The sequence below is a fragment of the Manihot esculenta genome, chromosome 10, assembly GCF_001659605.2.
Source record: "Manihot esculenta cultivar AM560-2 chromosome 10, M.esculenta_v8, whole genome shotgun sequence".
Classification (NCBI taxonomy): Eukaryota; Viridiplantae; Streptophyta; class Magnoliopsida; order Malpighiales; family Euphorbiaceae; genus Manihot; species Manihot esculenta.
The window spans coordinates 11,986,103-12,058,191 of record NC_035170.2 but is presented as its reverse complement, the minus strand read 5'-3'; the positions used below and the strand labels follow the sequence as shown (position 1 = coordinate 12,058,191).

Sequence of the window (72,089 nt, the reverse complement as noted above, 5' to 3'; positions counted from 1 at the left end):
ACCCATACAAACTTCATAAAACCTTTCAAAATCATCAAAGAAGCTCAGGATCTTCACTTACCTCTTAAAGAACTTGAGGATGAAGGATCCTAACGTGGAGATATGAAGAAAAACTCTTCCAAAGCTCCAAGCTTCAAAACTTGGTTCTTTTGCTCAAAACCTTCAAAAGTCACCAAAACTCTTAAAACTCTTGAAAGATTTGATGAAAATCATGGAAAACATGAAAGTCAACGTAGGAGAGGCTGAAACTCACCTCTGGCTGCAAGTGGAGGAGAAATAACCTCCTTCCACCGACCCTTGGCCCTTTTATAGGTGGCTGGCCAGACCACCTTCGGCAGCCGAACGTGAAGCCGCAACCATGCAATGTTCGGCGGCCTAAAGTGCCCTTCGGCGGCCGAACCTTTGCATTTCTCCCTTGTTGCTTTTCTTTCAAAACTCAAGTCTTTTAACCCTTCAAAACATGAAAACCAGTGAAAATACCTTAAAAAACATATGTATTACCCTTCTCGAGGGTTCCGACACCCGAGATTCCACCGGACTATAGGAATTCCAATGCCGGACTCGAGCCGGGTATTACACTAACTCTGTGCCAGGCCGTAGCATGGGGTCCTGGTCTTCCTGTCATAACATACATTACTTACCATTTCCCCAGGGCCTCCTCTGGGCTCCTGGTCTTCGAGTCCCATAACCGTGCCAGGCCGTAGAATGGGGTCCTGGTCTTTCCTTACTCTGTGCCAGGCCGTAGAATGGGGTCCTGGTCTTCCTGTCATGGACTAATTGGGTCATCCAACATTCACCCACATCAACAACAATCGATGCAATGCGGCATATTCGTGAGCACTAATGCAATCATCCTATTGCATAATCATGATGCATGAAACATGATAAAACATTTAATTTAAAAGATTGAGTTTAGTTCCACTCACCTCTGGGTGACTCTGACAACACCGAAGCAGCTGAACTCACTGCTGGGGTCCTCGGTTCCTCGGGTCCGAACCTACACAGGTGGACTCAAATGAGGGACCAAACATGCCTGAACATATCTCTAAACTACTCCCCAAAAACCCCCTAAAACATCATGAAACAACCATAGAAAAGTATGCAAAGAAGGCCTGGACAGGGCACTTTCGGCGGCAGGTTCGGCGGCTGAAAGTCCCTCCAGAGCCGAAAGTCAGGCAGGTTTGGCGGCACCTTCGGCGGCCGAAACTCCCAAACAGAGACGAAACTCATGCATGTTCGGTGGCACTTTCGGCGGCCAAAACTGCCAGACAGAGACGAAAGTCTCCTTTCGGGGGCAAGCTTCGGCAGCCGAAAGGCTGCCTCTCCAGCCACGTTCGGCGGCCGAAAATCCTTCGGCTGCCGAACCTGGTTTCTGCCAAAGGGCAGAAACTTGGCTCCCTTTGCACATTTCGCCTCCAAACTTATCAAACATGCATCAAACCTATTCTACAACACACAAACACAAGCATACATGTTCCTAGGGGCCTCAAACCAACATAAACCCCATCTACAACACATCAAGAAACTCACGTTGTTCATGAACATACATTTATACCCATAAACTCCAAAAACATAACCATAAACTAAACATGCATTCTATCCCATAGATCTACTTAAAACTTACTTAAAACATGCAATGAGCTTAAGATCGGCTCTTACCTCTTGAAGATAGAGAGAGAGACGACCTAAACTCGAAGTTGGGAGAGATTGGGTTCTTGAACCTCCAAGCTCCAAAACTTTGCTCAAAAGCTCAAATCTTCAAAACAAGGTTAAAACAAATGAAAATCTTGAAAGATTTAGAGGAAGAACATCAAAGATTGGTGAGGGACGGCGGAGAGCTCACCTTGGCCGAAAATGGGGAAAAAAGCTCGCCCGTTTTCGGCTAAGGGACCCTTTTATAGTGGCTGGCCAGGCCACGTTCGGGGGCCGAATGTGCCTCCGCATGCATGCCATGTTCGGCGGCCGAACTTGGGGTTCGGCGGCCGAACCTGGACTCCCCTCACTTATGCTTTCGGGGGCCTAAAGCACACCCGCAATGCATGCATGTTCGGCGGCCGAACTTGGGGTTAGGCGGCCAAACCTGAGTTTTCCTCTAAAGAAATTTTCATGCAAAAACTCATTTTCTTTCATGCTTAAAACATAAAACACATTAAAACATTTTATAAAAACATGGTTCTACCCTTCTAGAGGTCTCCGACACTCGAAATTCCACCGGACGGTAGGAATTTCGATACCGGAGTCTAGCCGGGTATTACACTTGACTTAGTAGTTTGTGTTGTAAATCTATTGTTATGTACATGATCTGTATATGTATATGTTTTACTGAGTATGTGAAAAACCAGGCTTAACAGGTATGAGTTAACCCATCTAGAGCAAGCTCTAGTCAGGGGGACAGAGTACAGAGTACAAAGATAGTGCATGCACAGGTTAAGCCTTGGTTCAGAAAAGAGTTTTTATTTTTCACAGAAAATGTATGATCATGTATGAGATTTACAGGTACACAGAGAGTATAGCAGGCTTGCTACGGGTTTTGGCGGCCTTAAGCTGACATGAATCCTAGCGCCGGTGACGGTCCATTTTGGGGTCGTTACAGATTGGTATCAGAGCCCTAGGTTCACATGATCGGACCTATAGAGAGAGTGTCGGGCTCATAGAGGTTAGAAGTGGTCAAGCACAATAGGAAATCATGTCCCCTAGGATAGGGTATTGAGTCCTATCTGTTTCATGCCATGAGTTATGCATGTGCTTTATTGATATGTGATGTTTATGTGTTAAAGTGCTATCTTCTATGTTGTTTTCCAGAGAGTAAAGATGCGAGGAACTCGTCGATCAGCTCGATTAACTAGAGTCCCACCAGATAGTGAGAGACCAGCTGCTCGTCCTCCTGCATTGCCAAGGGCAAGGTCTCAGAGATCTAGCAGGGAAGGTACGTCAATAGACCCTAGAAGGTCTATAGACGAGAGCAGAAGAGGTACAGCTAGGGGAGAAAGATCAAAGGAAAGGAGGAAAGCTATGGAGATTGATCAGTCTCGAGATGACAGCATGGATATAGGTAGATTTGAGGAAGGTATGGGAGAGTCGCAGGGAGGCGCTCAGACCTCAGGTTTTGGCTATCCAGAGTATCCGATGGGAGGTATGTCGGAGTACTCTAGTTTTGTCCCATATCCTCCTTACATTCCATATATGCCTTATCCTCCTTATTATCCACCATATCCTATGTATCCACCCTCCCCTACCCATCTAAGTGCAGCACACCCAGAGCCAAATGAACCAGTACCACCACCAGAACCAGTAGCCCCTGTTGTTGACAGACATCAACCTAGCTCATCTGGAGGTAAAGTACAAATGACAGAATACTTGAAATTGGATGCTCCTAAATATAACACGGGAGATGATCCATTTGAATACCTCAGATCAGTTAGGATGATAACCAGTGAATTGGGAGCGGATGATAGTCGGGCCATTGAGATGGCAGGTTTCACATTCAAATGCAAGAAGGCCAGAGAATGGTTCAAGAATTATGTGGAACCTAGGATGACCAGTATGTCATGGGGAGAGTTCGCCAATGAATTTGCAGGGTGGGCTTTTCCGGACAGTTCTAGGGAGATGAAAGTAATAGAGTTTGAACAGTTGCGACAGACAGATGAAATGAGTGTTGATGAATTCACAGATAAGTTCCTGGATTTGCTTCAGTACGTGGGTCAAGCCTATGATACTGACCAGAAGAAGGCAAGGAGATATACTATGAGACTGCATCCCAGGTATTCTTCCTTGATTCTTCCAGCAGAAAAGGAGAGTTTCCACACTATAGTAGATGCAGCCAGAAAAATGGAAGCTAGTGCCAATATTCAGAAATAGTCAAAGGCACAGGCTTCGGGTTCTAAAGCCCCCAGTGCAGGCACTTCAGGCAACAAGAGATGGGATAGAGCAAAAGGAACAAAGAGTAAGTTCTGGAGTAAAGTGAAGTCAGGTCTGGGAATAGGTAGTGGCTCAAGCTCTGGCACAGCTCCAGTCTGCAGAAGATGCGGAAAACCACATGGAGGAGTTTGTCGGTTGGGATCTACAGCTTGTTTTAGATGTGGACAGGAAGGGCATATTGCTCGGGATTGTCCTCAGGTGACTTTTGCACCATCCCAGCAGATGAGTTCAGGCAGTGTGGTACAGCCAGTTGTACAGCCAGCAGCTCCAGTCATGCCTCAGAGTAGTGGCAGAGGTAGAGGGAGAGGGGCAGCCTCTACTTCAGCAGTAGGTTCCCGAGGTGGAAATCTGGTAGCCCCAGCACGGATTTTCACTGTGACACAGGAGGAGGCTAACACGTCGAACACAGTGGTGTCAGGTAATCTCATCATTGGGTGTTCAGATGTGTATGCTTTGATGGACCCCGGTGCTTCTCATTCCTTTATTGCTTCGAGAGCCATAGAGAGATTGGGTTTGATCAGTTCTGAGTTAGAGTATCCTCTCTGGGTCAGTGGACCTAAATGTGACCCATCAGTGGCAGTGTCAGTCTGTCGTTTCAATCCAGTGTTTATTGAGGGTAGATACCTTCCAACTGACCTTGTGGTTCTAGATTTGACGAATTTTGATGTCATTCTAGGGATGGATTGGTTATCTACATATAGTGCTACTTTGGACTATAGAGAGAAGATAGTGAGTCTCAGAGACCAGGATGGGTCAGAGTGTGTCTTTAGAGGAGACAGGAGAGGTACACCCAGAGGTATGATTTCAGCCCTTCAGGCTCGTCGTTTGCTGAGGAGGGGTTGTTAGGGGTTTCTAGCTCATGTGAGAGAGCTAGACAGTCAAGTTAGGGAACCAGCCACTGTACCAGTAGTCCGAGAGTTTCTCGATGTGTTCCCAGACGATTTGCCAGGACTACCACCTGATAGGGAGATAGGGTTTGAAATTGAATTGCTACCAGGTACCAGACCTATCTCTATTCCTCCCTACAGGATGGCGCCAGCAGAGTTAAAAGAGTTGAAAGAACAGTTGCAGGACTTGGTAGATAAGGGTTTCATCCGCCCTAGTACCTCATCTTGGGGTGCGCCAGTGCTCTTTGTCAGAAAGAAGGATGGCTCCCTCAGACTTTGTATTGACTACAGACAGTTGAACAAGGTCACTACCAAGAATAGGTATCCTCTACCTAGGATTGATGATCTATTTGACCAGCTAGCTGGAGCAGGTTATTTCTCGAAAATAGATCTGAGATCCGGGTATCATCAGTTGAGAGTCAGAGAGGCAGATGTGCCTAAGACAGCTTTCAGGACCAGATATGGGCATTATGAGTTCTTAGTGATGCCGTTCGGGTTGACTAACGCCCTGCAGCATTCATGGATCTCATGAACAGAGTTTTCCGTGAATTTCTGGATCACTTTATCATTGTTTTCATCGATGATATTTTAGTGTATTCCAGAGATGCAGAGGAGCATGCCCAGCATCTGAGGATAGTTCTGCAGACACTGAGAGAACATGGATTGTATGCCAAGTTCTCAAAGTGTGAGTTTTGGTTGAGGAGCATTTCCTTCTTGGGACATGTGGTATCAGCAGAGGGTATTGAGGTAGACCCCAAGAAGATAGAGGCTGTAGCTAACTGGCCCAGACCCACTACAGTAACTGAGATTAAAAGCTTTCTGCGACTGGCAGGTTACTACAGGAGGTTCATTCAGGACTTCTCCAAAATAGCAGCTCCTATGACCAAACTGACTCAGAAGAACCAGAAGTTTATCTGGTCAGACCAGTGTGAAGAGAGCTTTACGGAGCTCAAGAGGAGATTGACCACAGCTGTAATACCCGGCTAGAATCCGGCACCGGAATTCCTGTTGTCTGGTGGAATCCGGGGTGTTGGGATTCTATATAAGGGTAGGAGTTATGTTTTCTAAGTGTTATGAGGTGTTTTATGGTTTTACAGTTCTATAGTTTTGAGTTTTGAAGAGAAAATGGTTCATGGAGACTGTAGCCAAGTTCGGCCGCCGAAGGTAAGTTCGGCCGCCGAAAGTGCTCAATGTTCGGCTTCCGAAGATTAAGTTCGGCCCCCGAATGTTGCATGGTCTTGCATGCGATTCGGCAGCCGAAGCTGAGTTGGCCAGCCAGTTTTTGGGCATCCTTAGTCAGCATTTTGGACAGGTGTTATGTCCAACTTGTTGCCAGAAGCTTGGCCACGTCTCCCCTGGTTTATTTGCTGAGTTTGAGCAGCTCATGCAGAGTGTTTTGATAGTTCACAAGGTTTTGAATGTTTTGAAGCAAAAAGCTAAGTTTGTGAGAGTTTGAGAGTTTGAGGAGAGTTGGTCCGTTGTCCTTAGTTCAGCGTGTTCATCTTCTTGTTACAGGAGGTAAGTAATGCTCTTGAACCTGTTTATGTGTTTTCTGAAGGTTTTATGGAAGTTAAGGGAGCGAGATGCATGTTTAAGTGAGAAGTAGTGGTTTTGATGATTTATGCATGTATACATGTTTCTGTGTTATGTTTGATTTGTTGTTTGGGGTTATTAGATAGTTTTGGACCCCTGTGATCATATACTTGAGTATATGTGTGTTGAGGAGTTGGAGTATATATGTTTTGAGTGGTTGAAGGGAAGGAGAAGATGGTTTGCCATTGAAGCTGAGTTCTGGATGAACTCAGGTTCGGCAGCCGAAGGTTCATTCGGCCACCGAACCTCCTGCATGGTGGCTTGTCTGCCACAGCTTGCCCCTGAGTGTTTTTGTATGTTCGGCTCTGTTTGGGGGATTCGGCCGCCGAAGGTGCCGCCGAAGGTGCTTGAGTTTCGTCTCTGGAGAGGACATTCGGCCGCCGAATCTGCCGCCGAAAGTGTTCTGTCCAGCTTTTCTTTTGCATGCTTTGCATGAGTTTAAGAGAGTTAGTCATAAGCTTGTTTGGTCCCTCATTTGAGTCCATCTGTATAGGTACAGACCAGAGGAACCAGAGAGAGCAGCAGTGAGTTCTGCTCCAGAGTTTCTGAGCCTGCAGAGTCAGTCAGTCCAGAGAGCCAGAGGTGAGTGGAACTAAACTGAATTCTTTTCCTTGCACAATGGAATGTTTTAACATATCTCATGCATCATGATTATGCCATAGGTTGAGTGCATTAGTAACCACGAATATGTTGCATTGCATAGTTCTTTGTTGATGTGGGTAAATGCTGAATGATCCCATAGTCACAGACAGGAAGTCCAGGAGCCTTTGACTACGCCCTGGCAGGTATAGCAAAGTCCAGGAGCCTTTGACTACGCCCTGGCAATGGTAAGTATAGAGGTGTTATATACACATATATATATATGACAGGAAGACCAGGTGCTCGATTCTACGCCCTGGCACAAAGCTACTGGGACTATGTGGTGACAGGTTTACTCTTGATGTGGCTTGTTTGTGTTATGACGCATTCCATGAGATCATGTTTTCCTGAGATGTTTTACTGTTCTACTCACTGGGCTATAGAGCTCATCCCACTCCCTTAACCCCAGTTTTGCAGGTTCAGTGTACAGTGTACAGGGACAGTTCAGCAGAGTACAGGAAGAGTAAAGAGATTTGTAATAGCTTAGAGTGGACATGTAATATTAACATAGTTGTGTATACAGTTAGAAATGTGCTTGACCTAGTGATGTATATTTTGTACATGATCTGTATATGTATATATGTTTTCCTGTATGTGAAAACCAGGCTTAACAGGTATGAGTTAACCCATCTAGAGCAAGCTCTAGTCAGGGATACAGAGTACAGAGTACATGAGTACAGAGTACAGAGCTAGTGCATGCACAGGTTAAGCCTTGGGTCAGAAAAGAGTTGTCATTTTCACAGAAAATGTATGATCATGTATGAGGATTACAGGTACACAGAGAGTAGAGCAGGCTTGCTACGGGTTCTGGCGGCCTTAAGCCGACCTGAATCCTAGCGCCGGTGACGGTCCAATTTGGGGTCGTTACAGATTGGTATCAGAGCCCTAGGTTCATATGATCGGACCTATAAAGAGATTGTTGGGCTCATAGAGACTAGAGTTGGTCAAGCACAATAGGAAATCATGTCCACTAGGATAGGATATGGAGTCCTGTCTCTTTGATGCTATGTAATGATATGCATATGTGTTATCTTTGAGATATATGTTTATGTGCTGATATGCTATAGTGTGTGTTGTTTTCCAGAGTTAAGATGCGAGGAACTTGTCGATCAGCTCGATTGACTGGAGTCCCATCAGATAGTGAGGGAGTCGCTGCTCGTCCTCCTGCATTGCCCAGGGCAAGGTCTCAAAGATCTAGCAGGGAAGGCATGTCAATAGACCCTAGAAGGTCTGTAGACGAGAGCAGAAGAGGGATAGTGAGAGGAGGTGGCTTAGAAGAAGAGAGGGAGGCCATGGAGACTGATCCGTCTATGGATGAAGGTATGGGCGAATCCGAGGGAGGCGTTCAGGCCTCAGGTTTTGGCTATCCATCCTTGTTTCAGGAGCCAGAGTATCCGATGGAGGGTATGTCGGAGTACTCTCGATTTGACCCATATCCTACATACATGCCATATATGCCATATCCTCACTATTACCCATCATATCCACCATATCCTATGTATCCACCCTCCCCTATTCATCCAAGTGCAGCACACCCAGAAATAACTGAACCAGCACCTCCACCACCACAAACAGAACCAGTAGCCCCTGTTGCCCAAACTTTTCCGTCTAGTTCATCTGGAAGTAAGGTAAAGATGACTGAGTACCTTAAATTGGATGCTCCTAAGTTTAATACAGGAGATGATCCATTTGAGTACTTGAGATTTGTGAAGATGATCACTGATGAGTTGGGTGCAGATGATAGTAGAGCCATAGAGATGGCGGGATTTACACTGAAATGTAAGAAGGCTCGGGAATGGTTCAAGAATTATATAGAGCCCAGAATGAACAGTATGTCGTGGGGAGAGTTCGCCAATGAGTTTGCAGGGTGGGCTTTTCCTGATAGCTCCAGGGAGATGAAGATAATAGAATTTGAATAGTTGAGACAAACAGATGAGATGAGTGTTGATGAGTTCACGGATAAGTTTCTGGATCTGCTTCAGTACGTGGGTCAGGCCTATGATACTGATCAGAAGAAGGCAAGGAGATATACCATGAGACTTCATCCCAGGTATTCTTCTTTGATCCTACCAGCAGAAAAGGAGAGTTTTCACTCTATTATAGATGCAGCCAGAAAGATGGAAGCTAGTGCCAATATTCAGAAACAATCAAGGGCACAGGCTTCGGGTTCTAAGGCCCCTAGTTCAGGTTCTACAGGCAGTAAGAGATGGGATAGAGCGAAAGGAACAAGGAAAGGGTTCTGGAGTAAAGTTAAGTCTGGTCTGGGAATGGGTAGTGGCTCAAGCTCTGGCACAGCTATTCCAGCATGTAGGAGATGTGGGAGACCACACAGAGGAACTTGTCAGTTGGGATCTACAGCTTGTTTTAGATGCGGACAGGAAGGGCATATTGCTCGAGAGTGTCCTCAGGTGACTTTTGTGGCACCTTCCCAGCAGATGAGTTCAGGCAGTGTAGCACAGCCAGTAGGGCAGCCAGTGGCTCCAGCCATGCCTCAGAGTAGTGGCAGAGGTAGAGGGAGAGGGGCAGCCTCTACTTCAGCAGCAGGTTCCCGAGGTGGAAATCTTGTAGCCCCAGCACGGATTTTCACTATGACTCAGGAGGAGGCAAATACATCGAACACAGTGGTGTCAGGTAATCTCATCATTGGGTGTTCAGATGTGTATGCTTTGATGGACCCCGGTGCTTCTCATTCCTTTATTGCTTCGAGAGCCATAGAGAGATTGGGTTTGATCAGTTCTGAGTTAGAGTATCCTCTCTGGGTCAGTGGACCCAAATGCGACCCATCAGTGGCAGTGTCAGTCTGTCGTTTCAGTCCAGTGTTCATAAAGGGTAGATACCTTCCAGCTGACCTTGTGGTTCTAGAGTTGACGGATTTTGATGTCATTCTAGGGATGGATTGGTTATCTACATATAGTGCTACGTTGGACTGTAGAGAGAAGATAGTGAGTTTCAGAGACCAGGATGGGTCAGAGTGTGTCTTCAGAGGAGATAGGAGGGGTACACCCAGAGGTCTGATCTCAGCCCTTCAGGCTCGTCGTTTGCTTAGGAGGGGTTGTCAGGGGTTTCTAGCTCATGTGAGAGAGCGAGACAGTCAGGTTAGGGAACCAGCTTCGATGCCAGTAGTGTGTGAGTTTCCAGATGTGTTCCCAGATGACTTATCAGGACTACCACCTGATAGGGACATAGAGTTTGAAATTGAATTGTTGCCTGATACCAGACCCATCTCTATTCCTCCCTACAGGATGGCACCAGCAGAGTTAAAAGAGTTGAAAGAACAGTTGCAGGACTTGGTAGATAAGGGTTTCATCCGCCCTAGTACCTCACCTTGGGGTGCTCCAGTACTTTTTGTTAAAAAGAAGGATGGATCCCTTAGACTTTGCATTGACTACAGACAGTTAAACAAAGTTACTACCAAGAATAGATACCCTCTGCCTAGGATTGATGATCTTTTCGACCAGCTAGCTGGAGCAGGTTGTTTCTCGAAAATAGATCTGAGATCCGGGTATCATCAGTTGAAAGTCAGAGAGGCAGATGTACCTAAGACAGCTTTCAGGACCAGATATGGGCACTATGAGTTCTTAGTAATGCCGTTCGGGTTGACTAATGCTCCTGCAGCATTTATGGATCTCATGAATAGAGTTTTCAGCGAGTTTCTGGATCACTTTGTGATTGTTTTTATTGATGACATCTTAGTGTATTCCAGAAATGCAGAGGAGCATGCCCATCATCTGCGGACAGTTTTGCAGACATTGAGAGAGCATGGTTTGTATGCCAAGTTCTCTAAGTGTGAGTTTTGGTTAAGGAGCATTTTCTTCTTGGGACACGTGGTGTCAGCGGATGGGATTGAGGTAGACCCCAAGAAGATAGAGGCGGTAGCTAACTGGCCCAGACCCACTACAGTGACTGAGATTAAAAGCTTTCTGGGACTGGCAGGGTACTACAGGAGGTTCGTTCAGGACTTCTCGAAGATAGCTGCTCCTATGACCAAACTGACTCAGAAGAACCAGAAGTTTGTCTGGTCAGATCAGTGTGAAGAGAGCTTTGAAGAGCTCAAGAGGAGATTGACGACAGCACCAGTGTTAGCTCTGCCTGTTAGTGATGAGGATTTCACAGTATTCTGTGATGCATCTCGAGTGGGCTTGGGTTGTGTTTTAATGCAGAATAATAGGGTGATTGCTTATGCTTCTAGACAATTGAAGAAGCACGAGTTGAATTATCCTACCCATGACCTAGAGATGGCAGCAGTTATCTTTGCACTTAAGATGTGGCGGCATTACCTCTACGGGGTTAAATGCGAGATCTTCACCGATCACAAGAGTTTACAGTACATCTTAAGTCAGAGAGAGCTGAATTTGCGACAGAGAAGGTGGGTCGAATTGCTCAGTGATTATGATTGTAAAATCCAGTATCATCCGGGTAAGGCGAATGTTGTCGCAGACGCCCTAAGCCGGAAGTCACTAGGCAGTTTATCCCATATAGCAGCAGAGCGGAGACCAGTTGTGATGGAGCTTTATAAGCTCTTAGATGAGGGATTACAGCTAGAGTTGTCCGGTACTGTAACAGCCCGGCCCTTTTCCACCGGCACTGTTACCACTCACAGCCCGTTACACCTCCTGGGGGCGGCCACTGTGAGCAGCTCTTAACATCCTCTCACCCTCACGGGTTCTTGAGGCAGCGATTTGTCTCTCGGGGGAGCCACTACGGCCCACCCTGGCCCGAGAGTTTTGGCTTATGGCACTTTTCCACCATAAGTCGCCTCCCCCACTACTCGAACCCTTGACCTCCCACTTTAAGGGAATAGTCTGGTGAGAGTGAGTACCATTTGTTCCAGTGGAACAAATGGTACTCACTCTCACCAGACTATTCCCTTAAAGTGGGAGGTCAAGGGTTCGAGTAGTGGGGGAGGCGACTTATGGTGGAAAAGTGCCATAAGCCAAAACTCTCGGGCCAGGGTGGGCCGTAGTGGCTCCCCCGAGAGACAAATCGCTGCCTCAAGAACCCGTGAGGGTGAGAGGATGTTAAGAGCTGCTCACAGTGGCCGCCCCCAGGAGGTGTAACGGGCTGTGAGTGGTAACAGTGCCGGTGGAAAAGGGCCGGGCTGTTACATAAAAAGGCGCCTTTTTTATGTAACAGCCCGGCCCTTTTCCACCGGCGCTGTTACCACTCACAGCCCGGACTGGCTCCAGCGCTGTGAGCAGCTCTTAACATCCTCTCACCCTCACGGGCTCTTGAGGCAGGATTTGTCCCTCGGGGGAGCCACTACGGCCCACCCTGGCCCAAGGGTTTTGGCTTATGGCACTTTTCCACCATAAGTCGCCTCCCCCACTACTCGAACCCTTGACCTCCCACTTTAAGGGAATAGTCTGGTGAGAGTGAGTACCATTTGTTCCAGTGGAACAAATGGTACTCACTCTCACCAGACTATTCCCTTAAAGTGGGAGGTCAAGGGTTCGAGTAGTGGGGGAGGCGACTTATGGTGGAAAAGTGCCATAAGCCAAAACCCTTGGGCCAGGGTGGGCCGTAGTGGCTCCCCCGAGGGACAAATCCTGCCTCAAGAGCCCGTGAGGGTGAGAGGATGTTAAGAGCTGCTCACAGCGCTGGAGCCAGTCCGGGCTGTGAGTGGTAACAGCGCCGGTGGAAAAGGGCCGGGCTGTTACAGGTACAGGTGCGTTGATAGCACAGATGAGAGTGACACCTGTGTTTCTGGAGCAGATAGCGCAAAGACAGCATGAGGACCCTGAGTTGATGAAAATTGCCAGGACTGTTCAGTCAGGCAGCAGTGTAGAGTTCAGATTTGACAGTAAAGGGATCCTTCGCTATGGGAGTCGACTTTGTGTACCAGATAGGGGCAGTGTGAAGGAAGACATTATGAGGGAAGCTCATAATGCGAGGTATAGTGTTCACCCAGGAGCCACCAAGATGTACCAGGATCTGAAAAGGGTCTATTGGTGGCCAGCCATGAAGAAAGAAGTGGCGCAGTTCGTGACAGCCTGTGAGGTTTGCCAGAGGGTGAAACTAGAGCATCAGAAACCAGCCGGAATGCTTAACCCACTGCCGATTCCAGAATGGAAATGGGAAAACATAGCCATGGATTTTGTAGTGGGTTTACCAATAGCGTCCAACAGGATAGACTCTATATGGGTGATTGTGGACAGACTCACGAAATCTGCTCATTTTCTTCCAGTACGGAGTAACTATTCTGTGGATAAGTTGGCACAGGTCTATCTGGATGAGATAGTGAGATTGCATGGAGTCCCAGTGTCTATAGTTTCAGACAGAGGACCTCAGTTCACCTCTAGATTTTGGCGAAGTCTGCAGAGTGCTATGGGCACGAGATTAGAGTTCAGTACTGCTTTCCACCCACAGACTGATGGACAGTCAGAGAGGACCATCTAGACCATAGAGGATATGCTCAGAATGTGTGTGTTAGACTTTGGCGGTTCTTGGAGGCAGCATCTACCTTTGGTGGAGTTTGCCTACAATAACAGTGATCATGCTAGCATTGGGATGGCTCCTTATGAGGCATTATATGGGAGGAAGTGCAGATCACCTGTTTGCTGGGAAGAGGTAGGAGAGAAAGCTCTTGCAGGGCCAGAGTTAGTAGAGATTACCAGTAGAACAGTGCCAGTAATCAGGGAAAGAATCAGAACAGCTCAGAGTAGACAGAAAAGTTATGCAGATGTTCGCAGGAAACTGTTAGAGTTTCAGGAGGGGGATTGGGTATTGCTGAAAGTATCTCCGATGAAAGGAGTGGTTCGTTTTGGAAGGAAGGGTAAGTTAGCTCCACGATACATTGGACCCTTTGAGGTTTTGCAGAGGATCGGAAATGTATCATATAAGCTAGATTTACCAACTTCTATGGAGAGGATTCACCCGGTATTTCATGTTTCTATGCTACGGAAATTTGTGTCAGATCCGGGTCAGGTTGTTAGTGAACCTGATGTAGAGATTCTAGAGGATCTCACTTATACAGAGCAGCCAGTACGGATTCTGGACACACAGATCAGACAGCTAAGGAACAAGGAGATTCCGATGGTGAAAGTTTTGTGGAAACATCATAATTTGGAAGAGTGTACGTGGGAGACGCGGGAGTCTATGCTCCAGCAGTATCCACATCTGTTTTGAGGTTAGTTTCCTCCTTGTGTTTTGTTTTTGTTGTTTTAGGAACATCCGAGGATGAATGTTCTTAAGGAGGGGAGAATGTAATACCCGGCTAGAATCCGGCACCGGAATTCCTGTTGTCTGGTGGAATCCGGGGTGTTGGGATTCTATATAAGGGTAGGAGTTATGTTTTCTAAGTGTTATGAGGTGTTTTATGGTTTTACAGTTCTATAGTTTTGAGTTTTGAAGAGAAAATGGTTCATGGAGACTGTAGCCAAGTTCGGCCGCCGAAGGTAAGTTCGGCCGCCGAAAGTGCTCAATGTTCGGCTTCCGAAGATTAAGTTCGGCCCCCGAATGTTGCATGGTCTTGCATGCGATTCGGCAGCCGAAGCTGAGTTGGCCAGCCAGTTTTTGGGCATCCTTAGTCAGCATTTTGGACAGGTGTTATGTCCAACTTGTTGCCAGAAGCTTGGCCACGTCTCCCCTGGTTTATTTGCTGAGTTTGAGCAGCTCATGCAGAGTGTTTTGATAGTTCACAAGGTTTTGAATGTTTTGAAGCAAAAAGCTAAGTTTGTGAGAGTTTGAGAGTTTGAGGAGAGTTGGTCCATTGTCCTTAGTTCAGCGTGTTCATCTTCTTGTTACAGGAGGTAAGTAATGCTCTTGAACCTGTTTATGTGTTTTCTGAAGGTTTTATGGAAGTTAAGGGAGCGAGATGCATGTTTAAGTGAGAAGTAGTGGTTTTGATGATTTATGCATGTATACATGTTTCTGTGTTATGTTTGATTTGTTGTTTGGGGTTATTAGATAGTTTTGGACCCCTGTGATCATATACTTGAGTATATGTGTGTTGAGGAGTTGGAGTATATATGTTTTGAGTGGTTGAAGGGAAGGAGAAGATGGTTTGCCGTTGAAGCTGAGTTCTGGATGAACTCAGGTTCGGCAGCCGAAGGTTCATTCGGCCGCCGAACCTCCTGCATGGTGGCTTGGCTGCCACAGCTTGCCCCTGAGTGTTTTTGTATGTTCGGCTCTGTTTGGGGGATTCGGCCGCCGAAGGTGCCGCCGAAGGTGCTTGAGTTTCGTCTCTGGAGAGGACATTCGGCCGCCGAATCTGCCGCCGAAAGTGTTCTGTCCAGCTTTTCTTTTGCATGCTTTGCATGAGTTTAAGAGAGTTAGTCATAAGCTTGTTTGGTCCCTCATTTGAGTCCATCTGTATAGGTACAGACCAGAGGAACCAGAGAGAGCAGCAGTGAGTTCTGCTCTAGAGTTTCCGAGCCTGCAGAGTCAGTCAGTCCAGAGAGCCAGAGGTGAGTGGAACTAAACTGAATTCTTTTCCTTGCACAATGGAATGTTTTAACATATCTCATGCATCATGATTATGCCATAGGTTGAGTGCATTAGTAACCACGAATATGTTGCATTGCATAGTTCTTTGTTGATGTGGGTAAATGCTGAATGATCCCATAGTCACAGACAGGAAGTCCAGGAGCCTTTGACTACGCCCTGGCAGGTATAGCAAAGTCCAGGAGCCTTTGACTACGCCCTGGCAATGGTAAGTATAGAGGTGTTATATACACATATATATATATGACAGGAAGACCAGGTGCTCGATTCTACGCCCTGGCACAAAGCTACTGGGACTATGTGGTGACAGGTTTACTCTTGATGTGGCTTGTTTGTGTTATGACGCATTCCATGAGATCATGTTTTCCTGAGATGTTTTACTGTTCTACTCACTGGGCTATAAAGCTCATCCCACTCCCTTAACCCCAGTTTTGCAGGTTCAGTGTACAGTGTACAGGGACAGTTCAGCAGAGTACAGGAAGAGTAAAGAGATTTGTAATAGCTTAGAGTGGACATGTAATATTAACATAGTTGTGTATACAGTTAGAAATGTGCTTGACCTAGTGATGTATATTTTGTACATGATCTGTATATGTATATATGTTTTCCTGTATGTGAAAACCAGGCTTAACAGGTATGAGTTAACCCATCTAGAGCAAGCTCTAGTCAGGGATACAGAGTACAGAGTACATGAGTACAGAGTACAGAGCTAGTGCATGCACAGGTTAAGCCTTGGGTCAGAAAAGAGTTGTCATTTTCACAGAAAATGTATGATCATGTATGAGGATTACAGGTACACAGAGAGTAGAGCAGGCTTGCTACGGGTTCTGGCGGCCTTAAGCCGACCTGAATCCTAGCGCCGGTGACGGTCCAATTTGGGGTCATTACAACAGCACCAGTGTTAGCTCTGCCTGTCAGTAATGAGGATTTCACAGTGTTCTGTGATGCATCTCGAGTGGGATTGGGCTGTGTATTGATGCAGAGTGATAGGGTGAGAGCTTATGCTTCTAGACAGTTGAAGAAGCACGAGTTGAATTACCCTACCCATGACCTAGAGATGGCAGCAGTTATCTTTGTACTTAAGATGTGGCGGCATTACCTCTACGGGGTTAAATGCGAGATCTTCACCGATCACAAGAGTTTACAGTACATCTTGAGTCAGAGAGAGCTGAATTTGAGGCAGAGACGATGGGTAGAATTGCTCAGTGATTATGATTGTAAGATCCAGTATCATCCGGGTAAGGCGAATGTTGTGGCAGACGCCCTAAGCCGGAAGTCACTAGGCAGTTTATCCCATATAGCAGCAGAACAGAGACCAGTCGTGATGGAGCTTTACAAGCTCTTAGAAGAGGGATTACAGCTAGAGTTGTCTGGTACAGGTGCATTGATCGCACAGATGAGAGTGACACCTGTGTTTCTGGAGCAGATAGCTCAGAGACAGCATGAGGACCCTGAGTTGATGAAAATTGCCAGGACTGTTCAGTCAGGCAACAATGCAGAGTTCAGATTTGACAGCAAAGGGATCCTTCGTTACGGGAGTCGCCTTTGTGTACCAGATAGGAGCAGTGTGAAGGAAGACATTATGAGGGAAGCTCATAATGCGAGATATAGTGTTCACCCAGGAGCCACCAAGATGTATCAAGATCTGAAAAGAGTTTATTGGTGGCCAGCCATGAAGAAAGAAGTGGCGCAATTTGTGACAGCCTGTGAGGTTTGCCAAAGGGTGAAACTAGAGCATCAGAAACCAGCCGGAATGCTTAACCCATTACCGATTCCAGAGTGAAAATGGGAGAACATAGCTATGGATTTTGTAGTGGGTTTACCAGCAACGTCCAACAGGATAGACTCTATATGGGTGATTGTGGACAGACTCACGAAATCTGCTCATTTTCTTCCAGTTCGGAGTAACTATTCTGTGGATAAGTTGGCACAGGTCTATCTGGATGAGATAGTGCGCTTACATGGAGTTCCAGTGTCTATAGTTTCAGACAGAGGACCTCAGTTTACCTCCCTATTTTGGCGAAGTCTGCAGAGTGCGATGGGCACGAGATTAGAGTTTAGCACTGCTTTCCACCCACAGACTGATGGACAGTCAGAGAGGACCATCCAGACCATAGAAGATATGCTTCGACTGTGTGTGTTAGACTTTGGCGGTTCTTGGAGGCAGCATCTACCTTTGGTGGAGTTTGCCTACAATAACAGCCATCATGCTAGCATAGGGATGGCTCCTTATGAAGCTTTGTATGGAAGGAAGTGCAGATTCCCTGTTTGCTGGGAAGAGATAGGAGAGAAGGCTCTTGCAGGGCCAGAGTTAGTAGAGATTACTAGTCGAGTGGTGCCCGTGATCAGAGATAGAATCAGGACAGCTCAGAGTAGACAGAAAAGTTATGCAGACGTTCGCAGAAAACAGTTAGAATTCCAGGAGGGTAGTATGGTATTGCTGAAAGTGTCTCCAATGAAGGGAGTGGTTCGTTTTGGGAAGAAGGGTAAGTTAGTGCCACGATACATTGGACCCTTTGAGATTTTGCAGAGGATCGGAAATGTGTCGTATAAGCTGGATTTACCTGCTTCTATGGAGAGAATTCACCCGGTATTTCATGTTTCTATGCTACGGCAGTTTGTGTCAGATCCGAATCAGGTTTTGAGTGAGCCTGAGGTCGAGATTCTTACGGATCTCACCTATATAGAGCAGCCAGTGCGGATTCTGGACACGCAGATCAGACAGCTAAGGAACAAGGAGATTCCGATGGTGAAAGTTTTGTGGAACCACCATAATCTAGAAGAGTGTACTTGGGAGACGCGGGAGTCGATGCTCCAGCAGTATCCATATTTGTTTTAAGGTTAGTTTCCTCCTTTTTATGTGTTACTTGTTTGTTTTAGGAACATTCGAGGACGAATGTTCTTAAGGGGGGGGAGAATGTAATACCCGGCTAGAGTCCGGCATCGGAATTCTACTTTTCGGTGGAGTCCGGGATGTCGGAAGTCTCTAGAAGGGTTAGATTTATGTTTTTCTATAATGTTTTGCTATGTTTATCAAGTTTTATGCATAAGGAAATGAGTTTTTGAGTAAAATGAACAAAGGCAGAAAAGCCAGGTTCGGCCGCCGAAGTTGAGGTTCGGCTGCCGAACATGCATGGCTTTCGGTTTCACGTGTGGCCACCGAAGGTGGTCTGGCCAGCCACCTATAAATGGCCCTTAGTCGGTTGAAGCGGTAAGAACACCGTTCCTTTTGTCTTCTGAGGTGAAACTCTGTCCCTTGTGAGTATTTCTTCCTGTTTTCATTAACTCATGCAAAGATTTGATTAGTTTTTATGGATTTTGAAGGTTTTAAGCTAAACACTCAAAGTTTTGAAGTTTGGAGAGTTTGAAGGCAAGTTGCTCCAAAACTCCACGGTAGGGTCGTTCATCTTCTTGATTTCAAAAGGTAAGTGAAGATCCTGAGCTTGTTTTTATGTTTTCTGAAGGTTTTATGGGGTTTATGGAGAGAGTTGCATGACTAGGGTTATTTGTGAGATTTGGAGGTTTTTGTGCATAAAGCTTGTTTCTGTGTTGTTTGTGTTGTGTATTTGGGGTTTTTAGGTAGTTTTTGACCCCTTTGAGCATATACATGAGTGTATGCAAGTGGAGGAAGTGTGGTGTGCAGTTGGAGAGGAGTTTGGTGCATTTAGCGAGAGGCAGGGCAAGTTTCTGCCCTGCTGATGAACTCAGGTTCGGCCGCCGAAGGTACATTCGGCCGCCGAACCCCTGAAGAGGTGTGAGGAGGTGGCTTCGGCTGCCCAAGCTTGCCCTCGAGCTTTTGGACTTTCGGCTCTGGAGGAAAGTTTGGCCGCCGAAGGTGCTGCCGAAGGTTAGAGACTTTCGTCTCTGGAGTGCCTTTTGGCCCCCGAAACTTGCCCCCGAAAGGGTTCGGCAGCCGAAAGTAGAAGTTCGGCCGCCGAAGGTGGAAGTTCGGCCGCCGAAGGTGCTTGAGTTTCGTCTCTGGAGAGGACTTTCGGCCGCCGAACCTGCCGCCGAAAGTGTCCTGTCCAGCTTTCCTTTGCATGCTTTGCATGGATGTTAGAGTGAGTTTAAGGGGATTCTTGGGGGAGTTTAATAGAGTTGGTCATAAGTTAGTTTGGTCCCTCATTTGAGTTTATCTGTACCTATACAGACCAGAGGAACCAGAGAGAGCAGCAGTGAGTTCTGCTCCAGAGTTTACAGAGCCTGCAGAGTCAGTCAGTCCAGATAGCCAGAGGTGAGTGGAACTAAACTTAACTCTTTTAATTGCACAATGGAATGTTTTAGCATATCTCATGCATCATAATTATACATTAGGTTGATTGCATTACTATCCACGAATATGTTGCATTGCATAGTTATTGTTGATGTGGGTGAATGCTGAATGATCCAATAGTCTCAGACAGGAAGTCCAGGAGCCTTTGACTACGCCCTGGCAGGTATAGTAAAGACCAGGAGCCTTTGACTACACCCTGGCAGGTATAGTAAAGACCAGGAGCCTTTGACTACACCCTGGCAATGGTAAGTACAGAGGTGTTATATACACATATACATATATGACAGGAAGACCAGGTGCTCGATTCTACGCCCTGGCACAGAGTTACTGGGACTATGTGGTGACAGGTTTACTCTTGATGTGGATTGTCTATGATATGGTGCATTCCATGAGATCATATTTTACTGAGATGTTTTACTGTTCTACTCACTGGGCTATAGAGCTCATCCCACTCCCTTAACCCCAGTTTTGCAGGTTCAATGTACAGTGTACAGGGAAGGTTCAGCATAGTGCAGAAAAAGAAAAGAGAATTGTAATAGTGTAAAGTGGACATGTAATAGTAAAGAGATGTACTAGTTGTGTTTTCCGTTACAGATATGCTTGACTTAGTAGTTTGTGTTGTAAATCTATTGTTATGTACATGATCTGTATATGTATATGTTTTACTGAGTATGTGAAAAACCAGGCTTAACAGGTATGAGTTAACCCATCTAGAGCAAGCTCTAGTCAGGGGGACAGAGTACAGAGTACAAAGATAGTGCATGCACAGGTTAAGCCTTGGTTCAGAAAAGAGTTTTTATTTTTCACAGAAAATGTATAATCATGTATGAGATTTACAGGTACACAGAGAGTATAGCAGGCTTGCTACGGGTTCTGGCGGCCTTAAGCCGACCTGAATCCTAGCGCCGGTGACGGTCCATTTTGGGGTCGTTACATTTACGATTTAAAGCAAATAAATTATAAAGTTTTTAGCATGTTCATGCATCATGAATGCCATGTGATGAATTAGATTGTTTGCATTAGAATTCACGAATATGTTGCATTGCATTTATGATGTTGATGTGGATTGGTTATTGGATGATCCTTTAGTCCTCATATGGTATGATGATGTTACGGCATGATATGGTATGGAAGTCCAGGTTGTACCCATTCTACGTCCCTGGCACTATGTAAGAAAAAGTCCAGGTTGTACCCATTCTACGTCCCTGGCACATTGGAATGTTATGATATGTTATGATAAGAGAAAGACTGGTTGTACCCATTCTACGTCCCGGCACTTTGGAATGTAGAGGACTAGTAGTGACAATACCATCCGAGATGTGATTTGTTGTGATGTGTTGCATTACATGATGGCATGAGATTTTAAATGTTGTTTTCTATTATTCTGCTCACTGGGCTCTAGTAGCTCACCCCTTTTTCCCTAATCCCCCAGGATTGCAGATACGGGCTAGACAGAGAAGTCAAGAAGAGTAAAGTCATGTGTTTGTAATAGATAGAAAGTGGACATGATAAATTGTAGAATGATGTAACGTAAAAGTGCAGTATAGATATGTAAAGTATTGATGTTTAAGGATGTTAGAAGTGTGCTTGACCATAGTATATTGTAATCCCTTTTTGTTACATGATCTTAATGTTTATTGATGTTTATGTTTAACCAACTCAACACATGTTATGCCATCCATTGGGGGCATTGATGAGATCCCACAGAGGGGTCAAGTTTATGATTATGACCATGTTCAGTGCATGCACAGGTTGAGTTGGTGTATAAGAGAATGTATGAAAGAAAAGTTTTAATTTTTTTATGTATATTGTTGATCATGTATGGGATTAAACAGGTTTACAGGTTACATGTCAGGCTTGCTACGGGTCCCGGCGGCCTTAAGCCGATCTGGATCCTAGCGCCGGTAGCGGTCCGATTTTCGGGTCGTTACATATACAAATAATAAACATAGATTTAAATAACATAGCGAATTATGTAAAGTTTTTAATTAAACCTGGGCTCAAATGCTGGTACCATTTCTAAGCCAAACATGTGGTTATCGACGGAAACACTCGACACAACACGAAATCATTAACATCCTAAAGCTGCATGCTTGTCCTAAAGATCGTCAAGTGACTTTTAGAATCTGTTGTTTCATTGTATTTATCCAAACTTGAACGTTTGAACTTGGCAGAAAATATCTCTGCCAAGATCTCCTCTGACAGGGGCGATGCATTGTCCAACCCCTAATCCTCCTCCTACTCTTTCTGGTACCTTTGCATGGCCCGTATCAGTTTTTAGTCAACATTCTTTGGAATCTCGTCCGATGACTCCTCTTCCTCCAACTTGACCTTCTTCTTGGACTGTGTTTAGATTGTCTCTATTCGAGTTCTTGGAGTGTCGATGAAAGCTTTTTTCCATATCTTGGGAGCCATGAAAGAGGCTTCCTCTCGAGTTTTATACTACTCGAGAGTGGCCTGTAACCTTTTTATGTACTGAAATAAATGCTCATTATTTAAATTGCTTAAATCAGCTTCATTAGTTATTGATGGGGTGTTTTGTCCACTACCAAGAGTGGAGGAAATGATTATGCCCTTGTTGGTAGCAACCTTAGTAGCAACTCGTGAATTATCAATCATTTTAAAGAATAGAAAAGCGAAAAGATTGCTTTTTAAGAGAAAATAGAAGATCAGTTTCTAATCTAATTGAACAGAGATAATCCAATGGAGTTCCTGGCAACAGAACCAAATGATATGGCTGAAAAGAGGCTGTGCTGCAATTGTTAATCTGCAAGAAAAAGAAAAAGAAAATGAGGTGATGGGTGCATATGGCAGCCACTCCGATACTCAAGTCAGTAAGCTGAAAAAAGGTGATTGTAATAAGATGTTTTGAACTCAAAAATAGTTAGGTAAGAAAAGCATACCTTGATTTTTGTGTTCATCAAATTTTATATTATGAGTTGGTTATCATATCTCCTAGAAATCCGACTAGCGCTAGTTAGTGGATATGAGACTCTGCGATTATATATGTAATGAGATCTATTGGATTGCATTCTCTAATAGTAACTTTCCATGAAATCTCGCTCTATAATTGAGAGGAAGAATCTTGATGAAGAGCTGAGACCTATGGTGTTTGGATCTTCTTTTCTACCAATGGAACCGAGTATTATCTGATCAGACTCTTGTCACGTAACCCTGTTTTCGAGTGCCAGTTCATTGTTTACTTTAGACGATTGTTGTGCTATATCAAATATTATATTATGTTTGCTAGCTTGCTTTCAATGGTTAAATGTATAAAATCTCATACAGTAACCTCAGGTTCATTTCTGCACTCCTTTCATCCCTTACCAAAGCAGTATTATATTATGTTTTATATATTTTATAATTATATAATTAGGATCAAAGAAACAACAATTAACTAAATATTTAATTATAAAACTAATGTATAATTTAGTCATGTAACTAAGGATTATAAGTTATTTAATATATTTATGACTAAAACTATATAAAAAGCAAAATAAAGTGAAATCATAATAATTCAACACAAATTAATTATATTATTTATGATTTATTAAAAAAAATTAAAAGGTAATACTAATCACGCTTTAAATTTTACTTTTTATACTTTAAAACTTTTATAAATTGTCAAAAGTGGATATATTAATTTTATCATTTATAAAAATTTAAAGTGTAATCAATAAAATTTAGAGTATAATAAGGAAAATTATTTACCACTTTTAAAAAAAATAATGATATGCGTAATTTATATTTAATTATTATAATTTTTATAAATTTAAATATTTAAAATGTTAAAATTTTAATTTAAATGTTGAACGATTTAATATTAAATATTAGAGTAGTAAATATGTATTTAATCAAATTATATATATATATATCACACAATATGTACATTTAGGAAATTAGAATGCTCACTACCGCATCTACCATTAATAGGAGTAAAGTACATATTTAATAAGTTTAAATTTGATATAATTATATTAAATTAATTATAATTAAATTAAAATTAAATTTAATAAAAATATAATTTTACTTTTATTAAATTTAAACTCATTAAATTTTTATTTAATTAATGATATAACACAATAATTGCTCAAATTAAATTATGTGCTGACACTTAAATATACGGTCATATGATAAAATTCTGATAAAGTGATACTTGGTTCATTAAAAAATAAAAAGAACTCAAACACTTTAAATATCACTTTTCGTTAAAACTCGTCATCTCAACTATAGAGCGAGACTTTATAAAAAATTATCCTTAACGGATATTACATTTTTCATCACGAGATCCCTATCAATTAACTTGTACTAATTGGATTGATGATAATTAATTTCATCTTCTTATAGTATAAAAAACAACGATTAACGATCGGGAATACTAAAATATGCATTCTTACTTAATTTGTATTGAATTCTAAATAAATTCTTATATTTACCATTTTTTTCATATTACTGATTTGAGTATCGGAATGATTGCCAGGAACACCAAACACTTTACGTTTTCTTTCTTGTCAAGTAATCAATCGCGGCATAATTTTATTTTAGTAATATTAATTAGATTAATAAAAAAATAATTTTTTAAAAAACAATTAAATATAAAAATATATTAAAAATAAACTCACATTTTAACCAATTTCTATATTAAAAATACCTTTAAATTCATCACTAAATATATATAATTTATTGAAAATGGTTAAGATCTCATAACTTAACATGTACTCGGCAAAAGTCTCCATCCAAACATTATTAGAAAAGGACAAATATACGTGAAGTCACAGGTTTATGTTTTGGAGTCACGGGCGTATCAGTCTCACAACTCACGTGCCTAACCGCTCACCTAACCCATCCTTTCTTCAAAAAATAACCTTCCAAAAACTAAAGCTCATTCTGTTTTACGAAAACATTTTTCAGTGAAATTTTTTTTATAGAATTTTTTAAAAAATGTTTAATAGTAATAAAAATCTTGATCTTTGCAATTTTTTTCTTCATAAAGTATAATTCATTTTATAAAAAATGATTTAAATAAATTTTTATAAAATTGTATATGATTTAATTTTAAAAAAATAAAAAGTTTTAATAATTAAAATTTTTATTTTAAATAAAAAATATTAGAAAAAAAAATTAATTGAATTGAAAAATTTTTATTTGAAAACTTCAAAGCCAATCAATTAAATTCAATTTGAACGAGTTATCAAAGAATTACAATATGGTCCTTGCAATTTTATTTCATTAATAAAAAAATCCTTAAAAAAATTATTTATCATTATTAAACCCAATAATGTCCTCTTTTATCAATTATATATTTTTTCTTTTAACAATTAAAGAATTGTGAAAATTAATTTTTAAATTAAATTTAGATTTTTTATTAATAAATACTAAAATAAAAAAAAAAAGTATTTTTTTTTAAAAAATAGCATGATTTTTAATATTATTGAGTATTAAAAAAATAATTCATCAAAAGTTTAATTAAATATTTCTTCTCCGTTCTCGATGGTATTTAAAATCATGTAAAAAATTCAAGAGTTTAAAGAAATTTTATACATTATTAAAATTAATGTAAAAATATTATTTCATTATTCTAATGTGTATTAATAATGAATATGTTAAAATTAATTTAAGTTTAATTTTCACAATTTTTTAATTTAGAAGGAGAATAATTGATAAAAGAGAATATTATAACATTAAGTACACATGTAAAATAAAACTATTTATTTCCAGACTCTTATCAACCAAAGAAAACTTCAAAAAATCATACTAATGTTGACCATATTGTAAATATTAATGTATTTTTTGCAAATATTTAAATTTTTTTAAGTTAAATAAGCCTATAAATTAAGATTATTTATATATTAAATTATTAAGGGGCGATTTTCTAGTTGCAGTACAAATTAACCACAAACACCAACAAAGTTCTTATTTGGTGTTTAGGCTAGGATTGAACCTGGCGTTTAGATGCCTTCACCGCTGTGGCACACCTAGGATTAGAGTCCATCCGTTCAGTTTAAAATCAATCCAAACTGAATAAATTAAAAATTAAAATTTAATATTTATAAAAATCAAATCAAACTAATTTTAATTAAAAATTAAATCAAATCAATTTGATTCAGTTTAATTTAATTCAGTTTGATCGATTTAAATTTTTAATAAATTTTTTATTTTTTTATTTTTTTATTTTATTTTTAATATTTTAAAATTTAATTAAAATATTTTAACCTTAATATCATTTAAATATCATTTAACTTATATCACGATTCAATTTAATTTTTTTAACTTTTTTATTAAAATCGAACCAAACTGAAATAATCAAAACTTTTAAAATTAAAAATTAAACCGAACCAAATCGAACTAAATAAAAAATTAAATTAAAATTTTAAATTAATTCAATTCAATCGATTTTTTCAAAAATCGAATACTGCTCGCCGTGGACTGCACAAGTCCTAATATTTTTCCTAGGACTGGAAATATTGGCATGTTTTGTATGCAAATGCCATTGCCTTCAAAATGAAAAACAAATCTATCAATGCTAAAATAAATAGACCGAATCTATCAGTGAAAAAAGAAACAGCCTGAAATTGGAATAACCTACAAATTTACAATACACATTTTTTGTGGAAATAAAAAAAAAAAATACAAACAAACAAAAACCCATAATCTTCAATCCTCAAGCACGTATCTGTTTCTTCTTGCACCGAAAGCTAGTCTCTGAAAAGCAAGTAAAAACAAGAAAAAGAAAAGTGAGAATCAAGTGAAACTCCAAATAAGCAGAAGGTTGTGATCATAGAAATTCGACGTTATGTTAATATATATATATATATATTAAAAAAATCTCAAAACACAGAAATAATCAGTTTTCCACTGAACTGAGAATATTTGTGAGTAGGCTTTTATGCCGGTAAGAAATCGAATATATGTAGGCTTCATTGATCCATTGGCAGGGATAGATCTTATATTTGGAACGAGGTATTCTGCAACCTGTTACAAGAACAAGAAAAAAGAATGAAAAGAACTTGAAACAGTGTTCATCATAGAAAATGGATGTGGCATGTGAAAGTAAACACAGGCTTAATGCATAATTTTCTCTCTCACCACAAAAATTCATTTACTCGCTCAACTTTATCTTCACTATATTTACTCCTTCAATTTGCATCTTATGGACAACTTATCCTTGGGACTTTGAAGTAAGTAAATAATCTCCTCAACTTTTAATTATGGAATAACTCAATACTTGCGATGTTGGGGCATGCAAATATCACGTCCACAGGTAAACTAATCATTGGAATCAGCTATTCATAATTTAAATTGAAGGGATAAACAGGATGAAACTAATGGTTGGCAGTAAATGGCTTTTAGTGAAAAGATGAAGAGATAAATTATGCATTTGGCCTAAACACAATTATATATAACAGTCCAACAAATTGCTGTTCTCTCCCTCTCTCCTGCCACACCAAGCTCCAACCCCATTACCTCATGGGAAAAAAGGCACACGCCACCTTTCTACATAACTAGTTGGATAAAGTTTAATCATGTTATTATATTTATATAATCATGATAATGGGTTGCATGGCTTCTGTTTAACATGCAACAGATCAAACATTTGATTCAAACAGGATTCAGGATGATAAACAAAAATCTTACCACTTCTGCTGGTTCTGCCAAAACATTAATGAAAAACTTGGCCTGCAACAAGCAAAACTTTTAATTTTCAAATCAGAAATTTATGGTGCAGAGTTTCAGCAGATAATGTTTTATTTCACCTGCTTTGTAGTAGCTCCTGACATAAGAAGATCAGTTGTGACCATTCCAGGCTGCAGATCAAGTGAAGAACAGTAATTTGTAATATAGCCTTAAAATCCCCAAACCAGCAAGATCTTCTTCTGAAATTTGTTCTACTGTATGTTCCCTAAAAGTTATAATTAAGGATATCCTCTGTCCTTTGCAACTTAAGAAGCCAAATACTGGATCCCAACTAGACTCATTTGTGGAATGTGAGCAGCAACCAATCTATAACATTTGAGCTCATAAATTTGTGAGAAGGATGATATGCAAGTTTAAAATTATCCCATCGAACATTTAGATGATTTACTTTTAAAGGCGTACCAGAGCATGCAAAACAAATAACTGATTCAATATTATTCGTTAAACAGACAAAAACAAGAAAAACTGAATATTACAGTTTAATTACAGACAACTGAAAATAAAAGACAATCAGATGGCCAGGTTTTTCATATAAGTTGAATGGTCTTGGATGTTATTAACCTATTTAGATGATAAGTTAGTTGCTTGTGCTGTAAACAGTACATGACCATGGAGCTATCTACCATGACAATGTTGATGTCACAGCAGAGGTTAGGGGGAAATGGATTTTTCAAAGATAAGCATCCTTTGACAGAAAAGATGTTTGAGATAACTGAATCCAACATATAAACCAAAATAAAAATAATTGCTTAAACAAAGCAAGCATACCGACAAATTATGCACCACCACATTCTGAACATCCTGCATCTGCAACTCAGCCTGTGAAAGGATAAAAAGGGAGAAACCAGTATTCTCAGTAACTGTTAATGATACCTCCTTTTGCCAATATATTTATCGGTTGCCAAATATCTATCTACATAGAACTACCACAAACGGATAAGTACTAAAAACTTTCGAGTGAACAATTAACAAGTCCATCCACATAAGTAGATGTGGACATACAGGATTAACTTGCACCAGAAAGATGCATATAAGATATATGTTATGCACATACATGTAGCATATTTCTGTTTCTACAGCATATTTTCTTATTAATCATACGAAAGCTTCTGTCCTTGATAGGGACATTTCCTATACTGTTTTGCTCCTAATGACCTAATGGATAAAAACAGAATAAAGCTAGATGTAAGTATAACTTTCCTACCATGCAAAACAAATTAATCATGTACCTGTAATGATTTTGTTAAATGCACCACACTGCGCTTGGTTGCCCCATATGCAGCAAATCTGCGGGAAAAGAAAATGGAAATGAATTAATTTCCCCATATGCAGCGAGTCTGTGAGGAAAAAAAAAAAGAAAATTAATTAATTAATTAAGGCCAAATGCTCAATTGAGCCCTCTTATTACTTTAACTCAAATATCAATTCCCACTGCTTCATTTTTCACCAATCAAGCCCTCATTTGATTCAAAATAAGATAAGTCCACCCTTTCTTGAGTCATGTTATATAGAACATCATTACATTGGCATTACAATATGGAGGGTACAAGCAGACAACCAGATCACAAGAGTACAGGATTGTCATTCAAAACAGTACAAGCAAAATAGTTTAAAAAAAACACAAATCAAAACAATCTTCACCAAAGCAAACCATGAGAAAGAAGAGAAAAAAAAAAAAAAGCCTATATTGGATAATCCTGTTTTGAATAAGGTAATTTAGAACAGTAGTGAGGAGGCTCTGTCTGCATCTTTCAACTGTAGTTAAAACTATTAGCAGAACTTGTTTTGTCTAAAAGATAACACATTCTCCCTCTCTCTCTCTCTCTACAATATGTAGAGAGAGAAACAAAGCAACACCAAAGAGAAAATGAACAAAACAAATAAAGATCAAGGATTGGAGCATTTGAGAAATTCATTGTTCAGGTTTTCTTAAAGGTAAAACTAAAAAGCTTGAGAAAGTTAGTATTTTAAATAACACAAAAATAAAATATAGAGGAGTATATGAAACCTCAATGACATTTGTAACAATCTAACCTGCATTTCTCTCAAATTTTGGGTAGAAGGCGGGGCGGGCAGGGGGGGGTGGGGAGTGATGGTGGTTTTGAAGTCCTCCGAGCAACTTCAGCATAATTTTGTGTTAGGGAAATCTTTTCCTTTCTTGGGAAAAAGTTGTAAAGGTTTCCTTGTTTGTGAGCGTATACGGAATGTCAATTCTGTCCTTGTTAAAAGGTTAAATAAAGGCAATTTTGCAATGAACTTAATAATGCATTGACGAATCCCAATTTCAAGTAGAACTGTAGAAGTAAGGGATGGATTGGCAAAAATTGAGGATGCTGATATTTGGGTTAAATTTGGAGGGCTTAATTGAGAATTTTGTCATTAGTTAAATAATGGTCAATAGACAATATTACCAAGTATATTTCATATTGACAACTAAGGAAATAATAATGAATTGATTGTTGGAATTTCTGATGGGCCCAGTCCAAATTAGAGAGTGGAGAGAGCTTTGGGTCCCAAAATGGGGCTTAATTGGGCCTTTTTTTTCTTTCTTTTTTATGATGTGGGATTTACTCCCCCTTGCTTCCCCTTTTTTTCCCCAACAATCCCCCCCCACCTCAAGTTCACCTGGTTTGGCCCAATTATGACTTGCTTCCCCTTTTTTTTCCCCAACACTTCCCCTGAAGTCCAATTGGTTTGGCCTAGTTGTAACTTGACTTCACCCAACTGTGACTTGCCTTCATTTGCTCATCTGAGCGCGTGTTCTTTTTTTTTTTTTTTTTGAGTATCAGAGATCTCAGGTCTCTCTCATTTTACCTGCGCTTGTACTCTTCTTAAACTTCAAAAGCTCACAGGGCTTTTAGTATTTCAATCGGGTCTTCCTCAATCAGGCTCCATTCTTGGGCTTCAAGTTTTGGGCCTCAGCCTTCCTCATTGAGCCTTCCATCTGTTTGGGCTTAAAATCTTGGGCTGCAGATCTTAAATATTCTTAGTGGGTCTGACCCGTAAGTGTTAGTCCAACACGCAAGAAAATTTCTTGGATCTTGGATCTTCGTGGGCTGTGACACCATTGGGCTCTGATACCATGTTGGAATTTTTTATAGACCCGGTCCAAGTCTGAGAATGGAGAGAGCGCTCGGCTCACAGGGCTTTTAGTATTTCAATCGGGTCTTCCTCAATCAGGCTCCATTCTTGGGCTTCAGGTTTTGGGCCTCAGCCTTCCTCATTGAGCCTTCCATCTTTTTGGGCTTAAAATCTTGGGCTGCAGATCTTGAATATTCTTAGTGGGTCTGACCCGTAAGTGTTAGTCCAACACGCAAGAAAATTTCTTGGATCAAGGATCTTCGTGGGCTGTGACACCATTGGGCTCTGATACCATGTTGGAATTTTTTATAGACCCGGTCCAAGTCTGAGAATGGAGAGAGCGCTCGGCTCCAAAATGGGGCTTAATTGGGTTTGTTGTAGTGGCCTTCTCCAAAATGCCCTTTAGTAGTCATTTTTTAATGACACCACCTAACTTATAAATCCTCCGTTTTTCTTTCTCTTTTACGATGTGGGATTTGCTCCCACTTCTCTTTTTATTTTCTCCAACATTGACAAATTCCCAATTTCAAGTAAAAGTAAGGGATTGATTGGCTAAAATTAGGGGTGTTGACATTTGGGTTAAATTTGGAGGGCTGAATTGAGAATTTTGCTATTGGTTAAATAATGGTAAATAGACAATATTACCAAGTATGTTGCATATTGACAACTAAGGAAATTATTCACAACTCGATAATATGAAAGACAATAGGCAATAGAGTATCAACCAAAAAGACAATTTCATTGCCATAATTAAGATTTTCAATTTGTTCATCCATCATAATTAGAGGCATTATTAGGGACAAAATTATCAATTCTTGATTCAATACATTATCACTGTAGTGTCCAAGTGAATGTTACTTTCTCTTGAACCATAATAATATTAAAATCATAGAATTATTATTTCTCTTGAAATCTCTTTAATATTTTTTTCACCTTTTTTTAGAGGGGCTCTAAAGGCATTATATGATATAGGGGTTTAAAGAATTTTAGACAGAATTTTTTATTATATTCCAATTGAATTGATCTTTACAAGGTTTGAGTATTTATACACAAAGAATCAACCTAAATTAGAAATATTTATAATAAGTATAAAATCTCTATAATCAAGCCCTGTAATCAAGCCAAATTAGAATTCCAAAGATCTCAATCATCCTAATTAGGAACCTTCTATGTTAGTCAACACTCCCCTCAAGTTGGTGCATAGATATCGCACATGCCCAACTTACAAACCGAAGTGTGATAGTTCTTATTGCCGAACCCTTTAGTAAACACATTAGCTAGCTATTCATCGGAAGTCACATGATCTAATCTCAAGACACTATTTATTAACTTCTCTTCAATGAAATGTCAATCAATCAATATGTGCTTCTTCGGTCATGTTGAATTGGATTGTGAGTTTGTCCCTTTCTAACAGTGTCAATTCCTCTAACAAGCTTTGCAACCATATGAGTTTACAAACATCTTGTGTCATCGCTCTATATTCCACCTCAGCACTTGATCGAGCAACACCACTTTGCTTTTTGCTTCTCCAAATGATAAGATTTCCTCTCACAAATGTGCAGTAATCACTAGTCGACCTCCTATCATCAAAGGATCCAGCCCAATCTGCATCTATGGATGCGTGTATATAACAATGATTATGTTCAGAGAATAGGAGACATTTTCAGCTTGCATGTGAGACTCTCGAAGATCATGTATAAACTGACTGACTAAGCATAAACTGACTGACTAAGCTGATTGCATATGGTATGTATAGTCGAATATGCGAAAGATACATCAGTCTGCCTACCAACCTGATATCTGCCAATATCTACTGATTCACCAATCCCTGCTTGTAGCTTGTGATTGCTTTCAATGGGAGTTTCTGCTAATTTGCAGCCTAACATACCAGTTTCTTTCAAAATATTTAGAACGTATTTTATCTGAGAAATAAAGATTCTCTTTTTTGATTTGGCAACCTTGATTCCTTGGAAATATTAATATTTTCCTAGATCTTTAATTTTGAACCCCTGAAACAAAGGCTTTTTCAGCCGAGTCATCTCTTTAGTGCCATCCCCTTTTCATTACTATGCCATTAACATAGACTATGAGAAGAGTAATTTTACCCTTGTGATGTCTGATAAATAGGGCACGGTCAGCATTGCTCTGTCGATAGTCAAAGGTAATCATAGCTCCGCTGAACTAATCAAACCAAACTCTGGGTGACAGCTTCAACCCATACAAAGCCTTTTTTAGCTGCATACCTTGTGTTTTTTTATCAGCAAATCCATGAGGGATTTCCATATACACTTTCTTCTATAAATCTCAGTGGAGGAATGCATTTTTCATATCAAATTGCTGTAGGTCCCAATCAAGATTGGCAATGCAAAATAGCAATACTCTGATTGAGTTTATTTTGACAATAAAGGCAAATGTCTCCTGGTAATTCACTCCATAGATTTGAGTGTATCCCTTGACAACTAGTCTGGCCTTAAATCTTTCAATTGATCCATTTGCTTTGTATTTTATAGTGAACACCCATTTGCAGCCAACTGGTTTTGTTTCAGGTGGAAGAGCATCAACTCCAATGTCTCATTTTTAGCCAAGACTTTCATTTCTTCAATCATTGCTCCCTTTCAATTAGAATCTTTGAGAACTTATTTTCAATCCTGTGGGATAGATAGAGAGAAAATAGACAAGGCAGAGGCTCTATAGGATGGAGACAAAAAATCACAAGAGAGAAAGTTAGAAATAGAGTGCTTTGTGCAAGATCTAACGCCTTTTCTTTGAGCAATTGGTTTATTTAGATCATCAATAAACTCAAGGTTTAGGATGACTCACCAAATGGAGAAGAGGAAGATTCATGACACTGAGTAGATTGCACACATTTTTGCTTCTGTTTTGTCTCTTCTTGAGTATCTCCTTAAATCTGATTTATCCAAACCCTCGATTATCTTTTCCTGATTACCAATAGTCCCCCCTATATAGTAGTCTTATCAAGAGTAAAACGCTCTAGAGTTATAGGACTAGGAATCATCTCTTCTCTCATTATCCTCTCCCCTGAAGAGGTGACGGGGTAGTACTGAAGTAAGATTGAGTCTCTAAATATAACATCCATACTAACAAAATATTTTTTAGATGGAGGGTGATAACACTTATAACCCTTCTGTGTGGGAGAATACCCAACAAATACACATTTAAGAGCCCTTGGATCGAGCTTTACACCTGTCCTATTATGAATAAAACACATGCATCCAAATACCTTTGATGAAACAGTATACGCATTTTTCCCTTGTAGCATCTTTAAAGGACTTTTAAAGGTAAGAGTTTTGAGAGGCATTCAATTAATGAAATAAGTTGTGGCTAAGACTGCATCTCTCTAATTGATTTTTGAAAGATTCATAGTAAAAATGAGAAATCTGGCTACTTCCAATAGGTGTCTATTTTCCTTTCAACAACACCATTTTGGGCACTAGTGTAAGAATAACTAGTTTGATGTAATATCCCATTAGACTCTAGATAAGCAGAAAAACGATTAGTTCTCAAAACTTTTATCTTAGCATCAAATTGAGTACAAACTATCTTGTGAAAAGATTGAAATCAAGAAAACACAGTACTCTTTGCCTTTATCAAATAAACCCAAGTCATGCGAGTGCAACAATCAATAAAAGTAACAAACCAACGATTACCAGATAATGAAACTATTTGAATAGGTCCCCAAAAATCAGAATGGATGATCTCAAAAGGGATTGTACTCCTATTGTTACTTGAGGGATAAGATTTTCTTGTATGCTTAACATACTCACAAGCATCACAAACAATCACATTGAGCCTTGAAAAAAAAATCAAGATAAAGTTTTTCTAAAACAAAGAAGGATGAGTGTCCTAACTGTTGATGCCACTGTATGATTTCCTGGTTGACATCCTGATTTCTTCCAAAAAGAGTTCGAGGTGAATTCAAACTCATATTCCCTTCTGTTAAATTTGGGCCAGGCCTAACTCACCCCAAAAGCTAGCTCAAGGGGGAGGAGTGCCTATGGCCCATATAAGGGGCACATTACCCCTTTTCACAACCGATGTGGGATTCAACACACCCCCTCACGCCCAGATTTTTTAACTGGTGCGTGGCACATTTATGGGGCACCCAACATCGGATGGGGAGGCTCTGATACCATGTTAAATTTGGGCCAGGCCTAACTCACCCCAAAAGCTAGCTCTTGGGGGAGGAGTGCCTATGGTCCATATAAAGGGCACATTACCCCTTTCCACAACCGATGTGGGATTCAACACCTTCCAACATATATAAGCTATCATGCAGTCTACCATTACCAATCCTCTTTCCAGTTTAAAGGTCATGAACAACATAATGGCCAGGAAAAAAAATTCAATTTTACAGTTAAGTGCTTTGGTGAGAGTACTAACAGATAAAAGATTAATAGGAAAATAAGAAACATGAAAAATAAAGGATAACTTGATATTTGAAGTATAAACAATAAAACCGGTGCCAGAGATAGGAGTGGAGGAACCATCTGCTATTCTGACAGTATCCTTTCGTAGACATGGGAGATAATTAAAGAGTATTTTCTATATAGAGGGTGATAACGCTTGTAACCCTTCTGTGCGGGAGAGTATCCAACAAACACACATTTAAGAGCCCTTAGATCGAGCTTTCCACTTGTCCTAGTATGAACAAAACATGTGTACCCAAACACCTTTGGTGGAACAGTCTAAGCATTTTTTCCTTGTAGCATTTTTAAAGGACTTTTAAAGGTAAGAGCTTTGAGAGACATTCGATTAATGAGATAAGTTGCGGCTAAGACTGCATCTCCCCAATAAGTTTTTGGAAGATTCATAGTGAAAAGGAGAGATCTAGCTTCCAATAAGTGCCTATTTTTCCTTTCAGCAACACCATTTTAGACACTAGTATAAGGACAACTAGTTTGATATAGTATCCCATTAGACTCCAAATAAGCAGAAAAACGACTATCCCTTTACTCTGTGCCATTATCAGTTCTCAAAACTTTTATCTTAGCATCAAATTGAGTATAAATCATCTTGTGAAAAGATTGAAAGTAAGGAAACACATCACTCTTTGCCTTTATCAAATAAACCCAAGTCATGACTTCTACTTGTTACACACCTTGATCCACTACAGTCCAAATAGCATTTCCTGCTTTGATTTGAGTAGAAAATGGAGTTCCTCTTCTTATGCTCCTATTGACTTTTAAGCTTCTATTTTACTTGTCTCAAAAAGCCTAAATATAAATAAACTAATTATATTTTAAAATTAAATTTTAGTTTTATCAATTAAGTTAGACTTCAAAGGAGGTACCCGCCTCTTATCCACTATTACAGTGGTTTTTTTTACTATTATGGTTAGAATTATGCAAACGAAAGGGCTACACTCAATTGTAGCTTGTAACATACTATGCATCTTTGGCCTCCCAAACGACGACGATAATAATAACAACAAAAATAGTTTTAATTCTTTAATATATTTTATGAATTCTTTTCATTTATTATCGTCAATGTTAAGTTCAATACAGGACCATTTATTATTGTCCAAACATGAGGAACTGTTTTTTCCTTTTTTTTTTTATTTTGAGGGAGATAAAAAGCTCAAATACTCAAAAGCTAAAACCTCAAAAATTGGTCAAATTGAATTATAAAATTTGGTCTAGTTAATTTGATATTTACTATAATTTGATTCAATTTAGCTACTAAAACTAGTAACTTTATATATCAATATAGCATTAACCAAAAGCAGAACCTTATTTTTTTTTTTTAAATTCTTGGCATTTTGTAGTGGCTTTGGCCTTTGCAACTAGCAATATATATCAATATAGTATTAACCAAAAGCAGAGCTTTACTTCTTATTATGCTTAGCATTTTGTAGTTGCTCTGGCCTTTGCAACTTTGCATGATACTTTAGTATAGAAGAATGGTTTAAGTTTTTCTTTCTCGAATTTTTTTCTCTCCCCTTTCTTCCCTTCCCCCATTCTTCTTTTATTTCTTATCTATCAGCTTATTCTAATTCACTTCTCTTCAAATTTGTTTCTTCATTTCTATCTTCAATTTTTAGTCTATAATGTAAGGCGCATTAACTCATCATAGAAGAGGAATATCTAACGTATATGGAATCCTATAAGAATAACCAAAATCAAAGACAATATTCTAAATCCTACAGGATGTAATTTTGCTAAGCTCCTCATTTGTGGTATTCAGTCAGAGTACTGCAGAGCTATGACTAAGCTAGAGAACCAAGCAGCAGTCAAAGGCTTGTAGCATTAGCAGACTGGTGTAATAATAGCCTGTTGAGTGCAAGGCAGCAGACGTTTTGGCACACAGAGGAAGAGGAACATAAAAACACCAGGACCTTCCCAATCCAGATTCCAGTTTCAACATCAAAAAACTCAATCCTGAATCCATCAGCGGGACTGGGGTCCTAGACAATCAAACCACCTTCTTAAGGCCATGCTTTCTCTAGGGCTGCTAGAATGATGTTTGATTGGTTCAAAAGTATTAATATAAGAAGCTTCACATATTCATCTTGGAAAGAACATTCAATAATGGAGAGTGAGAGAGAGACAAAGAATACAACATCAGCAACACATTGGTTTAGGTAAAAAGGTAAAGCTCTTAGGGGTGTTTGACTTCAGAACTACAAGGTAGAAAGAAGGTATCAAGAGAGAAAGTAGAAATAAATCATAGTCAAGCACTCCAGTAAGCTTGACCACCCTACCTTTTCCTAATCCTTTCTGCTTAATATTTGGACAACTCAATTGACCAAGTTATTGCCACCTGTGACAATAATAGCAGTGACCAAACAAAGATGAACAAAACGGACAAATAACTGAAGGTGTCCCACTACTAGGGGCTGCTAAGAGGGGTGGAAATGGTTATGTCAACTGTTAAGAGAAAGGAAACACCAAACAACATATGGTGCAACTCACAAAATGACCATCCATGACATTCTAAAACATGATGACAAAGCATTACCATAGCTTCCATGGATTTCATCATACTCGTCTCAACGTTGCCTATAGTATTATCAGTGGAGAAATAATTGCTAGATTATGAGAAATTTCTAAGTGATATAGTAAGTCAACTACGTAACAATCATTAGCATAATTATAGGGATACTTTCCTAAGTTAGAATACATGATTATAGGATCTTGTATATAAATATTGTATCATTTTCAAAGGAAAATAGACAGAAAATTCAGAGTTTACATGGTATCAGAGCCTAGGGCTCATTTACCTTCTATTGCTAGAGTGAATGAATGAGCATCATCTCCTTTTGAGTTAGTACATTTTGATATTTAGGATCCGTGTCCTATTGTTTCTAAATCTAGATTTAAGTATTTTGTCACTTTTGTTGATGATTACTCTCGTGTTACCTAGTTGTATTTAATGAAGAACCGTTCAGAATTTTTTTATTTTTTTGTGCCTTTTGTTCTGAAATTAAAACTCAATTCAATATTCTTATGCAGGCATTACGAAGTGACAATGCCAAAGAATACTTTTAAGAAATCTTTCAGACCTTCATGACCCAAAATGGAATGCTTCATCAGTCTTTTTGCATGGATAAACCATCTCAAAATGGTATTGCCAAAAGGAAAAACCAGCATCTTCTTGAGGTAGCTAGAACTCTTATGTTTCAAATGAAAGTTTCTAAAAGAATTTTGGATAAATGCAGTTTCTACAACTTGTTTCTTAATTAATCGAATGTCTTCTTCTATACTTTATAGTGATATTCCTTATTTTGTTTTACTTTCATCCAAGTCATTATTTCCTGTCGAACCTTGTATATTTGGTTGTACTTTATTTATGCGAGATATTCGTCCACAGATCACTAAGTTGGATCCCAAATCCCTCAAACGTATCTTCTTAGGTTATTCCAAAGGGGTGTTGATGTTTCTCCCCTATTCTTAATAGTTAGCTTGTGTTTGTTGATGTTACATTCTTTGAATCTACTCCCTTTTTCTCCCAGTCTCCTATTTATAAAAGTCAAGGGGAGGAAGATGATTTATTAGTATATTTTGTTAACCAAGTGTCTGTGCCTCACCATCCTACAGGTTTGTCTACTCCGATGACTATTCATCCTTCTATTGTTCATGTTTATTCTTGACTCAAGCCATGCACCAGCAACTTCTTCATTGGAAGATCTGGCCACCATTCGCACCATTCGCGCTCCTGCTTCTGATTTAGACCTACACATTGTTTTTTGCAAAGGTAAATGCATGTGCACTTATCCCATCTTATCTTTTGTTTCTTATAATCATTTGTCTTCCTCATCTTGTTTTTTATTCACTACTTTGGAACTTGTTACTATTCATAAAACTGTTAAGAAAGCTTTATTCCATCCTGGTTGACGTGCTGCAATGCAAAAAGAAATGGTGGAATTAGATGATAATGGTACTTGGGGACTGATACCTCTACCTTTTGGTAAAAATGCAATTGGTTGCAAATAGATTTTTATAGTAAAAGGTGAATTCTAATGGTTTTGTGGCTAGATTAAAAGCACACCTCTAGTTTACTTCCCAAGTTGACAAGACTCACGTTCTAAAGAAGGTAAGGAAGAGAGAGTAGGAACCAGTTTTTGTAACTTGTTCAGACTTGGGTGTCCCCAACGACTATGAACGAGTTCAGTGGAGGTGATAGACACAAAAGCACTTAGAGGATTAGACGTGGAAAAATAGTATAATCCATGTAACTCATATCCTGCTCTGATCATCTTCCCAGTACTTTGGTCCTACACAACCACTTATTCAGCAGTAAAGAGGACTGAACAATGAATATCTTTAGTCAATTTGCTAACAAGAGATTACGAGATTAGGTTGTATGGACATTCAGGGGTGAATAAAACATTAGTCAAGGGGATAGAAGGAAGGAGATATAAGTTACCTATCCCTTTAACTTGAGTTCGTGAACCATTAGCTAATGTGATTTTAGATGGTGTAGAAAGTGAAACAAGAGTAGAGAAAAGATTGGAATTATTAGAGATATGATCAGAAGCACCAGAGTCGAGGATCCATGAACCAATGAGTAAAGTCTCGGTTAGATAAGCAAAAGAGTTACCAGAAAGAGCAATGTTTGGAGAAGAATGTTGCCGAGTAACTCGGAACTGTAGATATTCTCTGTACTCTGCTTCATTTAGAGTGATTGAATTTGGTTTGGAATGTGAGTCAACTCTATTTGATTGGACCATGTGAACTGTATTTAGAGTTATCTGCTTCTGAGACATGTTGAGAGAGAGAGTTTAACGAGGAAAGGAACCTGCTTCAGAACGTGACCAACATCTCGAAGGTACTGTACACAAAGGATGGGTGAAGAAGAGCTGGACAGGTGACCGGATCTAGTGGCTTGGAGTCGCCGGCGTCGGGCGAGTCTAGGGGAAGGGTCGCCAGCGTAAAAAGGTCATCGGAATAAGGGTCACGCACTGGCGCGTTATGGGATGCAGAAATAGAGTGGCGGCGCGTGGCGGCGTCTTTGGTGATGGCGCTTCAGGGAGGTGCCGATCGAAGACCGGCGAGGCTGGTGGCCTGGGTGGTGAGATTAACTGACTTCCAAAAAACCTCTAAATGAAGGTGGCAGATCTGCCATTCATAGATAGGCCAAGATACTTGGCTTTGATACCACGAAACAGTGATGAAAAAAAAAGAAAGAGAGAGATTTTGAGAGAAAGATACTTGATTATTTTCTCAAGCCAATTGGGGTATATATACTACTTACAAGAATAAATTAATTTCCTAATTATAGCTTAATCATATTCCAATTATATCCATAATCATATCCCTAATTATGCACACAATCACTACAAATCTAAGGCTATTTACAGAAAGTATCTCAACAAGTACTAAATCAGAATACCGAGCTATAGCCCAATCTTTGTGTGAAGTAATATGGATATGTCAATTTCTGAATGAAATCAGCCTTATGGTCTCATCACCTGCTAAGCTGTGGTGTGATAACTAAGCAGCTCTCCACATTGCCTTTAATCCAATATTTCATGAATGAACCGAGATATTGAAATTGATTGTCATTTCATTTGGGAAAAAATTCAACACCAGGTCATCTCAATTGGATATATCAAGACTAGAGAATAACTGATGATATTTTCACAAAGCTCTAAATGGGGCTAGGGTTTGACTACATTTGTAATAAATTGGGCATGATAAACATATTCGCTCCAACTTTATTATATCCAACTTGAAGGAAAGTGTTATAGTAAGCCAACTATGTAATAATCATTAGCATAATTATAGGGATACTTTCCTAAATTAGAATACATGATTATAGGATATCTTGTATATAAATATTGTATCATTTTCAAAGGAAAATACACAGAAAATTCAGAGTTTACAATAAGAAATAGAATATATTCTACGTTTAGGATCCAATTTTTTGTGAACCAATGACTAGTAAAACCTATTAATACACAACTTTATGCACTTTTTCATTCCAAATAAGCAAATTCATTGGTACAATTACAACAAAATCAATAATTTATGAATCAAACTAATAAAATTGTAAGTAAAGGATACAATTGGAAAAGCACGCAAAGTTTAAGACATTTTAGAAAATTATACACTAAGATTTTGCAATCAGTCCAAGAAAGCAGACCACCCAAAAGATAATAATTAAGCAGTAGAAACTATAGAATGATAAATGTAAGACTAGAAAATTATGCTGAATCTAATGAGTTAAGCTAAATAAAACTAATTGATGAGAATCCCACATCGATATGTAAAGAATTCATAAGTGATTACTTTGTATATCAAAATGACTAGCCAATTTGAAATTACAATCCAATCACTTATATTCACCTTTACGTTATTACTTATTTCCGATGTGGGATTCTCAACATCACTTATATTCACCTTTATATTCTTATATATTTCCGAAGTGGAATTCTCAACACTAATCAACTATACCTTGGGGTCGGCCTTCCATCAGAACCAGCTCCATCTATGTTGAATATATGGCCCCCTCGAGGTTGTTTCAACATCATTTTAATTGCCTTTAAAATTATTATGCATGAGAAATAGGCCAAGAAGCTCCGGTCAAGAACAAAGAAAATCCTTTTACCTCTCGACAACATATCATTAAACCAAGGGTGTTTGTAGTGACAACTTCACTGCATAGAAGTCAAAAGAAAAACAACTCTAGACATTCAACAAAAGGTGTTAAATAATTGGGAAGAATTAAAAAGAATCAGACAAAAATGCTCACATAAGATCTTCATCTGATGCTTCTGCTAAAGGCTTATAGCTGTATGCATTTGACCCTGCATTGTTAATCTGCATCATTCTCAATACAAGGTGAGTTACAGCACAATTAAGCTAATCAATCTTCAGTTAAAGGAAGAAGTAGCAAAAGATCATTCAAAAATATTATCATGAGAACATTTTTCATATTCTCTGACATTTGGAACACTCAGAAAAATGGTCAACGGAAATATTTTCCTAGTCAAATGGAAAATTTTAAGCTATTTTTTTAAAAAAAATGTCTCTTTTTATAAGGAGTAGTCATTTTCTGGCTTTAATAATCTTATTAACACCACTAAACCTTCTATATAAAAATTGATTAACATTCTTTATTTTATAAAATTGCAACCAAACAATGGAAAATAAGTTATTTTCTTCCACGTACAAGCTTTTTTCCATGAAACAACCAAACCCTTGAGCTCTTCGATTAAATATGTCCATTTGATCATGGAAAATTCCATCAAATAACTAATCAGCCCTCTTATATATAAGTCTAAATGGATATTTTTATCTGAATCAGCAATTGGAGGTTGCCAGAAGTGAAGCCAATAAACATTTAACATACCCATATATCAATGTACTTGAGGTTTTCTTGTGCAAATGCAACTAAATCTTTCACATCTTGTCCTTCTCTTACATCACATTTTGTACCCTGTAAAGAAGAATTAATTGTCATTAATAACGCATGAAATAATAAAAAACTCCCTCGCTTATAATGATCTCCCTACCCCTGTGCATACACATTCTCTCTCTCTCTCTCTCTCTCTCTCATTTTCCAATCTTTCACTATCTTCCTCTCTTTTTACCCAAATTGAAGTACCAAAATCCTAGAATTAAATGAACAAAGTAATAAATCAAACCAAGAACTTCAAAAATCCACATTAATTCTAGTTTATAAATCCACAAGTCAAAGAGAGATTAAAGTTCTCCACCAAAATATTCAAAAAAATACAATTGATATTAAAATTTTTCCCAATAAAAAACGAAAATTCAACATAAAGAACAAGAACAGAAAAACTAAGAAACCCGCATAAATCGAGTGTTGATGGAAAATTCCTCATGGTTCATTGTGTAACTTAACCAAAGAAATAAACAAAAAACAACAAAGAAAAAGTCATGTAGGAGATACCCACACACGATGCTCTCCAAATTCTTCTCTCAAGCTCCGAGTAGTAGATTCCACACTCTCAGCTGTCATAAATGCAGTGAACAACAGTAAATTATCCACTTTCTAATTTACATGCTTAAATTATTCCCTGCGAGGAATTACTTCTCTAAATTATTCGAAGAATAAACGGTGCAAATACATACAAGTTATCTCCTACTAATTAGGAGCACAAATCCCTAAATCCATGGTAACTATACATAATTAGACAATAAATAATCATGCCTAATTTGTTGCAAATATAGTCAGCTCGAGCTCCATTCACAGCTTTATTGAAAACGTCTCCTAATTTTGCGCTCTAGTTTTGACATATCATGTTGAGATAATCTTTTGTAGAATCTTTTTATGCAAAATAACAATCAATCTCGATGTGTTTGATTCTCTGAAGAAGCATAATATTAGTATAAATATGGAGGGCAACTTCATTATCATAGAACAACTTAGCAGTTAGTGAAATACAACACTTTGCTACTTACTTTTCTCATAAACCAAATTTCATCCAACAATAACAACAAATGCAATAAAATATTACTAGAGGTCATCAATAAGCATAACTTTTTGGTCCCTAGCACTAAGTTACAAAGTCATATAAACCTCATGGTCATGATCATAAAATATGAAATACAAGTACATATGACAATCTACTAAGATTGTATAAGAAATTAGCAAAAAGTTTATGAAATACATGTTACCCTTTCCCTTGGATAGAGGAATATATGAAATACATGTTACCCTTCCCTCGAGTAGAACACATTATATGTTACCCTTTTCCTCCGGTAGAACACACATACAGGCACACACATAAATGATACATGCATTATAAAATGTTGAAAACTTACACAGCACATTAAGCAGAAAATTTAGACCTCATAGTTCATATAATACATGCCAAAATAAACTATTAACTGAATATATTCAAAATCAAAGAGCTCGAATGCCCTGACGTTAGAGTTCATTCAAATAATCAAATCAAGTTAACAGCGAACAATGCATTTGCCTCAAAGCATTTGGTATGCCCAACATCTTAAACAAAACAATGGTACCTGAAAGCAAGACCTTACCTGACCTTGAGCAAATCAAGACATTGTCACCTGCCTTTAGAAACTCTTTAGCTAGTGCATACCCTATTCCTGAATAATCAGAAACAGATGAATCATATTTGACATACATGACCATCCAGTTTAAGAAAGAGAGAGATTGAAGACATTAAAAATTTTTAATTAGTTCATAAAGCATATGCTATTTATGTCCTTAAGCTAAATATTGACATAAAGAGGCAATGATTTAGAAGCTAAACTACTAAAGACGGTGAACAATGGAACTGCTCTAGAATCTCTACATTCGTTACCAGTCACAGTAAGTTGTATCCAATTGAATGCAATATTTTGGCTAAGTTACAACGGTATCCTTCTTAATTTTTACCCTATCTCATCCTTTTCATGCTTCTTCTTCCCTTTTATAATAAGTCACTTCTTCATAGCAGGAAATGAACTTGCAGCTATCTTGACTTGACTTTCCCTCAATCGTCCCCATACAATTCTAATGCTAATAAAAATAGTTCTCCAATTAATTTTCAGAAGCACATGCCCTGTGTCTCCCTAAACAGCTTCTCCACAACAACTCCTTGACTGTCTAGTGGCAAGTAACAACAGAAATTTTCAACTCAGAAAACAAGATCAACAACGTCATATTCCCCAAAACTAACCTAGCCACCAAATAATTTTCTTTCTTTGAGATTATAGTTTCTAGAATTCTTCTTAAGCCTCGATGAAAAACAAAAGCAATCCCTTGCAACCTCAATCCAGATGTTTTAATCTAACAGAGACAGCAAACTAAGCAATCATCAGTCTTCCTATTAAACTTGTAAGAAACTCAGGGCTCCACTTTTACCAGGTAATTCAAAGTGCTGGTATTTCCTTTTCTGTGAGCTAAATTTCATATGGGTTTTAAAACTACTCTCCTATTGACAATGAAAACAAGAGTTTTCACCATACTGTCAACATTATTCAAGAGCCTTCAACGTTTTAACCAACACAACCTCAATTTCAAGGATTAATGGAACTTAAAACTGAAATCCCACTAAGCAAAAGCAAATTAGAAAAGTGAAAGAACCTTTGGTTGAGCCAGTGATTAGGACATTGTAAGGTGGCACCATGGGCTCTCTATTCATAGAATACAGGCTCCTTGCCATAGGTGGAATGAAGCTTGCAACCGTGGCAGAGTTAATGGTTTCCCTTGGATTGATGGGCTTTTGGCGGGAAGCAACGCCGAAGAAGACGCAACGGTGGAAGCGGGGAGGAAGGAAGCGAGGGTGAGAGTACGGAATGAAGAAAGAAGAACAAGAAATCGACATTGCTGTAAAATGCATGCAGAGGCTCATCCATAAAAAATTATCATTTTAGATTTTTTTTTTTGTTTTTTAATAGGGCTGGTTAGCGTTAGGTACTGACGTTTGGGTGAGACTATGAGGTAATGGTTACTTTACGGCGTAAGGTACATTTCAGCGCTCAACCATAGCTGAATATACAAATTAACCCTTAAATTATTTTTTTTTGCAGACAAAAACCCAATCCCCATTTCCCATTTCAAAAAAAAAACCCTCTTAAAGCATTTTAATTATTATATTTAAAACTCAATTAATAAAATAAATCATCAAATTAACATTGAAGGTATATAGACCTATTAAAAGAAGTAACATTTGATAGAGAGAGAGTTTTAAATCAGTGTCAAACTTTACTCGTTAGCGATGACTCTAATCAACTTAGCACGGTAAGTGATGTCTATCGGTATTTGAACAATGATAAACGATAATGACAGTGATAAAATTAGAGAAAATGAAGAAATATTTATAGACCTATTAAAAAAAGTAACCTTTGATAGAGAGAGTGTTCTAAACCAGTGTCAAACTTTACTCATTAGTGATGACTCTAGTCAACTTAGCACGGTAAGTGATATCTAACGGTATTTAAACAGTGATAAACAATAATGACAGTGACAAAATTAGAAAAAATGAAGAAATATTTGGATATTAAAGCTCAATTAATGATAATTTTGAACTCTAATTAGTCAAATCTTGACAATAATCGATTTGACTTTTATAAATTTTCATTTTGCTACATGTGCTTTCAATAGTGACCACTTTTTTATAGACACGCGACAGTATCACTTCATTAATATATTATAATATTTAACTCGAGTTCTTATGGGTGAATCCACTTTTGAAGATGCAAATCACCTCATTGAGCTATCTTGTACCTGCAAATCCTGGGGGTAAAAGGGAGAGGGGTGAGCTAAAAGCCCAGTGAGTAGAACTATAAAACATATTAACACTATGCTTCAATGAAATGCATCATAACACAGACAATTCACATAAGGGTTGGGTGAACTTGTCACCAATTAGTCTAAGCTAACTTTGTGCCAGGCCGTAGCATGGGGTCCTGGTCTTCCTGCCATAGCATAAATTACTTACCATTATCCCAGGGCCTCCTCTGGGCTCCTGGTCTTCGAGTCCCATAACCATGCCAGGCCGTAGAATGGGGTCCTGGTCTTTCCTTACTCTGTGCCAGGCCGTAGAATGGGGTCCTAGTCTTCCTGTCATGGACTAATTGGGTCATCTAACATTCACCCACATCAACAACAATCGATGCAATGCGGCATATTCGTGAAAACTAATGCAATCATCCTATTGCATAATCATGATGCATGAAACATGATAAAACATTTAATTTCTCAATTTAAAGGATTAAGTTTGATTCCACTCACCTCTGGCTGACTCTGACAACACCAAAGCAGCTGAACTCACTGCTGGGGTCCTCGGTTCCTCGGGTCCGAACCTACACAGGTGGACTCAAATGAGGGACCAAACATACTAGAACATAACTATAAACTACTCCCCAAAAACCCCCTAAAACATCATGAAACAACCATAGAAAAACATGCAAAGGAGGCCTGGACAGGGCACTTTCGGCGGCAGGTTCGGCGGCCGAAAGTCCCTCCAGAGCCGAAAGTCAGGCAGGTTCGGCGGCACCTTCGGCGGCCGAAACTCCCAGACAGAGACGAAACTCATGCATGTTCGGCGGCAGTTTTGGCGGCAGTTTCGGCGGCCGAAACTGCCAGACAGAGACGAAAGTCTCCTTTCGGGGGCAAGCTTCGGCAGCCGAAGGCTGCCTCCACAAGCATGTTGGGCGGCCGAAAGTTCCTTCGGCTGCAGAACCTGGTTTCTGCCAAAGGGCAGAAACTTGGCTCCCTTTGCACATTTCGCCTCCAAACCTTACAAACATGCATCAAACCTATTCTACAACACACATACACAAGTATACATGTTCCTAGGGGCCTCAAACCATCATAAACCCCATCTACAACACAACAAGCATCCACATTGTTCATGAGCATACATTTATACCCATAAACATAACCATAACCTAAACATGCATTCTAACCCATAGATCTACTTAAAACTTACTTAAAACATGCAATGAGTTTAAGATCGGCTCTTACCTCTTGAAGATCGAGAGAGAGACGACCTAAACTCGGAGTTGGGAGAGATTGGGTTCTTGAACCTCCAAGCTCCAAAACTTTGCTCAAAAGCTCAAATCTTCAAAACAAAGTTAAAACAAATGAAAATCTTGAAAGATCTAGAGGAAGAACATCAAAGATTGGTGAGGGACGGCGGAGAACTCACCTTGGCCGACAAAGGGGAGAAAAGCTCGCCCGTTTTCGGCTAAGGGACCCTTTTATAGTGGTTGGCCAGGCCACGTTCAGGGGCCGAATGTGCCTCCGCATGCATGCCATGTTCGGCGGCCGAACCTGAGTTTTCCTCCAATGTTATTTTCATGCAAAAACTCATTTTCTTTCATGTTTAAAATATAAAACACATTAAAACATTTTATAAAAACATGGTTCTTACCCTTCTAGAGGCCTCCGACATCCAAGATTTCACCGGACGATAGGAATCCCGATACTGGAGTCTAGCCGGGTATTACAGAAATCATAAAACGTCATTTATTTAGAAATTAAAAAAAAAACTTTTAAAGACGACAGATGAAAAAATGAAAGGAGTAATTCAGTATAATCTCTAAAATTTAATAAAACTCAAAATTTATTTATTTTTTTAAATAACAAATAATTTAATTCTTAAATTTTATTTTATTAATGATGTAGTAAAAAAATAGGACTATACTGTAATTGGTTAGATATATAAGAAAGAGAACATAAGATGGCGAGTGTTCATGACAACCACTCCGACGCTCATGTCAATAAACAGGAGAAAATGACCAATGTGGAACTTTGAGAGTAGTTGAGTAATTAGCTCTATGATCGCTCCCTTTTATACCGTAAGAAAATGAAAATAAATATAGTATTTTCTGATAATCTAGTGGTAATGTAGTCGGCTGCCTAATATAGAATTTTGCCAGTTAATAGGTTGGTAATCCCATAATTACAGACATAATTGAGATATACTAGATTGTACCTGATTACGGTAACTTTATGCGGAGACTCATCCTATTCAGGAGAGGGCAAATCTTGATGATAAACCAAGTGTTTAAGGTGTCCGGGTCTTCCTTTCCTGGGACATTACTGCGTTACCCATTTATCAGATCTTTACCACATGGTCTGTTCTGTGGTGAAAGCTCATGGGCTACTTTGGACGACTCTTGTGCAATATCAAAAGTCCCCCATTGATCTTCAATTCTTCATATTCGAAGGTGACAGTTTGCATTTTCGGTCTAGGATACATGTTGAGATTTAGTTGGTCTTTACAGTTTGCATCATTTTGCCTGCTTTTGACCATGATGATTGTATTATTTCTCGAGTCGTATTCAAAGCTTTGCTGGCTACGCCACTGTATAAAAATATTTTTTTCTCTTCTTTTACTTACAATTATTGTTTGTGGAATAAATGAATAGGGATACTTTCTTTTCTTCTTCCGAGAATAACCAGATCCATGCAAGGATATCATATGGTCTACAAAGAGCAGCTAAAGACGGGTCTTCAAGAAGATGCAAGCATATTGCCCAGCTCTATGTATTGACTGAGAACTACAACTAGCCATACTATAATGGTTTTTAGTGCCACGACCCCTGGAAGGGGATTAGATTGTGCAAGATTGATTCTAAGGGTCAGGCTAGAAAGGTAGTTGGAGAAACGACCCTCTTCATAAGGTTTTACCTAGATAAACGACATCTTCTCGAAGGATAAGGTCAAACATGAGGGCAGGGGACAAGCTGAGGAGAACCCCACTGACCGGGTCTCTAGTAATGACGTAATAGGTGTTTAAGAAATTCTGATCTAATAGAGACTTGCAAGGAATAAACTGAAGTCCTCCTTCTCCCCCTGTAATCTTTCATAATGAAAATATATGTTCTGCATTTATATTCTTATGTGTTTGTATGTTTCGTATTTGTCCTATGTCCTCATCGCTACCAACGACTTAAATAATCTTTTAACAATTGATCAAGGGGCTACTGCCCAACCAAACCATAAACCTAGTGACCACTTGTTTTTGCCAAAAAAAGGGGGCTAATGTAGATTCACTTAGTAGGTCCTAAGACCTGGTTAGTGGTAATAAAATAATTTGGAGAATTTTTTGCAAAACAAGATCAATACCTAGACATGTGGTCTAGTGAACTCCCGCCTTCCAATCATGAAAATGTCTCAGAGAAATTTTGCGATATGGGACTTACACTCGGTCGCATGTCTGGAGACTTGGTCATAAGACTCACCCCATCAACATCAATCTTTGATTGAAACCTTCGTCTTTTGGGGATTGGCACTCACAGGTTCACCTATTGATTGCTCACCCGATAGCCTTATAGAAGATGCTTTGTTTTGCGAGACTAACACTCAGATTGCAGCATGACAAAACTCGCCTTGTGGTTTGGCATAGATAACTTTGATTAGTAGGACCAACGTTCGGTCTTCTGGCGTACTGATTAGTGGGACCAATGCCCAGTCTTTTGGCCTTGTGGTATGGTTTAGTAGATACCGCTTTATGGCCTTGATTAGTAGGACTAACACTTGGATTGTAGTTTGGCAGAACCAGTATTGTGATCTGGCCTGACAGAACCCATTTTGTGGCCTTGTTTAGTGGGACCGACGCCCGAATTATAATCTGATGGAACCCACCTTGTGACCTGACCTAGCAGAACCGATTTGTGGCCTTGTTTAGTTGGACTGACATTCCGATTGTGGTATGGCAGAATCCACCTTGTGGCCTTGTTTAATAGGACCGACGCTCAGATTATGGTCTGGCGGAACCTGCCTTGTGACCTGGCCTGGTGGAACCTGCTTTGTGATCTTGTTTAGTGGGATCGACGCCTGAATTATGATCTGGCAGAACACGCCTTGTGACTTAGCCTGGCGGAACTCATCTTGTGGCCTTGATTAGTGAGACCAACACTTGGATTATGGTCTAACAGAACCTACCTTCTAGCTTGACCTAGCGGAACCTACCTTGTGGCATTGATTAGTGGGATTAATATCCAGATTGTGGTCTGGTGAGACTTACCTTGTGGCCTTGATTAGTAGGACCAATGTCTGGATTGTGGCTTGGCCTGGCGGAACCTACCTTTTGGCCTTTTCTTCTCTTTAATCTTTTTGAGGAAGGTAATCCCAACGTTCCTTGTTGCTGAAAGAGCATAACACATGAAAAAATACCTCGTTAACTGTTATTGATAATTTTTTTCTCAAACTATATATATTCCAAGAATGAAAAATAATTTGCCATCTAACTTGGCCGGCTTATAGGACTCTGGCGAATGACCTTCAAGACCCTAAATGATCCTTTTCAATTCTCGCCGAGCTTATTAGACTGGCTGTTACATCTATAATTTGCTTATTTTTCCTAATTATCACTAGGTCCTTTCGTGGTTACATGAATGATTCGACAAGCTCTCGGTCAGGGGTGGTTTCGGGGCTTGTTGTCTTGGATTTAGGTCTCCTCTCTTCCCTACCCTTCTTGGTAAACTTCAAAGAGTGACGTCCCTTATCAGCCTCTCGATTTCATCTTTTAGTTGTCAACACTCCTTCATTGTATGACCGTGGTCTTCATAAAAACTGCAGTACTTGGTCTTGTCTCGTCTTTTCTCCTTTTCGAGATTGAGCTTGGGCAACCACCTGACTTTCTTGTCATTTTTTCTGATCCACATTAAAATATGTGTCAGTTAGTCATTTAATGGAGTATAATTCTTATACGTACTCTGGTCATTCCTCATTTGGGAGACGAGGTAACTCCTGTGATCTCCTTCATATCCTCGCCTTTTCAGATTTTGGCTTTGCTTTTGGTTTGCCTTCTTATCCTCTCTCAGTGCTTGGACTTCGTCATCCAGCATGATATACTTTTGTGCTTTATCTATCAACTGTTGATACATTGCTGCTGGATTTTTAATTAAGAAATCCATGAGTTTGATGCTGCGCGTTCCTTTCTTTAATACTTTACATGCTATCTCATGATTTAACTCCTCCACCTGTATTGCTTCAGTGTTGAACCGTGAGATAAAACTCCTTAAAAACATGCCCTCTCCTTAGCAAATCTTTAGCAAGTCAGAGAAAATTTTTTTAGGAGGTATGCATGTAACAAATCTGAATTTAAATAATGTAGCAAACTGAGTAAAGTTTTGAATTACATCTAAGCTCAAATGTTGGTACCATTTTTGAGTCAAACCTGTGAGTATTGAAGGAAACACTCGACACAACACAAAGTAATTGATGTCCTAAAGCTGCATAGTCGTCTTGAAGATCGCTAAGTGGCTTCTGGGATCTGCTATTTCATCGTACTTGTCCAAGCTAGGTAGCTTAAACTTGGTTGGGAATATTTTTACCAAAATTTCATCTGAAAGAGATGAGACATCCTCCATGCCAAAGTCCTTCTCTTGTTCCTTCTAGTACTTTTGAACAGGTCATACCGGTTTTCAGTCCACACCTTTCGGAGTATCGTCTGATTCATCTTCTTCGACCTTGGCCTTCCCTTTGGACGGTCTCTTAGTCACCTCTGTACGAGTCTTCTAGGTGTTGATGGGGGCTTCTTCCCTTCCCCCGGGAGTCGTGACTAATGCCTCTCTTCGAGCCTTGTACTGTTCAAGGGTAGCCTGCAACTTCTGGATGTATTGGAGCATCTGCTTGTTGGTCAAGTTGTTGAGATATGCTTCATTGACCATTGAGGGCATGTTTTGCCCATTGCCAGGAGCAGAAGAGATGATGATGCCCTCATTAGTAGCAACCTTAGCAACAACTCATAAACCACCGACCATTTCGAGAGAGAAGAGAGAGAGATTTCTTTTTTAAAAGGAAAGGAATAAGAGACTGGTTTTAATCCAAATGAACAGGAAAGATTCAATGGATTTCTCAATAATGGAACCAAATGACGTGGCCAGAAAATAGGGTTGTGCTATGATTGGCTGGACCTGCAAGAAAGAAAACGTGAGGTGGTGGGTGTCCACGACAACCACTCCAATGCTCAAGTCAGTAAATTGGAGAATATTGTGAATGAAGAACTTTGAAAGTAGTTGTGTAAAAGAATAGCGTACCTTTACATCTGTGATCGCTCTTCTTTTATATTATAAGAAGATGGAGATAAATATAACATTTTCTGATAATCCGGCAATGATGTAGATGACTGTCTAATATGAGATTTCGCTAGCTAATAGGTCGGTAATCTCACTATTATATGCATAATGGAATATACTGAATTATGTCTCATAACGGTAATTTTATGCGAAAACTCATCCTATTCAAGGGAAGAAGAGTCTTGATAACGAACCAAGTGTTTAAACTGTCCGAATCTTTCTTTCTTTGGGCAGTACTGCATTATCCATTTATCAGATTCTTGTCATGTGACTTTATTCTATAGTTTTTATAGTAACAGTTCATAGCTTATTTTGAATAACTCTTGTGCAATATCAGTTAACAAAATAGTCTTCTTATTAAATTTACTATTAATCAACTACGATTGAAAAAGACCGATTTAAATTAAAAAGATTAAATTATTATAAATATTAAAATTATAAAAAATAAATTATTAAAAAATATTAAATTAAAAAGAATAAACTATTATAAAAATTGAAAGTTAAATGATTAGATTATTCTAACTTAATAGTAAATTTTAACATAAAAATCATTTTATCAATAGAATAAAATATTAAAAATTAAATTATTTTTTATTAAAATAGTAAAAATTAAATTATAAATTTTAATAAATTTCGGAAAGTATATTATAAATTAACCATGAAAGAAAGGAAAGAGGGGAGAGATCGAAATGAGGTTTCGGAGAATGAGGAGGATGGAGCCCGTACGTACAAGTTGTACAACAACAGGGCACAAAAAGGGGAGAGATATATAATGATGATTTTGATAGATGTAGGCCCCACTGTCAAGCCACACAACTCAACTATGGAGAGAAGAGAGAGAATATAAAAGAGACAAAAGATGATTTTGATTATTATTGAAATTGCATAAAGGGTATCTCAAATTCACTTGAATTACATGATTAAAAATTCAAATGGGTTATTAAAATAATCAAAATCCATCCCCCTCTTCATACTCATAGAGCACTCAACCCCACCCCTCTCTTCTTCTGGTCAAATTTTCTCTCACACTCTCCATGTGTCTTTCTTCGCACGTGCTAACTCTCATGACCAAAACTGTAAAACTCACCATACCTAATACCATGCATGAGCTGGACCAGGATTCCGTGTGGATTTCAAGCTGTATTTGAAAGCTCCCCTTCTCTTTCTCTCTTTCCTACTTTTAGCTAACTATATTTTCCTTTATTTTTTTTCAAAAAAAAAAAAATATTTGGGTTTTTTTTGTGGGTTTTATTTTCTTAACCCAATAGCCTATAAATAAGTCTCTTCTTCACTTGTTTTCTCCACACAAGTTCTTTGCCACTTAGCTAACTACTTCTGCTACTACTTCTGATTCACACAAAATAACAAACACCATCTATGGAATTCATTTCCTTATTGTTTATGCTATTCTTTGTTTCAATTCTCCTTGTCTTTCTCTTCCATTCTATCTTCAAATTCTTTGATTTCAATCCCCGGAATTTGCCTCTCCCTCCTGGCTCATTGGGTTGGCCTTACATAGGCAAAACCTTCCAACTCTACTCTCAAAACCCAAATGTCTTCTTTGCCTCTAAACTGAAGAGGTGACTACTGACTACCAATTTTTCTTTAACATTGAAATTTTTGCATATTCTGCTAATGGGCTAATGGGATTTTGTTGTGTGTTGATGTAGGTATGACTCTGTCTTCAAAACCCACATCTTGGGTTGTCCCTGTGTGATGATTTCAAGTCCTGAAGCTGCTAAATTCGTGCTTGTAACAAGAGCTCATCTGTTCAAACCAACATTTCCTGCAAGTAAAGAGAGGATGTTAGGCAAACAAGCCATCTTCTTTCACCAGGGAGATTACCATGCTAAGTTGAGAAAACTTGTACTTCGTGCCTTTGTTCCTGAAGCAATCAAAACCACCGTCTGTGATATTGAATCCATTGCCAAAGACTCTCTAAAATCTTGGGAAGGAAGAATTATAAACACTTTCCAGGAAATGAAAACTGTACGTATTCTTCCATTTTCTTGCATTCTTATCAGTTAAAACAGAGAAGCTCTGTTTCTCTCTGCCTACGAACTGAACTGGTTTTGCTTGTTTGATGCAGTACACATTCAACGTTGCACTACTTTCAATATTTGGAAAGGATGAGTTCCTATACAGAGAAGATCTGAAGAGATGTTACTACATTCTTGAGAAAGGATACAATTCAATGCCCATTAACCTGCCAGGGACACTCTTCAACAAATCCATGAAAGCAAGAAAAGAACTTGCTCAGATCTTGGCAAAAATTCTCTCTAGCAGAAGGCAAATGAAGCTCGATAAAAATGACTTGCTTGGATCCTTCATGGGTGACAAAGAAGGCCTCACAGACGATCAAATAGCTGATAATATTATAGGTGTAATCTTTGCAGCTCGTGACACAACTGCTAGTGTTCTAACATGGATTCTCAAGTACCTTGGAGAAAACCCCAGTGTTCTTCAAGCTGTCACTGTGAGTATTGTCTTTAAATTCTGACATTATTACAATATTATTGTAGAATGAAAAATATAAAATAATAATAATAATAATTTAAATGACCTTGTTTTGTGTGCTGCCTTCTGGGTTTTGCAGGAAGAGCAAGAGGACATAGTAACAAGTAAAGAGAAGGGTGGTGAGGAAGAGCTTCTCACTTGGGCAGATACCAAAAAGATGCCAATTACTACAAGGGTGATTCAAGAGACACTGAGAGTTGCTTCAATTTTATCTTTCACTTTTAGAGAAGCTGTTGAGGATGTTGAATATGAAGGTCAGTGAGTTGTGTCAAATGCAGAAACTGAGATTTTTTTTTTCAAATTTTATTCTTTTGGGTTTTTGTCTTCAAGCTTTCTAAGAGGCTTAACTCAGATTATTAAACATCTTATCAATTATGGCAATAGTTTCTTATTTACTTAATTCTCATTTTCAGGATATCTAATCCCAAAAGGATGGAAAGTTTTGCCACTTTTCAGAAACATTCACCATAGCCCAGAAATATTTCCAGATCCTGAAAAGTTTGATCCTTCAAGATTTGAGGTATAAAGGGAAATTTGATTATAAAATGATCATTTCTATTTACCATTTTCAAAATGAAAGTTGATATGAAATTCTTTTTGATAATAATAATAATAATCTTATTATTTTTCAACACAGGTTGCACCAAAGCCCAATACTTTTTTGCCTTTTGTGCAGATACAAAATGCGCTACTTTCCTCCTTATAGAAGGCCACCAATTATGATCTTGATAAATTTTGGTAGCTCTAGGGCGAATACTATGCTTATGAGCTTCTCTCATAAGATCTCCTTTCAGTACACAATTTGTTGCCATATTGGAGGATCCCTCTATTGTCAAACATAAACTTATCATTCTTACATTGCTGAATTGCTCCTATTATTTTCATCAACTCTAGGTCTTTTTTTTTTTTTTGTGCCACTTGCTCCAAAAATATAAGTATCACTTTTATTTGTGCCACTAAAGTAACTTTACAAGAGAATTCTACTTGTAAGATTTCATTGATTAACTTATAAAACTCTTTCACTATTGGTATTTTTTCTACTGTAATGTGAGATAAACAGCCAAGTAACTCTCGGCTAAGAACATTTGCTATCACATTTGCCTTACTCGGATGGTATTAAATCTTTCAGTCAAAATCACTAAGCAGTTCTACCATCTCCTCTGCCTCAAGTTTAGCTCTTTCTGACTCAAGATGTATCAAAAACTTTTATAATTTGTGAAGATCTCATATTTTACTCCCATAAAGATAATGCCTCCATATCTTGAGTGCAAATGTTACAGCTGCCATTTGTAGATCGTGTGTGGAGTAATTCAACTTATAGTTCATTAACTATCTAGAAGCATAAGTGATTACCTTATCATTCTGCATCAATACATAATCTAATTCCACTTGGAATGCATCATAAAACACTAAGTTTTCATTGCTCAAAGGCAAAGCTAACACTGGTCCAGAAATCAACATTTTCTTTAATTCTTGGAAACTCTCTTCATACTAATCTTTCCATATAAACTTCTAATTCTTCTGAGTCTACCTGATCATAGGATCAACTATTTTGGAAAAATCCTAAATAAATATCTTATAGTAACTTGTCAAACCTTAAAACTTTTATCTCGGTTACTATAGTGGGTCTAGTCTAGTTTGATATTGCTTCTACTTTCGTAGGGTCTAGTTCAATATCGTTCTCTGACAATACATCATCTAATAAAGAAATTCTCCTTACTAGAAATCACACTTAGAGAACTTTGCATACAATCTATGCTCTCTCAAAGTCTGTAACACTCTTTAAATGATGAGTATACTCCTTTGCATTTCTAGAATATACTAAGATATCATTAATAAATATAATAATAAAGTGGTCTAAAAATGGCATAAATACTCTATCCATGAGTTCCATGAATGATGCAGGGAAATTTGTCAACTCAAACGACATTACTAGAAATTCATAATACCCATATATGGTCCTAAAATTTGTCTTAACAACATCTTCTTCTCTTATTTTTAATTGATGATACCCTGATCTCATCTATATTAGAGAAACAATGCTTCTGCTAAGTGATCAAATAGATCATCAATCCTAGGTAAATGATACTTGTTTTTAGTAGTAACTTTGTTCAACTGCCTGTAGTCGATATAGAGTCTCCTTGAGCACCCCAAGGTAAGGTACTAAGTCAGAGGAAACCCTTATTCATTCACTCTTGCACTGCTTCTTCAACCTTTTTCAACTCTAAAGGTGTCATCCCGTAGGAAGGAATCATCTATCTTTCTCTCACTATATGACACTGCATCCAAAAATCTTTATTTATCAACACAAAAGGTTTTGTTCATATATATCAATTTAAAACAACTTCAAAATGAAAATAATTGCAAAAATCATCACATGCATTTCAAGAAAAGTTTCTTGTTCATGATATCTAACTATGCATAGCACACATGTACACATTCTCATCCAACATGCAAAGCCACATTCAAGATCTCCGCTTTAAAAACACATGCAAACATTTTCATTTGAAGAAAACATTAAATCAAGAAGAAAGAGGCAAAAATTTAGAGGTTGATCTCACCTTTGAAATACAACTTCAATCATTAAGACAAGAGAAATAACTAAACTTCCAAGCTTTCTAAAACTTCATAGCAAAGAAAAAAATATATTTTATAAATATGATTAAAGAGAGAAACTAGAATTGAATAAATTTGGAAGAAACCCATCTCTGCTTGAGTTTGGAAGAAATTTCCTCTCAAATTTCGGATTAGAGCCCTTCTATAAATGGCATTTAAAAATCCACCTTTCGCAACTAAATGTTGATATTTGGCAGCTAAAGGTGCAATTTTATTAAATTTTATTTTTTTAATGCCTTAAAAATCATTTAAATTTTATTTAAGAAAAATCTATTTTACCCTTTCTAAAGTTTATAGTCTCGAGATTTTAGATTCTAATGGAGATTCTATAAAAAATTTGAAATCCTGACACCTAAGTTTAGGCAAGTATTACGTCAATATACCACCATATCTTGAAAATCTATTGTTAACTCCAACATCTAGTCTATTGGTTGTCTATTAGTAATTAACACTAGTTTTACAAAATTCATGAGTGAAAAATTTTCTTAAGAACCTGTCAATAACATCTATAATTTATAAATAATATATTAGTAATCAAAATTACCAATTGAATTTCATAATTTACCAACAAAAGTTTATCCATTAGTAATCATGAAATTTCTTTTTGTGACTGCGATAGCCTCTATCACTTGATATGTCGTATTGATATATAGAGAAGTGCTAAGAATGCTAACTTTATGGGCTACATCGTATTAATAAATGAGAAAACAAATCGAAAAGAACCCAGGGGAAGGTTGAAGTAACTTTGTCTAATTGGAGATGATCATAGACCATATAAGGTACCAAACATCATTAAAGTCTAAATATAAGGCAACCTCAAAAAGTGGGAGCAGGTTTTCGACATAAAATAATAAAAAGCTTAATAAAGATATTTTTCTCAGGGAGAGCATTGGATCAGTTTGATTATAAACTGAATAAAAAAAAATCAAAAAATCTATTGTCTCTAAAATTAAAATCAAACTAAATCGACGTTCAAGGGGTAATCAAACTAAGTCAACTGATAAATGTCGGTTAAATGCGGTTAAAAAATTGAAAATTGATTAACATCCAAAATTTCTTGCTGTTGAAGTATGAAACAAATTTAGAATCGATTAATAGAATATATACCCAATTAAACTATCGATTACAAAGTCCATACCCAATGAAATCTCAACAAGCGATTGGCAAAGGCAATTCCCAATTAAACTAAAAATCACAACAATAAAATTTCAATAAGGAAAAAGATACGAATGAAAATTTCAATTAAAGGAAAATAAATCTCTGTAAATCTAACAAATACTAAAGAATCTCACAAAAATAAAGATGAAGGTCTTAATTAAACAAAAAATCTAAACAAGTATCTGATAGCGGTTGTAGAAGCCATAAAAAATAAACATATTAAATAATTAACAAATAAATCTGTAGATAGTGGCAATAGGGTCGAACCACAGGGAATTGATACTACGAACTTTTCTAATAATGACTTGGTCAAGTAAATAACAAATAATTAAAAGAGGGGAGTTTTGATGATAATGAATTAAAATTAAATAGCAAAAGAAAGCAATAATTTAAATAGATGAGCATCTCAATGGGAGAAGAATTCTAATTGAAGTATGAGTCTATTTCAGTTTGTTCAGAATTGATTATTGATTATCTAAGACTCCTATTTTATTTCAATAAATTGGTTTTGGTTGTGGAAGACGCTTCTCACAACCAAATTCCTCCTTAGTTCTAGTTTGATTAGAATTTCAATAATTCTAATGAACGTTTCCTAATCAAACACTAATCAACAAGTTGCCAAGGAACGTCCTTGGGGCATTTAGCATCGAACAACTGTTGACTGCATTAAGACTTAGAGAAACCCAATTCTATCCTTACCAACCGCGTGGTCAAGTCTAGATTATGCAACTGATTATATATGTGTTCAAATAACCTAAGCAATTACGGACCTAAATCATTCAAACAATTTATTACTCAAGCAATTTAAAAGCAATGAGCTCTTATTGATTCTAAAAGCAAAGTAATAATTATGGAAAAGATCAAGTTGCATAAATATTGAAAGCAAATAAGAGTTAACAATGGAGTTTTAAATCTCTCAATTCATCACAAATCTGAATTTCCTCAAATTCAACTAGAAAAGAAGTGTTTAGCCATTCATGGTGGACTAAAATACACAAAAGAAAGAAGAAAAGAAAGAAAGAGAATTTCTGCCAAGAATCTGCAGTGATCCCGAAGCTGGAGAGAGGATATATTTGCTGGTTTGGGCTGCCTCCTTTTATAGGTGAGGAATCCCAATCCAATTAGGTTTTGGAATCCTAAATTGGATTGGTCTTTGTCTTTGATCTCTTCTTTAATTGTGAATAAATCTTCTTCTTGAGGAGGTCTATCTTGAGAGTGACTCTTTGAGATGCTCTAAGACTGATCTTGAAGTGTTTGAGAGGGGTTAGGACTTCTTTATTTTAAATCTTGAATTTCTGCACTTTTCCGCTTCTGCTGTATTTTCTGCTGTCAACGTGATTGGGGTGGGTGATTTGGGCAGATCACTTGCTCCAATCGCTTTTCCGTGAGTCAGTCCAGTTTTCAGCTTTCTGTCTCTGCGAGTGATTTGGGCGGGTGATTTGGGCAGATCGCTTGCCCAAATCACTTCTGACTGTTGCCTCCAGGTTTCTGCTTCAATTTGATCTGGGCAGTGATTTGGCCAAATCACTTTGACCCAATCACTTTTCCAGCTTTTTCTCCAACTTTCCATTTTCTTCCTTTTCTGTAAAAACAAGACAAAAACCATAAATTAAGCTGAAAAATGTGTAATTAAACAATAATAAAGCTAATAAAAATGTGGCTAAATTATGTTTGATTAGTATCAAAAAATCTCAACACCTAACAATAAATTTTTGAATTGAGAAGAGAGAATTTTGTGCCTTTATGCAAACCTTAGACATTTTGCAAGTATCTTTGACTCCAGAAAGTAGGCTTGAGAAGAAAGAAGCATATTTGTGCCTTCATGCAACCTCAGGCATCTTGCCAGTGAATTGTGAATAAAATTTAAGAAGTCAATTTGAATCAAAGGCTCACAACAAGAAGATAAAGGCCAATTGAGGGAAAGAAGAAAAAGAAAAAGACGGAGAAGAAGTGGCAATGACAGTCAGAATGCTCTCTTTGTCTTTAAAGAAAATAACAGAGGTAGGTTAGGTTAGGTGTTGTATTTGTATGTATGGATATATATATGTGATAAAAACAACGTAGTATAAGAATTGCAATTCAGTTTGGCTTATTTTCAATTTCGATTAAAATAATCGAACCAAACTGAAAATTAAAATTATTCTAATTGTAAAACCGAACCAAACCAGTTAGACTGGAAAATCGAGTCGATAAAAAATTTATAACACAAGGAAGAAAAGAAAACACGATGAACATAAAAATTATAGAGTTTCAGCTATCTCAAACTCATAGCCTCTAATCAAGGTTTTTCTTGAGAGTTCAACTTTACTATTTAATCTATTTAGGTGGATATTAAATCTCTTACATTTCTTGAGAATTAATCCTTACTCTTTTATAATCTATTGTAAACTTTTGCTCAATATTACTTTTAATACAATAAATGCAATCAATAAATTCTATTAATCTTAGAACACAAATAATTACAATTCAAAAATTAATTTTCAAGAAACTAATATTATGATTCAAGTTCTAGAAAAAGAAAGAGTAATAAAATCTTGAACCTTAATAAATGCATGTCAAATAGTTGTTACAACTTTTCTTTGATAAAAATTAACTTATATTTATAATTTTAGCATAAATATATATTTGGACATGCATTAAAAGTAAATAGAGTTATTCAACTACTTAAAATAGCTATTTATACTGGATTTTAAAAATCCAAACTTGATAGCCAAAACATTCTATCTTTTAAATACGAAAACTCTTGAAGGCAAAAAGACTAATCATTGACAAATAATTTTCAATGATCTAAAGGCATACTTTCGGCGGCGGCTATAAATGGAAAACAATTACTTCTTCAAATTTGTAAAAAATCATAACTCAAACTATAAAATTCCTATTTTTAATTCGTTTGAATTGATGTAATTTATATTTTGAAATCTTAAATTTTTTTAAAAAATAATTTTATAAAGACTTCATATGTAAAATTATTTTCGTCTTTCGAATATTTGTTAATTAAAACTTAGCCTTCAATCCATTTAAACCATTATAACCTATATTTGAAATCTTTTATTATATTTAAACAAATTTTCAAAAATATTTCATACGTGAAATTTTATTTTTGTCCTCCAAACATAAGTTACTTTTACAATAGAGATTAGATTCATACATTTGAGAGAAGAAACTCTAGACTTTAGTCAACATAATTAATTAATTAAAACTTTTTTAAAATAAACTAAAGACTTCTTTTTGAGTCCCTATCTTTTTTTTTTTGAAATGGAAATCGGGAATTAGGAGAATAGAACCTGAGATTTCTCAGATTTACATGTACTTACCACCAGACTAAACCTGTGAGTGCTTTTGAGTCCCTATTTTAGCACTTTTAACTTCAAATTTGAAACAATTTCATTTAATTATATTAGAGATCTACAAACTCGTATAAAAATTTTTAAAATTAATTCGTAACACACAAATTATTTGATTATAAATGCAATAAATTATGTTTTATGATGAAAATGGTTTGAATTCAAATTTGATACAAACTAACCATTAAATACTTCTAGCAATCAGTCTCCTACTTTTAAGTGCTTATTTGGCATTGATCGTATGCGACTATTTGACATTAAGTTTTGATAGCCAAAACTACACTTTTGGGATTTTTTTCTTTTAAAAAAAAAAAAATCCTTTTATATGTTATTAAAAAACAGTTTGGAATAAACTGTTTTATTATTCTACTCTTATAATTAAAACTTATCAAATTTAATCTTAAATTATTTTTTTAATAATCTCTATAATACATATTTAAAAATTAATAGCAGTTTCAATAATAATGACAAATAGACGGTATATATGATTAAAACTTAATTTTATTGTAAACTAGTGGGATCAAAAGCAAATTACAATAACTAATTCTTAAGTTTAGATAAGAATAATTTATAATACAATTTGACAAAAATCACAATTTTTTCTCTATTTTTTAATAAAAATCAATGTAACACCTAATGTTTTATTCTTTTAATAAAATAATTTTCTATTAAATTCACCATTAGTTAATCATAAATCAAAAAGTTAATCTACATTTAAGAGAATAAGTTGCTATAAATATTAAAATTAGAGAGACAAAAAGTTATGAAATATAATAAACTAAATTGTTATAATCTAATAATAAATTTTAATAAAAATTTATTTTATAAATATAATAAAATATCAAAAAATTAAATAATTTTCTATTAAAAAAAACAATTAAGTTATAATTTTAATAAAATAGTAGATAATAAATTGTAAAAGACCATTTTAAAAGTGTTTAAATCCAGTGAAAATAAATGAGGAAGGAAAATTAGAGAGGAAAGCAAAGTTATTTTATATTATTTAAAGACAATTTTGGGTAAATTGAAAAATTTATAATTTAATCCCTAAATTTTGACTATATCAATAAATGAGTTCCTTAATTTTTGAAATTCAACTATTTAATCCTTTCATTTTGCTATAATCAAAATTAAAGATTCTTTCATTTAATTTTACTTTTAAATTTCTCTATTTAAGTGGTCCAAAAATAGAAAAAAATTTAAATTACTGAATTACCCATACTTTATTCTCTCTTTCTTTCTTTCTTTATCTTTCTACTATGTCCTTCTTTTTCCCCTCTTCTATTCTCTCTCTCTTCCTCAATGTTATTAACAGTAAAATTAATTTTCAGAAATCCCTTTTAATTTTCAGAAATCCTTTAAAAGGCAGTAGAAGGTGAGATAAATGGAGGAGGAAATAGCAAAAAATGTAAATATTTGGTCAATAATCTCAATTAGAGCATTCATATTCTACTTCATCTTTATTCCAATAAAAAACATTAGAGGCGTGTGGTTTTAGTTTTGAGATGGTTTTTTGTGAGAACCAAAGCCGATAGCTGATTTCTTAAATTTTTTGAAATCAAAACCAGAATCAAAACTAAATTTTAATATAGTTTTAATATAATTCTATATATTTTCAATTTCGGTTCAATTCTAATATCGATTTTTTTTATCAATTTTAGTATAATTTTCAATTCTTGTAATAAAATTTAAATTTAAATGAAATAATATTAGTACGAATTAACAAGTTTCATATTTCATATCAAATATTTATAATATTATATAATATTTTTATTTAAAATATATGAAACACACTAAATAATCAAACATAATATAATATTTCCATTATAATTTTCAAACTCTTAAAAGAAGAAAGAAAAAAAAATTTCAATAGAACTTCCAAAAATTTTGTTACAACATTTCCACAAAAAATAAATTTTAACTAAATAAGTTTTTATCATTTTTCAATGTATTTAGTTTTTTTTTACAACAAAACTATATAATTTAAAATAAAATTGCGTTACTATCTAAAATTATATAATTTAGCTTAATAGTATTTTTTAAATAGTCATAATTAATTTAATTTAATTTAATTTTAATTTTATCAAATTATATTTTGTTATTATATAATCTAATTAACAATTATATATATATAATAACAATTACAAATATATATACATATATATGTAATTGATTTTAATAATCTATATTCAATTTAAAAATATATATATTCTATTATTATAAATTCTATTAATATGAAAATAATGTATAATATAATTTATTTAAATAGAATGAAACATAATTAATGAATTAAATTAGTTAAATTATAATCTTATAAACTTTTAATAATTAATTATTGACTAATATATATATATATATATATATAATTTTATTAATATTGAAATATTGTATATATATAATCTATTTAAATAGAATGAATTTTTATTAATTATAAATTAAATTATACTATTATAAATATTTAATAATTAATTAATGACTATTAAAAGGTATAAATAATAATAATAACAATTATATATATATAATTATTTTAATAATTTATATTTTATTAGTCTAATTCTATTACTATATATTATATATATGTAATTTATTTAAATAGAATAAATTACAATCAACTAATTAAATTGAATAAATAAAATGATAAGAAATATCTAATAATTAAATAATATTGTAATTATATATGTGTAATTTTATTAAAATTATATGATATGTAAAATATATTATTAAAAATATACATTAAAATTATAATATCAGTATAAATTATTTGAATTTTTATTAAAAATTAAACCAAACTAAAATTATTTAGAATAAAAATTTAGATTAAAAAATTAAATAATTCAATCCGATACAATTTAATTTTTACAATTTTTTTCAATATTGATTTAGTTTAATATAATTTTTTTAATTTGATTCGAGGAAAAAACCATGCACTCCTAATAAAATATAAATGCAATGACCAGTCTCCACACCAACATTTCCATCTCAATCTCTCAATCCTGCCAATACCAATTACCCATCCTCTTAAATTGAGCATTCATATTCTACCATCGAGTTCCAATCAGACAGCTAGCAAAGCAAATTCACTAGTGATTATTCCTCTCCTTGAGTACTCGCTAACTCTGGCACTTGCACAATCATTTCAAGCCCACAATATCATGTTCGCTCCTCTCTAGAATGCCTAGCAACAAATCCCTCGGTATTCTTTGATGGCTTGTGTTGTAGAAAAAAACATTGATTTGCAAGATAACACAAACATGAATTCAATCTCTTCTCCCATATGATCCGACCCAGCCAAATGCCATGACCGGCTTCATTGAAGTACGGCCTGTCGTTCAAAACAAAAGCTTGTATCAAGAGTGGTTCCACTTCTCGCTCTTCCTACCAGGCCATCTGATATATAATAAACATGAGGTGCTCGGGACGGACAATCGATGGAAAAGCAATGTCGAAGAAGTAGAGTTCATCATGTATGGTGTACCGGCAGAACCCACGATCAATCACTGCTCATAATAAATTGATCCGATTCTTGTAATCACGAATAAAGATTGAATGGAGAAGGTCTTTCTCAAGGATCTCCCACTCCTGCGCGATCGATATTCTTGTAGACCCAAACAGAGCTGTTCTGGGTGGTGGTGTTGTCATTAACATACTGGTCGCCGGAGGAGTCTATCTCTTGAATCTTTTCATTGCTGGTATTGTGATATGGAACAGTTAGACTCCTATTAGGATTAAGATTATTTTTGCATATTATGATTTTATTTTTATTGTAAATAGCCTCTCTTAGCTATTAGGATTTTAGACTTCTATTAGGATTATGATTATTTTTGCATATTATGATTTTATTTCTATTATAAATAGCTTCCCTTGGCTATTAGAAACTCACTTTCCAATTTTTTAAGAAATTTCAATAAGATTTTTCGTCTTTTAGCCTATCTTTTCTCTTATTTCGTCTTAACCAAACGATATTGGTTACAACTCCTGACGGAGTCTAAATAGTCCTGTATCAGATTGATATCAGAGCGAAGTTCGACCATGACAGATAACCAAGAGGCGCGACTTGCTGCGATTGAGGCATCTTTGGCAGAATTGAGGGAGATGATCGGACAATTGACCTTGCAGTAGGGAATCCACCAACCCGCCGCCACCGCACACCCCCAATCAGTCGTCAATCCTGTGGCCGCCAATCTTGTGGTCGACAATAAGAGAAAGACAGTCACCTATGTAGTGAACAAAATCTTATGCTCAACTAAACAGGAGGATGAGACGCAAAGGAGGAAGATTTTCCAGGCCAAGTGTCGAGTAGGAGAGGCAATTTGCAGGCTAATTATCGATAGCTGTAGTTGTGAGAATTTGATAGCTAAGCAATTGGTAGAAAAATTACAGTTGCCTACACAGCCTCACCTCTCACCGTACAAAGTCGGATGGAATAAGGAAGGACCGACAATTGAGGTCAACAAAATCTGCAGCGTGCCTATCTCGATCGGTAAATCTTATACTGAACCTGTTAATTGTGATGTTGTGGATATGGATTGCTGTGGAATTTTGCTAGGTCGCCCTTGGCAATTCGATGTTGATGCTTTGCATAAAGGGAAGGAGAATTCATACATGTTCAGGTGGAATCAAAAGAAGATTACTATCTTGCCTTCCGGTTCTGCGAAACATTCTAAGGTGGAAGGGAAGCATACTGTTGCTGTTTCTACGGGAGTACAGAAGCTATCAGGCGCAGTTGAGAAATCTGGAGGCACACTAGCTTTATTGGTGAGAGCAAAAGGTACAATGGAGGATGCACCATCTTTACCACCGCTCGTCAAAGAGTTGTTAAAGGAATTTCCTAAGATAGTGGAGGAATCATCAAAGCTTCCACCCCTGCGGGATATCCAACATCAGATTGATCTCATTCCTGGATCAAAATTACCGAATCTGCCTCATTACAAGATGAGTCCAAAGGAGAGTGGAATCCTCCAAGAACAGGTGGAAGAATTACTGAAGAAGGGGCATATTCGGGAGAGCATTAGCCCCTGCGGAGTACCTGCCCTATTAGTTCCAAAGAAAGATGGGACTTGGAGAATGTGCGTGGATAGCAGAGCCATCAATAAAATTACAGTTCAATATCGATTTCCTATCCCACGATTGGATGACATGCTAGATCAGCTATCCGGGGCTATAGTCTTTTCTAAAATCGACCTCAAAAGTGGCTATCACCAAGTTCGGATCAAGGAGGGAGATGAATGGAAGACTGCCTTCAAGACTAAGGAAGGCTTGTATGAGTGGCTGGTTATGCCCTTTGGTTTAACAAATGCACCTAGCACTTTTATGCGACTCATGAACCAGGTTTTGCGTCCTTTCTTACGCAAATTTGTGGTTGTTTATTTTGATGACATTTTGATATTTAGTCGCAGTGAGGAAGAACATCTTCAGCATCTCCGTCAAGTCATGACGGTCCTATAAGAAAATGAGTTGATTATTAATCTTAAGAACTGCATCTATATGACGGAGCGCGTTCTGTTCCTGGGATTCATTGTTAGTGCAGAAGGGATACATGTTGATGAGACGAAGGTAGAAGCAATACGGAATTGGCCCATCCCCAAAACTATTTCTGAAGTTCGCAGCTTTCATGGCCTTGCCACTTTCTACTGACGGTTTATCAGAAATTTCAGCAGCATCGTTGCCCCTATCACAGATTGCTTGAAGAAAGAGAGAGTGCAGAAATTTACATGGACTGAAGCTGCCAACAAGAGCTTTGAAGAGATTAAAGATAAGCTTACTTCTGCCCCTATTCTTGCTCTACCTAATTTTGATAAACTGTTTGAGATTGAATGTGATGCTTGTGGAGTTGGGATTAGAGGAGTATTGTCACAGTCTAAAAGGCCTATTGCCTTCTTTAGTGAGAAACTGAATGAAGCTAGAAAGAAGTGGTCTACTTATGAGCAGAAACTATATGCAGTATTCCGGGCTTTTAAAACTTGGGAGCAGTATTTGATGGGACGAGAATTTATTATTCACAGAGATCATCAGTCTCTGATCCATTTTAAAACTCAAAAACATGTGAATAAGATGCATGCCCGATGGGCAGCTTACTTTGGAGCCTTTCATTATGTCATCAAACATAAGGCTGGCCATAGTAATAAGGTGGCAGATGCTTTGAGTATGAGGGCTGCTCTGTTGATTACAGTTAATCAGGAGGTTGTAGGTTTTGAATTCCTGAAGGATTTGTATGCTACAGATGATGATTTTGCTGATATATGGGCTAGAGTCCAGACTCACCAGCCTACTGATGGGTTCTTGATACATGATGACTTTCTTTTTAAGGAGAACAGGTTATGCATCCCTCGATCTTCCTTGCGGGAGAAGTTGATTCGCGAGATCCATGGAGGAGGTTTGAGTGGTCATTTGGGGCGTGACAAGACTATTGCTGGGTTGGAGGAGCGTTTTTACTGGCCTCAATTAAAAAAGGATACAGGTCGAATGTTTTAGAAGTGCCCAGTGTGTCAAACTCAGAAGGGACATTCGCAGAATATAGGCTTATACACTCCACTGCCTATTCCAGCCCATCCTTGGGAGGACTTGTCTATGGATTTTGTTCTTGGTCTTCCACGTACTCAACGTGGATCTGATTCCATTTTTGTTGTTGTTGACAGCTTCTCTATAATGGCGCATTTCATTCCCTGCAAGAAAACTAATGATGCTTCCCATGTAGCAAAACTGTTTTTCTAGGAGATTGTTCGCTTACATGGTGTCCCCAAAACCATTACTTCTGACCGAGATGTGAAGTTTCTAACTCACTTCTGGGTGACTTTATAGAAACGCTTCGGGACTGAACTTCGATACAGCAGTGCTGCTCACCCCCAAACTAATGGACAAACTGAAGTGATAAACCGCACGCTTGGCAGTCTTCTACACTGCATCTGCAGTAACAAGAAAACTGCTTGGGATCTTGCTCTTGCCCAAGCAGAATTTGCTTACAACAGTGCGATTCACAGCTCCACAAAGATGTCACCATTTGCTGTTGTGTATAGGAAAGTCCCAGCGCATACAGTTGATCTTATCGCACTTCCCACAGGTTATCACAACCGTCTTGCAGCAAGCAACCTAGAAAAGCAGCACGTGGATGTTTTTAAGCAAGTACAACAATGCCTTACGGAAGCCAATGATAAATATAAAGCTACAGCTGATAAACATAAGCGTTTCAAATCCTTCAATGTCGGTGATCAAGTTATGGTGTATTTACGCAAGGAGCGTGGTGGAGGACAGAAAAAGCTTGACGCCAAGAAGATTGGTCCATTCCGGATCATTCAGAAGATTAATGACTGTAACGACCCGAAAATCGGACCGCTACCGGCGCTAGGATCCAGGTCGACTTAAGGCCGTCGGAACCCGTAGCAAGCCTAACATGCATCCTGTTAAACTGTTTAATCCCATACATGATCGACAAAATACATAAAAATTAAAACTTTTCTTTCATTCATCTTTTCATGTACCAACCTCAATCTGTGCATGCACTGAACATAAACATAACCATAACATTGACCCCTCTGTGGGATCTCATCAAAACCCCAATGGGCGACATAACATGCATTGAGTTGGTTCACATATATATATCATAAAACATCTGAGATCATGTATTAAAAGGGATAACAACATTCTATGGTCAAGCACACTTCTAACATCCTTAAACATCATTACATTACATATCTATACTGTACTTTTACATTACATCATTCTACAATTCGTCATGTCCACATTCTATCTATTACATACACAAGACTTTATTACTCTTGCTGACCTCCTGGTCTATCCTGTACCTGCAAGCCTGGGGGTTAAGGGAGAGGGGTGAGCTACAAGAGCCCAGTGAGCAGAATAATAAAACATTTAAAACATATGATAACATGAAATGCATCACATCACAGCTAATCACATCAAGGATGAATTTGTCACCAATAGTCCCCTACATGGTCCAACTGTGCCAGGGGCGTAGAATGGGCCTCGCTGGTCTTTCTCTTACATGGTGCCAGGGGCGTAGAATAGGCCTCACTGGTCTTCCGTACCGTATCATCATCATCATAACATATGGGGACTAAAGGATCATTCAACATTCATCCACATCATCAAACATATTATGCAATGCAACATATTCGTGAGTCTAATGCAAACACCCTACTATATCTCATGGCATTCATGATGCGTGAATCATGCTAAAACTGGTTTATTTATTTAAAAGCATAAGGGTTATTCCACTCACCTCTGGCCGAAGCTCTACTGACTCAGAAGCAGCTGAACTCACTGCTGGGGTCCTCGGTTCCTTGGGTCCGAACCTACACAGGTGGACTTAAATGAGGGACCAAGAACTAGAACATAACTCTAAAAACATCCCCCAAAAACCCCCTAGAACATCATGAAACAATCATAGAAAAACATGCAAAAGAGGGCTGGACAGGGCACTTTCGGCGGCAGGTTCGGCGGCCGAAAGTCCCTCCAGAGCCGAAAGTCGGGCAGGTTCGGCGGCACCTTCAGCGGTCGAAACTCCCAGATAGAGGCGAAACTCATGCATGTTCGGCGGCACTTTCGGCGGCCGAAACTCCCAGACAGAGGCGAAAGTCCTCTTTCGGGGGAAAGCTTCGGCAGCCGAAGGCTGCATCCACAAGCATGTTCGGCGGCCGAAAGTTCCTTCGGCTGCCGAACCTGGTTTCTCCCATAGTGGCAGAAACTCAGCTCCTCTATGCACATTTGCCTCCAAAACTTTCCAAACATGCATAAACCTATTCTACAACACACATACACAAGCATACAAGCTCCTAGGGGCTTCAAACTATCCTAAGCCCCATCTACAACACATCAAACATGCATTGGCAAGCCACATTGTTCAAAAACACAACATAAACTCCTAAACCTAACTATAAGCTAAACATGCATTCTACCCCATAGATCTTCATAAAACTTACTTAAAACATGGAATGAGTTCAAGATCGGCCCTTACCTCTTGAAGATCGAGAGAGGGACGACCAAAACTTGGAGATGGGAGATTTTCAACTTCCTTGGGTCTCCAAACTCAAAACTTGCTCAAAACTTGAAAATCTTCAAAACAAAGCAAAAACTTGTGAAAATCTTGAAAGATCTGAAGGAAGAACTCAAAGATTGGTGAGGGACGGCGGAGAACTCACCTTGGCCGACAATGGGGAGAAAAGCTCGCCCGTTTTCGGCTAAGGGACCCTTTTATAGTGGCTGGCCAGGCCACGTTCGGGGGCCGAACGTGCCTCCGAATGCATGCCATGTTCGGCGGCCAAACCTGGACTTTCCTCACTTATGCCTTCGGGGGCCTAAGGCACACCCGAAATGCATGCATGTTCGGCGGCCGAACCTGAGTTTTCCTCCAAGACTATTTTCATTCAAAACTCATTTTCCTTTTTACTTAAAATCATCAAAAACATTAAAACATTTCATAAAAACATGATTTTACCCTTTTAGAGGTTTCCGACATCCGAGATTCCACCGGACGGTAGGAATTCCGATACCGGAGTCTAGTCGGGTATTACATTCTCCCCTCCTTAAGAACATTCGTCCCCGAATGTTTCTCAACTAGCACATAGCATGGCATACACATAACATACATACATAGCACATAAAACTCACAAGGAACTAACCTCAGAAAAGATAAGGGTATTGCTGGGGCATGGACTCCCGTGTCTCCCAAGTGCACTCTTCCATATTGTGGTGGTTCCACAGGACTTTCACCATCGGGATTTCCTTGTTTCTCAGCTTCCTAATCTGGGTGTCTATGATCCGCACTGGCTGCTCAACATAGGTGAGATCCTCTTGGATCTCCACATCAGGCTCACTAAGAACCTTACCCGGATCTGACACAAATTTCCTCAACATAGAAACATGGAAAACCGGATGGATTCTTTCCATTGAAGCAGGTAAATCCAGCTTGTACGACACATTCCCAATCTTTTGC

The 72,089-nt window shown here is 37.8% G+C and overlaps 2 protein-coding genes across 2 annotated transcripts; one reads left to right on the top strand and one right to left on the bottom strand.

Annotated features, from left to right (window-relative positions):
- Nucleotides 1-26,254: 26,254 nt before the first annotated feature.
- Nucleotides 26,255-45,393, bottom strand: LOC110625173 (chlorophyll(ide) b reductase NOL, chloroplastic). The gene is made up of 13 exons (XM_021770724.2): nucleotides 45,055-45,393; nucleotides 44,004-44,072; nucleotides 42,907-42,968; nucleotides 42,343-42,429; nucleotides 41,743-41,810; nucleotides 41,599-41,647; nucleotides 41,445-41,530; nucleotides 28,677-28,734; nucleotides 28,216-28,266; nucleotides 27,507-27,557; nucleotides 27,388-27,429; nucleotides 26,614-26,724; nucleotides 26,255-26,454 (listed from the first exon to the last, which is right to left on the bottom strand). The coding sequence occupies exons 1-13, from the start codon at nucleotides 45,320-45,322 to the stop codon at nucleotides 26,407-26,409; spliced, it is 1,050 nt and encodes a 349-aa protein (XP_021626416.1). The 5' UTR covers nucleotides 45,323-45,393; the 3' UTR covers nucleotides 26,255-26,406.
- An 8,408-nt stretch (nucleotides 45,394-53,801) lies between these two features.
- Nucleotides 53,802-55,910, top strand: LOC122724855 (abscisic acid 8'-hydroxylase CYP707A2-like). The gene is made up of 6 exons (XM_043960758.1): nucleotides 53,802-54,085; nucleotides 54,176-54,494; nucleotides 54,595-54,981; nucleotides 55,102-55,276; nucleotides 55,436-55,542; nucleotides 55,660-55,910. The coding sequence occupies exons 1-6, from the start codon at nucleotides 53,883-53,885 to the stop codon at nucleotides 55,726-55,728; spliced, it is 1,260 nt and encodes a 419-aa protein (XP_043816693.1). The 5' UTR covers nucleotides 53,802-53,882; the 3' UTR covers nucleotides 55,729-55,910.
- The last annotated feature ends 16,179 nt before the right edge of the window (nucleotides 55,911-72,089 follow it).

Excerpts from the sequence above, each read along its gene's own strand:
- LOC122724855 (XM_043960758.1), top strand. The coding sequence starts at position 53,883 with ATGGAATTCATTTCCTTATTGTTTATGCTATTCTTTGTTTCAATTCTC. Across the intron at positions 54,086-54,175 it reads TTTGCCTCTAAACTGAAGAG|GTATGACTCTGTCTTCAAAA; the intron begins GTGACTACTGAC and ends GTGTTGATGTAG. Across the intron at positions 54,495-54,594 it reads CTTTCCAGGAAATGAAAACT|TACACATTCAACGTTGCACT; the intron begins GTACGTATTCTT and ends TGTTTGATGCAG.
- LOC110625173 (XM_021770724.2), bottom strand. The coding sequence starts at position 45,322 with ATGAGCCTCTGCATGCATTTTACAGCAATGTCGATTTCTTGTTCTTCT. Across the intron at positions 41,648-41,742 it reads GCATCAGATGAAGATCTTAT|TGAAGTTGTCACTACAAACA; the intron begins GTGAGCATTTTT and ends ACTTCTATGCAG. Across the intron at positions 26,455-26,613 it reads CCTACTCACAAATATTCTCA|AGACTAGCTTTCGGTGCAAG; the intron begins GTTCAGTGGAAA and ends CTTGCTTTTCAG.